At 40.4% G+C, this 72089-nt stretch overlaps 2 protein-coding genes across 3 annotated transcripts; both read right to left on the bottom strand.

Annotated features, from left to right (window-relative positions):
- Positions 1-1872: 1872 nt before the first annotated feature.
- On the bottom strand, positions 1873-14824 carry LOC108716430 (cytochrome c oxidase subunit 7A-related protein, mitochondrial). Its single transcript, XM_018262553.2, has 3 exons — positions 14670-14824; positions 5696-5824; positions 1873-2139 (listed from the first exon to the last, which is right to left on the bottom strand). Exons 1-3 carry the CDS (start codon positions 14739-14741, stop codon positions 1993-1995), a joined length of 348 nt encoding a protein of 115 aa, XP_018118042.1. The 5' UTR covers positions 14742-14824; the 3' UTR covers positions 1873-1992.
- A 37319-nt stretch (positions 14825-52143) lies between these two features.
- LOC108716429 (potassium voltage-gated channel subfamily G member 3) lies at positions 52144-69644 on the bottom strand. 2 transcript variants are annotated; one of them, XM_041562507.1, is made up of 2 exons: positions 68395-69644; positions 52144-57182 (listed from the first exon to the last, which is right to left on the bottom strand). In XM_041562507.1, the coding sequence occupies exons 1-2, from the start codon at positions 69039-69041 to the stop codon at positions 56537-56539; spliced, it is 1293 nt and encodes a 430-aa protein (XP_041418441.1). In that variant the 5' UTR covers positions 69042-69644; the 3' UTR covers positions 52144-56536. The 2 variants fall into 2 exon arrangements, with proteins under 2 accessions (XP_041418441.1, XP_018118040.1); XM_018262551.2 differs by lacking the exon at positions 68395-69644 and adding an exon at positions 65802-67148.
- Positions 69645-72089: the final 2445 nt, after the last annotated feature.

The raw sequence follows: 72089 nt of genomic DNA, 5'->3' as shown, positions 1-72089 counted from the left end.
CCTAGTCTATATTTCTTTCAACAACATGGGTATAACAGTAATTCCCTGCAGCAATCGCCCAGCCTATAGAAATGAGAACCAAACGCAAAGCTATAAACTTCACAGACCAACCTGTAAAGACTTGCAACCCCCTCTAAAAACATAACAATGATTTTGCGCATCCCAATCTAGAGCATCTGCCATGCAACTCCTGTTACTTGTGAGTGTTGCATGAATGGATGTGTGAAGTGTTCTGAATCCGCCGGGGTACAGATGTTAGAACAGAATTGTATGTAGCAGACAGGTGGTGTCGAAGGCCCCCGCCTCTGTTCTGGGATGGTCTCTCCACCTTGACATGAATCGCTTCTTTCACGCCTCGTTCAAACCAGCGTCTTTTTTATCCAAGATTTGGACCTTGCTATCTTCATAGGAGTGTCCCTTGTCTTTTAAGTGTAGAAAGACAGCTGAGTTTTGCCCTGTAGAGTTTGCCCTCCTATGCTGAGCCATTCGCTTGGAGAGCAGTTGTTTTGTCTCCCCAATGTATAGATCTGTGCACGGCTCGCTACACTGGACTCTGTATACCACATTGCTTTGTTTTTCTTTAGGGGTTGGATCCTTTGGATGTACCAGTTTTTGTCTTTGAAGAGTTACAATGGGCCATTGTGATTGGATTAGTGAAAGACTTAATATGCCGAGAACTTCCCACACCAGTCAGTTGAACTGAAGAAGCTGCTCGGATGAGTAGTGAAACGTCTTCATTGATTACTCAGCAAGTCCAGTTGTTTTAAATTTACGGTACCTATACTAGATTTAACAAAGAAGACGAATTTTAAGACCAGGGCTACCTTAAAGAACAAGGTAACTTGAAATCACTAGGGGGCACCAACACTATAATGCCTATACAACTCCTTATGTCTGCCCCTCATGAATACAGTGCTTCCAAACACAGTCTGTATTCATGGGGGCAATACAGGTCCTTGAGGGCTATTTTACTGGCAGGGAGCAAACTACAAAATCATGATGGCTTGTCCCTGTTTCTATGGACTTTGTACTCGTCCCCAGTGTCGGCAAATGAGCCCCAAAACGTAGCATTTCTAATTGAGTTCTTTACTAATCCGAGTCCTGTCTATTACTTGAAATGGGCACATTAAATTTTTTTTTCCCAATTGGGTTTATGGATTCTGTCATGATGATGTCGTTTTTCTCTCTAAATTACATTGTTTACACAGCAAAAAATTTAATAAAATTTCATTCCTGAATCAACAAGTGTATTTTTTTCTAGTTGTAATATTGGTTAGGCTGCTCGGGGGGGGGGGGAGGGAGGGAGGGTTATCACTCCAACTTACAGTAAAGAGTGAGTTTATCAGAGCACAAGTCACATGACTGGGGGTGGCTGGGAAACTGACAATATGTCACATTTCAAAATGAAATATAAAAAAATCTGTCTGCTCTTTTGAGAAACTGATTTCAGTGCGGAACTTGCTGGAGCAACACTATTAACTGAGTAATAGTTTTGAACATTTTTTCCCCCCCATGACAGTATCCCTTTAATGTTTACATAGACTGAAGATCCAAATTACAAAAAGATCCGTTTACTTGGAAAATCCCAGGTCTCGAGCATTCTGGATAACAGATCACACACCTGCAAAAGTGATGTTGCAGAATACTGTTGCCGAGAATGATACCCGAGGGGAGATTGTACCAGTTATTGGTAGAAATCCCACATTTATGGGAAAAGCAACCAATCACTGGAGCACGATACTCGGCGGAGGTTCATACTGTTTAAGTGCTTAGTCTGCGTTGATCAGAAACTTCAAGTAAAACAGTGTGTTCTCAGCATGGAGAGGACCTATGTGTTCTGCGGTGCCATGAAATGATCATGAAACACACGGAGCCAATTAGAAATCTTTTATCTAAAGAAAATAAAATGTATTACATGGAATTAAAAATAAATATAGAAGCTGCTGATGTTCAATGTGCAGGATTAAAGTCTTGCCGTGAGCCTCACTATGGTCATTGCTTCTTGTTTTTGGGAAGTGCGGCCATGTAGAGAGCAATAAGGCAGTAGATCGTCCCTCCCAGTGTCAGTGCCATTGTGGTCCGATACAGGAGCCGATCAGGAAGCCCTCGTTTCAAATGGACGGGCAGCCCATCGCTTTTCTTTAAAGGGGGAAAAACAAATGTAAATCATTTTATACCTACTGACTGAATCTGCTCCTGTCTGACTGTTGCACTTTCTATTTGTCTGAACAAGTTACTCCAGAAAGTAATAAAAGGGCAAACCAAAAACTGGGGGTACTCTGTGAGCCAGAAACCAAAGGGTCCAATAGTGAACAACCAACAACGGCCAATTGGAGTCAATTAAAGGACCATCTGAGGCATGGCCATATCATTTACAGACCCTCATCTGGATTACTCAACTAAAGACAAAGATACATGAGATTTGTAGGGGCACACCACAATTAAAGGGGTTAACTTTTAATATGTTATGGAATGAACAATTCTAAGCAAGTTTTTAATTGGTCTTAATTAGGGATGCAGCGAATCCAGGATTCGGTTCGGGATTCGGCCTTTTTCAGCAGGATTCGGCCGAATCCTTCTGCCCGGCCAAACCGAATCCGAATTTGCATATGCAAATTAGGGGCAGGGAGGGAAATTGCGTGACTTTTTGTCAGAATACAAGGAAGTAAAAAAGGTTTTCCCCCTTCCCACCCCTAATTTGCATATGCAAATTAGGGTTCAGATTCGGTTCGGTATTCGGCCGAATCCTTCGTGAAGGATTCAGGGGTTTGGCCGAATCCAAAAAAGTGGATTCAGTGCATCCCTAGTCTTAATTATTTTTTTTTATAGTTTTTGAATTATTTGCCTCCTTCTTCTGACTCTTTGCAGCTTTCAAATCTAAAAAACAAATGTAAAGCTGCACGTTTATGGTTATTACAGGTATGGGACCTGTTATCCAGAATGCTCGGGACCTGGGGTTTTCCGGATAACAGATCTTTCCGTAATTTGGGTCTTCATGCCTTAAGTCGATTAGAAATTAGTTTAAACATGAAATAAACCCAATAGGCTGCTTTTGCTTCAAATAAAGATTAATTATATCTTAGTTGGGATCAAGTGCAAGGTACTGTTTTATTATTACACAGAAAAAGGAAATAATTTTTAAAAATTTGGATTATTTGGATAAAATGGAGTCTATGGGAGACAGCCATTCTGTAATTCGGAGCTTTCTGGATATCGGGTTTCCGGATAAGGGATCCTACACCTGTACTACTTTTGATTACTCGTCTTTGTATTCAGGCCTCTCCTATTCATATTCCAGCCTCTTATTCAAATAAGTGCACGGTTGCTAGGGGAATTTGGACCCTAGCAACTAGATGGCTGAAACTGCAAACTAGAGAGCTGCTGAATAAAAAGCTAAATAACTCAAAAACCACAAATAATAATGAATGAATGAAAACCACTTGTAAATTGCCTCAGAATATCACGCTCTACATCATGGTAAAAGTTAACTCCAGGGATTCAGATTATAGCTTTTTGCAACATAGAGCTCGAGAAAATTTGAATTTTTAAAAAACAAAACAAAAAAAAAACGGAGAAATTTTAATTTTGCCTCAAAAAGCCCAATCAGATAAATTGGAATTTAGTAAATGATCCTCTTGATCAGCAGGGCAGTGGGGCACTTGAGAAAAGGTACATTGTGACTTGAAATATGATCAAGAAACCAGGTAGTGTCCCTATTTTTGACAATTCAGGTATAGGATCTATCATCCAGAAAGCTCAAAATTTTGGGAACATCATCTCCCATAGACTCCATTTTCATTAAATAACTACCATTTTCTGTGTAATAATAAAACAGTATAATACACAAAAGCCATGAATATCCTGTAAATTATATCCTTATAAACGGTGAGTTCTGATGTCATCAGTTATAAACGGTGAGTTCTGATGTCATTTCTGTCACATGACTCACTGAAACTTGTGCATTATAATAAATAAAGTACCCCCAGTTGTAAAATATGAGGATATTAGAAGTTACCTCGGAGTTCCATGACCTGTATAAAAACCACTCGGCCTTCGGCCTCGTACTTTTATATGGTCATGAAACTCCTCGGTAACTTATAATATCCTTATAATCTACAGTCTGGTCACTTCCCTATGGGACCAGACTGTAAATTATATCCCTATAAACGACGCGTTCTGACGTCGGAACGCGCTGTTTATTTGGGTCAGCACTTCCGCCAATGCTCAGCACTTCCGTCTCCCTGCAGTTATACTGTAACTCTGCTCTTGCCCCTTCCCTTCCGACTGCCAGAATTAAATTGTACTCACGCAGCAGGGAATGCTCCTCCTTTACCCAGAGCCAAAACTCTAAGCCCCTGGGAGCGGCGATGTCAGACGCTGAATGACGTCTAAGGAGGCGGGTTTTGACCTTATACGTCGCTAATTCTCTCTCCCTCTTGATAAGAGCAGCGTCGCTTGTTTAGTGACTGCTGCAGCCTGACACAGTGGTCGGGCTTCTAAAAAGCCTTGCTGCAGGATGGCTCTCTAAGAGCAGCAGCAGCAGAGAGTCTTGTTCTCTGTAAAAAATATCAGTGGGGGAACGATCAGCACCTCTCTCCCTCTTCTGCTCCCCCTCCAACTACTCCGTCTGCCCCTCCCACACCCTGTCACTCTTCGGTGGGTGGGTGAGACAGAGTGTGGACATTACAACAGCTATGCTGCACCGGCATGCCCCCCTTCCCTCGGCTTCGCTGGCTGGAGTCGGACTGTGTGACTTCCCTGTGTGGAGAGTGTGGGGGTCTTGGCTCACGAGACTGACAGAAAAATTGCCTGCTACAGTGTGCCTCCACCCACCAGCACGTGGTAAGCCTCAGTCAGTCTGTGCAGGAGTCTTCTCTCCCTCAGCACTCACACAGGCTCACCCCTCCACAACGTCTCTTCCCTCTCTGAAACTTTAGATTATAATGAATAATGTACCCCCTACTTAAAATTTATAAAGATATTAATAGTCACCTCGGAGTTATGTGACCTGTATAAAAGCACTCGGCCTGCGGCCTCGTGCTTTTATATGGTCACATAACTCCTCGGTAACATAATATCTTTATAAATTACAGTAGGGGGTACATTATCCACTATATAATACACAAAAGCCATGAATATCCTGTAAATTATATCCTTATAAACGGTGAGTAGTGATGTCATCAGTTATAAACGGTGAGTAGTGATGTAATTTCTGTCACATGACTCACTAAAATTTGTGTATTATAATTAATAAAGTACCCCCAGTTGTAAAATATGAGGATATTATAAGTTACCTCGGAGTTTCATGACCTGTATAAAAACACTCGGCCTTCGGCCTCGTACTTTTATATGGTCATGAAACTCCTCGGTAACTTATAATATCCTTATATTTTACAAGAGGGGGTACTTTATTCACTATATCTTGTACATGATCTAATTAATCCTTATTGGAAGCAAAACCAGCCCATTGGGTTTATTTAATGTTTATATGATTTTCTAGTAGACTTAAGGTATGAAGATCCAAATTACAGAAAGACCCCTTATCTGGAAAACTTCAGGTCCCAAGCATTCTGGATAACAGGTCTTGTACCTGTACACATAAAAGAGAGTTGAGGTGGAATGTGCATTGTGGGGGGATAGGGGGTTTGTATTATTCCAGTGCAATAAGTGGGCAGAAAGCAAAAACTGTGATTACCTGAAAGAGTTTCTGCAGATCTGGCACTCGGTTGTTCCCCATGTAAGTTGCTGCTGCGGAGTCGGTAGCCATCTTTGTTGGAGTAGCAAATATCGTTATTGGTGCTTCTGAGAATGTGGGCCTTAGTCCCTGCAAATAGTAGTTGGAATAAGTGCTCTCAGTATAACACAAACACACAGTCCCTTTATCTCCTGTCACAAGGGGAATAAGAACACGTTATAATACACAATGAATATCCTGTAAATTATATCCTTATAAACGGTGCTTAGTGATGTCATCAGTTATAATCTGAGCTTAGTGATGTCATTTCTATCACATGACTCACTGAAACGTGTGTGTATAATAATAAATAAAGTACCCCACGTTGTCTAATTCTGGGCAGTGTCATTCTGTGGCTACTAAAGCAAATAAAGTTCTGTCTTGTATAAAAAAGGGCATTAACTCAAGGGATGAAAACATAATTATGCCTCTTTCTAGGTCCCTGGTGAGGCCTCATCTGGAGTATGGGGGCAGTTTTGGACTCCAGTCCTTAAGAGGGATATAAATGAGCTGGAGAGAGTGCAGAGACTAAGTGCAACTAAACTGGTTAGAGGGAGGGAAGAGTTAAATTATGAGGGGAGACTGTCAAGGTTGGGGTTGTTTTCTCTGGAAAAAAGGCGCTTGTGAGGGGACATGATTAGACTTTACAAGTACATTAGAGGACATTATAGACAAATAGCAGGGGACCTTTTTACCCATAAAGAGAATCACGTACCAGAGGCCTCCCCTTCAGACTAGAGGAAAAGAAGTTTCATTTAAAGGAACAGAGTAGGGGGTTCTTCACAGTCAGGACAGTGAGGTTGTGGAATGCACTGCCGGGTGATGTTGTGATGCTGATTCAGTTAATGACTATAAGAGGGACTTGGATGATTTCTTGGACAGACATAATATCAAAGGCTATTGTGATACTAAACTCTATAGTTAGTATAGATATGGGTATATAGAATTTATGTGAGAGTAGGGAGGGGTGTGTGTATGGGGCTGGGTTTTCATTTGGAGGGATTGGACTTGATGGACTTTGTCTTTATTCAACCCAATTTAACTATGTAACTTATAATATCCTTATATGATGTTTATTAACTATATCATTTCACCAATCATAGCTGGACAAAAATAATCACAATAAGGACAGGACACAGCAGATTGCTACTGCCAAAAAAATGCCCCCCCTGTGCCAACGGCACGAAACATAAATGAAGCAAGAGTAGTAGCCAGCAATATGGACACCAGATTGTCAGTAGGGATGCACCAAATCCACTATTTTGGATTCGGCTAAACCCCCTTCTTTTGTGACAAAAAGTCACGCGATTTCCCTCCCCGTCCCTAATTTGCATATGCAATTTAGGATTCGGTTCCACGGGGCAGACGGATTCGGCCGAATCTGAATCCTGCTGAAAATGGTTCAATCCTGGATTCGGTACATCCCTAATTGTCAGTGATGAAGTGTGGAAGGCTCATTGGCAGAGCTCTCCCACTAACATTCAAGTTGCAGCAGCACAGCAGACACTGTTTGTAGCCAACTGCTAACAGATGTGAGCCCTTCGGCTTTATTCCCCCCACCCTCACCCAGGGGTCCCAGACAACATCACGGCAAACAGGTCTGTTGCTTCCTGAGATTGTCAGCTCTGTCTTCATTTTTGGGGGTCGGTGGTTGTTTTTTCCCCCTACAAAAGGTTTTACTGCCCAGAATCAGCTATTTGTATTCCTTATTTTATTTTGGATTTCATTGCATGAATATCAATTGTAGTTCCACATCGCAGTTGATTGTGCCTTCAAACCTGCATAGTGGGGGGGACAGTGTCATACCCCATTTTACATACTGTAAGCCTGACTGAATAAGCTCAAGTCAGTAAGGGAGGTATATTATTATTTATTTTATTTATTTATTATGTTATTCACCTTTAAAGCAACTTCATTGTGATGTAGAGAGGGATATTCTGAGACAATTTGCAATTGGTTTTAATTTTTTATTATTTGAGGCTATTGAGTTTATTTAGCTTTTTATTCAGCAGCTCTCCAGTTTGTAATTTCAGCCATCAGGTTGTTAGGGTCCTAATTCCCCCAGCAACCATGCATTGATTTGAATAAGAGACCGGAATATGAATAGGAAAGGCCTGAATAGAAAGATGAGTAATAAAAAGCAGCAAACACAATCAATTTGTAGCCTTACAGAGCATTTGTTGTTTGGGTTTGGTCAATGTCCCCCATTTGAAAGCTCAGAAGAAGACGACAAATAATTCAAGAACTATAAAAAATAAATAATGAAGACCAATTGACAAGTTGCTTAGAATTAGCCATTCTATAATATTCTAAACCACTCCTTTAAGTATGAAACAACTGCCACATTTGAAAATCAGTGTTCACACTTGCATACCTTGAACAAACATTTTGAAATAATTTTGGAACACAGAAGAACAGGCTTATTTCCATGTAACGTCTGTGCCTGGATCGGTATCACTAAGGAAAACTTCCCAATGACACTAAACAAGTCACCAAAGTCAAGCTAACCTTTATACGAGTCACTGGACTGAAATAGAGAATGCCTCCCTTTCAACCATTAGCAGACACATCTAGTTAAAGGGATACACCTCCTGCACAAATTATCCTTTTATTTGTTTAATTTTTTATATTTATTTATTTTTTATACATTTTCATTAGTTCTTTCTGGTTCTAATTTCATATACAGGTATGGGATCGGTTATCCATAAAGCTCCAAATTATGGGAAGGCCATCTCCCATAGACTCCATTTTATCCAAATAATCCAAATTTTTTAAATATGATTTCATTTTTCTGTGTAATAATTATCTCTTTGATTTACTGCACTGCTCCTAAGGAGGCACTTGCCTAATTTAGCTGTGAGCGTGGGGATGACAGTTCTAGACAAGACTGATCAAACACACTGCTGAGGATTTAGGTTAAATAACTACAGGTATGGGACCGGTTATCCAGAATGCTCAAACCTGGGGTTTTCCGGATAACAGATTTATCCATAATAACTCTACTAGAAAATCATGTAAACATGAAATAAACCCAATAGTCTGGTTTTGCTTCCAATAAGGATTAAGTTATATCTTAGTTGGGATCAAGTACAAGTGACTGTTTTATTATTACACAGAAAAAGGAAATCATTTCTAAAAATGTGGATTATTTGATTATAATGGAGTCTATGGGAGACGGCCTTTCCATAATTTGGGTTTCCGGATAACAGATCCTATACTTGTATTATTATCTACATCACTTTTGTAGTACGTAGACTTTTCTGATGTACAATACAGCAGGCAAACAGTGAATATTGAAATTATACAGAGGACTGTGCCCAACCTCCACAACATACGCTACTGCTATTAATCCTGATGAAGAGCTACTGATGGGTCACTATTGTTTGAGCACCACTGGTATATACGGTGTATAGAGAATAACATGCTTCTCAATAAGGTTTTGTTGGGCCACAGCAGGTCCCCCCATTTGTATTCAGCTCAGTAAATGAAACCACAGGGAAGCGGACAAGACACAACAAATGGATCAAATATAAAGAAAATACACACAATTTCCCTACTCTTGGTTCTGTCCTTTTCCAAGAGAAGTCTTATCTCACACACAATACAGTACAATAAGTGTGTACCTGATGTACAGATGTACAACACTACAGGAGACATTATTACCTAGGGATGGAATAATTGACACTACGTATGGAGAATCTAGTAGACATTGATGTTATCATACAAAAGGCTCATAATCACAGCCCCATGCTAGCAGTTGTCTTTGTCATGTTATGTACACTACTGTGTCTTTGTCTGAACCACAAATCCCTTCTGAATAGGCCGTGTTCTTTCACATACCACTATTCTGCAATGATGTATCGCTCACAACCCAATGATTTTATGAATGAGCTGTTCTATTAAGATTGAGTACATTTCCGAAAATTATTCAGCTTAATATATTGGTATGAGGCAGCTCAGCCCAACATTTCCCAAAAACACGGGCGGAATACCCAGTGTGCTGAATACGGGGTGTGCCAACAGCTTTTGGGGCTGTCATATAAATGACCTGCAGGGCCCCCTAAAGCATGTGTCTCCAGTTACACAGCCTAGTATAGGGTGCATGTCTCTGTCTGTGTATCAGATACATAGTGGTTAAACTCACCCCAATTTGATGTCCTGTTAAGGTGGCCATAGATGTAACAATTACGATCTTTCTTGGAAAAAGATCTTTCCAAAAAAAGATTGTTAGTTTCAATACACACGTGTAGAGCTGAATGGTCAGATATACAATAGAAACAATAGAATTCTACCTGTATCTGATGATTCAGCACTAACAATGGCCGATGTTTGGGTCCCTTCAAAGGCGCCTAAGCAAAATTTTCTGTCCAGCCCGGACGAGCTGACGATATCCAAGTCTTCTGCTGATATCTGACGGCTCTTTTTCCACCATACAAAGACCGAATATCATATGAAAATGTGTTTCATACGATATTATGTGTGCAGCTATGGCCATCTTAAAATTAATAAAAGTTTATATTTAAAATCTTGCCTAGAAAATTCTAAAAACATCATTACACGGGGAGGTAGATTTATCAAGGTTCGAATTTCGAATTCACGTGAGGTTTTTTTTTCTTCGAAATTCGATTGGGGGGTTATTTATCAAAAAAAAAAAAATCGAATAACTAAAATACATACTAATTTTACTGACCTGAAAACTGAAATTGAATTCAGTTCAAATTCGATTCGAGTTTTTTTCTCAGAATAAAAACTTACAAACATCTCCAAATTGGTCACTGGACCTCTCCCATTGACTTGTACATTAATTTGGCAGGTTTTTGGTTGGCGAATAGTCGAATTCAAATTCTTAAAGGGCCAGAGTATGATAAATCTTGAAAATCGAATTTGAATCTTTTAAAAGACTTGAATAGAGTTTGGATAATTCCCTAGTACAATTTGACCATAACATTTTTTTTTCAATTCGACCCAGCTCCATCATGTCAAGGTGATAATATTTTAAAAAGTTTATGCCCAGTAAATGCCATTTCAAAGGGTGATATTTTATTTTAGACCCCTTTGCCTATGAACCATAGTTCCACTGTCATAATATATGCAGTTTTTATACCACAGTAATTAAATACAAAAAGCAACTAACACGGAGATTTGTAAACACAATTGCTATTGAAAGCAACATTTGTTTAAAGGGGTGGTTCACCTTTAAGATAACTTTTGATACGTTATAGAATTCTATGCAACTTTTCATTTTCATTATTTTTTTTTCTACAGTTTTTGCCTTTTTCTTCTTTCCAGCTTTCAAATGGGCGTCACTGACCCCATCTAAAAAAACAAATGCTCTATAAGGCTACAATGTATTGTTATCGCTTTTTATTACTGATAATTCTATTCAGGCCTCTCCTATTTATATTCCAGCCTCTTATTCAATTCAATGCATGGTTGCTAGGGTAGTTTGGACACTAACAACCAGATGGCTGAAATTGTAAAACTGGAGAGCTGCTGAATAAAAAGCAAAATAACTCAAAAACCACAAATAATAAAAAATGAAAACCAACTGCAAATTGTCTCAGACTATCCCTCTCTACACCAGGGATCCCCAACCTTGTGAACCTGTGAGCAACATTCAGAAGTAAAAGGAGTTGGGGAGCAACACTAGCACGAAAAATGTTCTGGGGGCACCAAATATGGGCTGTGATTGGTCATTTGGATTGTCAACCTACATTGAGACTCTGTTTGGCAGTACACCTGGTTTTTATACAACCAAAACTTGCCTTCAAGCCTGGAATTCAAAAATAAGCTCCTGTTTTTAGGCCACTGGTAGCAACATCCAAGGGGCTGGAGAGCAACATGTTACTCACAAGGTACTGGTTGGGGATCACTGATCTACATCATATTAAAAGTCAACTCAAAGGTGAACAACCCCTTTAATTCCTGGTTGTTACTTTTAAAACAAAGTTACAAAAGTTTTAGTTCCCCAGCAGCAAAGACAGGTCTGTAAATCAGCTGCATTGTTTTACATTGTATCAACAGTCTGAACCACCAGTGCAGAGAAAAGAAAGGGACAGACACTGCTTTCTATAGCAATACATATACAAATAACTTGACAAAGGGTTGTTATACCCGAAACATATTGTGTCAATAAATGCACATTACAGTTATTCTGCCTTTGGCCACATCCTTTCCTATTATACAATAATGAAGTTGCATATACAAATAACTTATATGTAATGAATGTATATTGCAAAGTTGAGTAAAATTAGGTTTTCTTTTATTCGGCAAAAAAGTATTTTTGGGTTGACATCCCCTTTAACAGCCTCTAATCATCTTCCATCCGAGACATGTGGGGTCTCCTACTAGACAGCCGAGTAAAAGAGATATATTTACGCAAGTGATGAGTTTGAAAGAGACTTTGTGCTTCTCCTCCATATCAAATCAGAACCCTGTACTTGTTCCATGTTTACCTATATAGGATGACGCAACAGTGTGAGCAAAAGACAACACACTTAAAATGCAGGATGATAGGTGTGTCATTTCCTCCTTGTGATATAGTCTAGCTATAGTATATGCCAGGAGAACAGCTAATTCTGCATAATTAGGAACCACCAATCAATAGGAACCTCAAAGAGAAGGAGGCAGCAAAATAACAAACAAATAGGCGAGAGGGATAGTAAGGGAGATGGGAGCCTCTAATTAAACTAATGACAGACCCAGACCATACAGCTTTATTTACACCTGCCACATACACAGCAGAGGAACCAGCTGTGCATCTCTAGCTCCTAACATTCTTCTTTGGTTTTGTGACTGTAATTACCTGTGTAAATCCCAGATCAAAGTCATTCCTTTCCCAGGACGGTATATAATACACAGAAGAAGAGTGTAGTACATATAACCGAGTGTTCCCTTGTTTGTTATAGTTTATACAGGAGCAGTGACCAGCTCCATGTTGTAGCTCCCACCCCTTCCCAGCTATAGTCAGGTGATCCCACTGGTGTCTAATAAAAGGGCAGCCAAGTTTGGGAGTTTTACTTTGAAAGCAGCGAGTAAGTTGCAGGTAAAACTTAGTCCCTTTGTAAAATGTATAATGAAGAAAGAGAATTCTTAATGAATCAGATGAAAATTGAGCGTAGGAGTTGTTGGTCATCTTAAATATATTGCAATATATGGACAAACAATCCCTGTGTTGTTTAAAGGGTAAGGCATTTTTTAGTAGCAGTAGCACAAAATGTCGCTGTCTTAAATATATTGATAATGGGTTGAGTGCAGAGGACTCTTGTATTTGTCTATATGTATTTTGTGGTCTCACCCTCATTGCACCCCCGCCTAATGGTTTTAAAAATTAGTGGTGGGCACAACTTTCCCTTGTCACTGAGGGGTTGTTCTGTGACCATATAAAGGCACAAGGCTGCAGGCTGAGTTATACAGGGAACTCTGAGTATCACTCATGTATTATAAGGGATAATGTACCCCCTACTGTAAATGATAAGGATATTAGAAGTCACTGAGGGGTTGTTCTGTGACCATATAAAGGCACAAGGCTGCAGGCTGAGTTATACAGGGAACTCTGAGTATCACTCATGTATTATAAGGGATAATGTACCCTCTACTGTAAATGATAAGGATATTAGAAGTCACTGAGGGGTTGTTCTGTGACCATATAAAGGCACAAGGCTGCAGGCTGAGTTATACAGGCAACTCTGAGTATCACTCATGTATTATAAGGGATAATGTACCCCCTACTGTAAATGATAAGGATATTAGAAGTCACTGAGGGGCTGTTCTGTGACCATATAAAGGCACAAGGCTGCAGGCTGAGTTATACAGGGAACTCTGAGTATCACTCATGTATTATAAGGGATAATGTACCCCCTACTGTAAATGATAAGGATATTAGAAGTCACTGAGGGGTTGTTCTGTGACCATATAAAGGCACAAGGCTGCAGGCTGAGTTATACAGGCAACTCTGAGTATCACTCATGTATTATAAGGGATGTACCCCCTACTGTAAATGATAAGGATATGAGAAGTCACTGAGGGGTTTTTCTGTGACCATATAAAGGCACAAGGCTGCAGGCTGAGTTATACAGGGAACTCTGAGTATCACTCATGTATTATAAGGGATAATGTACCCCCTACTGTAAATGATAAGGATATTAGAAGTCACTGAGGGATTGTTCTGTGACCATATAAAGGCACAAGGCTGCAGGCTGAGTTATACAGGGAACTCTGAGTATCACTCATGTATTATAAGGGATAATGTACCCCCTACTGTAAATGATAAGGATATTAGAAGTCACTGAGGGGTTGTTCTGTGACCATATAAAGACACAAGGCTGCAGGCTGAGTTATACAGGGAACTCTGAGTATCACTCATGTATTATAAGGGATAATGTACCCCCTACTGTAAATGATAAGGATATTAGAAGTCACTGAGGGGTTGTTCTGTGACCATATAAAGGCACAAGGCTGCAGGCTGAGTTATACAGGGAACTCATAAGAACGTTTTTTAGACATAATTACAATTGAAAGCATTTTGTTTATTCCATTCAGTTCTCTGGTTGTGACTGGTGAAACAAAGTATCAGTATTTAATGAGCTGCGTTTGTAACATAAATCCCTCACCAGGGCAGAGAACATAAACTGTTCCAATAGTAATTACACAGGCAATTAAAGTAAACGGTTTAGTGAATATACAGAGTAAAGCTGAACAGTGAATATAATGAACAGATACACGTGCGCAAAGACAAAAGCTTCGGGGAAGAAACAAACAGACACAGAGCGCGGCACTGACACATGAACTGCAACTCTCAGGCGGCTGAAGTCACTATGACAGCCCAGGAACAGTACTGAGCCCAGGGAGCAGTTTCTCCTGAAGGTCAGGCCGCCTCCTTCATACGATCAGCCACAATATCACAAAATGTCACCCAACACGAGCAGCCCGTTACCTGGGGATTATAGGCCTCCGTAGGGACCGCCCCGACCAGTTTCTGTGTGAGCCCGCTGAACTTATAGTACATGGTAGCGACCTCAAGCTGGCAGAGGGTACCGGCCTGTAAGGAAAGAGGCGTGGACGTCGGCTAGACGCAGTTTGATGACGTACAAAGGCGTCCGTAGAAATGCCTGCTGAAACAGCACAATGTGACGCCGATACAACTTGGTAAAAACGTACTCAGCCTCTCATGATAGATAGGAGACGGGCACATGTACGGGTACAGTCTTCGAAATCTATTTCCTGTGACAATTGAAGTGGCATTTAGAAGTTAGAGACTACAGGCGCTGTAAGGGGCAGCTAAATGTCACCTTGGTGAGGCCGCTGCGTGACAGGACCCCGTACGGAAGTGTGTATGTCTGTATTACTAGTGCTTCTAGGTCAGCTGTCGGGTTGCCAGGTTGGTGGGTTTCCAGACAAATTGAGCTGCTAATTTAAAGCCCAGGCGGGTTTTGAAAGTACAAACTAGGCAAGGCACGGATTTGGGCTACTTCTTGGGCCTTTGGCTGGTTTGTACTTTGGAAACCAGCCAAAGTTTTTTGCCTAGTTTTTTCCCTATTGTGCCAAGCCTGTGTCTCCTGATGCATTTTGGGTAATGTCGTTTTTACACACCTCCCAACATTTTGGAGACAGAAAGAGGGACATAAAGTTTTGCGTGCGTAGCCTGGTGAATTTGTGTGACCACGCCCAGTTTTGTTACCACGCCCCCTAATTACCATGTCCATTTTACAAAATTTGTCAGTTTATGAAAGTTTGAACACATTTCTGTGTTTTTTAATGTGTTATTACAGTTTTGCTAATGAAGGTGAATTACCCTTAAAGTTGTGTAAGTTCTTATCTTAAGTATGTTAAGTATGTATTCTGGGCTCTCTGCCAGGAGCCTATTAAGTTAGAAACTTTGTATCGTTTTCTGGCTGCTCCGTGCAGCAGATCAAAGAGAAACTCTGGACACATCAGTACATATCAGGGACTGCAGGTTGAGCTGTCAAAAGCGGGACTGTCCTGCTCAAAATGGGACAGTTGGGAGGTATGGCTTTTGCCAAATGCCAAGTTAAATGTAAGACTGCAATACCCAGCATGCAATGGGACTGACTTGTGTAGAAGTCTGGAGTTAAAAGATTTTGGGCTCTGTACCCCAGTCTCCTGCCCCTCTTAAGCATTCTCACATTTTCCGGTGACTTTACTCAATTTCAGATAATTTTGCTGCAAAATTCTGCTGGTGACCAAAATGTCTAGAGGTTGACGTGTTTTATCAATATTTATTGAAATTGTATTTGTATTAGGGCCTTATTGGGCCCCAATACCTCCTGGGCTTCCCTCTGTAACATAGTAAGTAAGGTTGAAAAAAGACACACGTCCATCAAGTTCAACCTTTTACATTTTTTTAACCTGCATAACTGCCAGTTGATCCAGACGAAGGCAAAAAACCTCATCTGAAGCCTCTACAATTTACAAAATAAATCCTCCCTGACTCCAAAATGGCAATGGGACCAGTCCCTGGATCAACTTGTACTATGAGCTATCTCCCATATCCCTGTATTCCCTCACTTGCTAAACACCATCCAACCCCTTCTTAAAGCTATCTAATGTATCAGCCTGTACCACTGATTCACTTCCCAGCTCTCCCTGTAACACCCCTTTCCCTCCTCTAATCTCATTGGCTCCCTCCTGTCTGCTGGGAGGAGCTACTGGTGAATAAAGCATCCGACCCTTCCTTGTACCTATCTAATGTATCAGCCTGTACCCCTGATTCACTTCCCAGCTCTCCCTGTAACACCCCTTTCCCTCCTCTAATCTCATTGGCTCCCTCCTGTCTGCTGGGAGGAGCTACTGGTGAATAAAGCATCCGACCCTTCCTTGTACCTATCTAATGTATCAGCCTGTACCACTGATTCAGGGAGACAATTCCACATCTTCACAGCTCTCACTGTAACAAACCCCTTCCCAATATTTAGCTGGAACCTCTTTTCTTCTAATCGGAATGGGTGACCTTGTGTCAGCTGGAAAGACCTACTGGTAAATAAAGCATTAGAGAGATTATTATATGATCCCCTTATATATTTATACAAAGTTACGCCCCTGGTGGAGGGAGAATGTGTCCCATTTTGCTTCATGGAAAAATGAGCAAATCAGTGAAAATTTGAAAAAAGGCTTATTTTCACATATATTCATTTATTGTTTTAGACTTTTTTTCCATTGCAAATGTGCTATTTTTGGGCTACTTTTGAAGTGCCTCTTGGCTGGTTTTGTAGCTGAGTTTGGCTGCAAATTAGACCCGGCAAATTTGTCCAGAATAGATTATTTTTCAGTAATTGTAAAGTTCTTTTTAAACGTGTTTGCCAGTGAGAGCTGCATGGTATTCGTTTATTCTTTATTGTAGGGATGCACCGAATTCAGGATTCGGCCAAGATTCTGCCTTTTTCAGAAGGATTCGGATTCAGCCGAATCCTTGTGCCTGGCCAAACCGAATCCTAATTTGCATATGTAAATAGTGGGGAGGACTGGATTTCACATGACTTTTTGTTACAAAACAAGGAAGTAAACCAATTTTTTTCCACTTTTTTCTTCCCGCCCCTAATTTGCATATGCAAATTAGGATTCGGTACGGGATTCTGCTTAATCTTCCAAGATGGATTCGGCCAGGCACAGTATGTCTAGCCCCATGTCAGATTTCAAAATTGAATCTAAAAAAAGCTGCACCCAAATCCCCTCCGCAAAGTGCTCTATAATTAACGCTAGGAATTTGCACTGCTTAGTGCTCTAGTCTTTGCTGTAGGGGATTTTGTACATGAACTCTCTTGCATTTATACACGACTCGGTGCTGCCCGAAATTTGACTTTGACCAATGACTTTTACTGTGTTACAAATGTGTGAGTTTGGAGGCAATGTCAGAACACAGATAGAAACCAAGTAGGGCTGCTGTCTGGCTGCTGTTTTGCTGGAAAAAATATGGTGTATCATTGCAGGGTGGTATATAAGAACCAAAGGCATGTCCTATATATTAACATGCAGCCCTGGACTAAAATCAGTTTGGCCAGAATTTTTCAAAATATTTAAAGGAGACATATAGGATAAATTAAAAAAAAACCCTAATTGTGTAGGCAATTATACTGTAAGTAATATATGGTGTTGCTTTTACATGGCGCTAAAAATTAATATTATCTTTAAAAATAGCCTTTATTAGAGCTCCCTATTGATGTTCTCTGTCCCTGTCTGTGTTTCAAATGAGGGGTGGGCGTGTCCTAATGGTCCCTGCCAGAAGCACAATCAGAGGGGGACAGCCAATCACAGCCCTGCAGTCACACAAGCACAGTTCCCTATCAGGTCCTGCTAGCTGCTGATTGGTTCCTGTCCTACAGTGCAGTGAGCTGAGTGCACAGTCTGGGAATTCAGGGAGCAGGAAGTGGAAGAGAAGGGAGGGATTATTAGGGTTTTTGCAGAAATATTCAATAAATCAGCCTGAAACACTACTTTTTTAAGCACAATTCTTCTATATCTAAATGAGTCTAATGCACTGGTACATTCTTATTTTTTTACACAAAATGTTTCCTGTGCCACACATCATGCAGCATATCACTCACAGCCCATAAGCCATGCTCAGAAGGGTTAATTCCTTAAAGGGATACTGTCATGGGAAAACATGTTTTTTCCCCAAAATGCATCAGTTAACATTGCTGGTCCAGCAGACTTCTGCACTGAAATGTGTTATTCAAAAGAGCACACTGTTTTTTTTTATATTTGAAATTTAATTTGTCATTCAACATGGGACTAGACTTAGTGTCACATACCTCCCAACTGTCCCTTTTTCGGAGGGACAGTCCCTCTTTTGACAGCTCAACCCGCAGTCCCTCATTTGTACTGTAAAGTCCCTCTTTTCTATGCACTGAACAGCCAGAAAAAGAAACAAAGTTTCTCACTTAATTGGCTTTTAGCAGAGAGCCCAGAACAGCTAACAGGTGCAAATAAGATACTTTGTAACAATTTTGAGACACAAAAACACAGTTTAGATAAGGAGAAATATTTTCAAACTTTCATAACCTGTAATTAGGGGGTGTGACCACAGAAAGGGGTGTGGTCAAAAAAAATGCTGCGCTACGTGTGGAAAAGTTTTTTTGTCCCTCTTTTTACTTCCAAAATGTTGGGAGGTATGGTGTCAGTTTCCCAGGAGCCCCCAGTCATGTGGCTTCAGTCACTCTTTCCTGCTGTACTGCAAGTTGGAGTGATATCACTACCTTTCACTCCAGCAGCCTAACAACAGAACAATGGGAAGGTAACCAGATAGCAGCTCCCTAACACAAGATAACAACTTCCAGGTAGATCTAAGAACTAAGAAGCATGGGATCCTCAAAGCAACTCTCAAAAGATCTGAAAACAAAGATTGTTCAGTATCATGGTTTAGTGGAAGGCTACAAAAAGTTATCTCAGAGGTTTAAACTGTCGGTTTCAACTGTAAGGAATTTAATCAGGAAATCGAAGGCCACAGTCGAATTTTTAAAGAGACAGTACATGATAAATTTCGATATTCAATTTTTTTTCAAATTCGAATAGAATTTGGACTATTCCCTAGTCGAAGTACACAAAAAATAGCTTGAAATTCATATTTTTTTCATTTGAAAATTCACCTCGACCTTTGATAAATCTGGCCCTTAAAGGAGAATTAAAGTTTCAATCCAAGGGGGCGCTAGATGTTAGGGCAACCCCCCCCCCCAAGGATTGTAGTGACTTACCTGATACCCCATGCCCAGGGGCACTTGCAAACAATGATCGGCATGGCAGAGTTAGAAGCTGAACTTTGACAAAAAATACGTCTTTTTGGCTCTTAATTTGCGTGCGTTGGCCGCTGGATTTGAAATAAAGTCAGTTTAGAGTTGGTTAATTTAGATTGTCAAGTATCCCTAATTTAAGTTATTAAATCCACTAACAAGTACTTCCACTTACTTATTGATCAACATAAAGGTATGGGATCCCTTTTCCAGAAACCCGTTATCCAGAAAGCTCTGAATTACGGAAGGGCCATCTCCCACAGACTCCATTTTATCCAACTAATCCAAATTTGTAAAACGGATTTCCTTTTTCTGTGTAATAATAAAACAGTCGCTTGTACTTGATCCCAACTAAGATATAATTAATCCTTATTGGAAGCAAAACCAGCCTATTGGGTTTATTTAATGTTTATATGATTTTCTAATAGACTTAAGGTATGAAGATCAAAACTACGGAAAGATCTATTATCCGGAAAACCCCAGGTCCCGAGTATTCTGGATAACAGGTCCCATGCATGTATAATGAATTCAGTTTCATAAATACTGTATGTATTATGATCTCTAAAAGGGAAAAAAAAGAGTTTTCTGTAATGGTGTCTGGCAAGTAGTCAAAAAGTAAAATGAGATTATCTGGACAGGGAGACGAGCAGTGCAGAGTAATGTTGTCCATACACAACTTTTTTTGTTTTATTTTCAGAGAGAAACCATCAATTAAATGCAGTGTGCCTCTGGCCTGCCTGGATGTGTCCTGTTTGTGCAACAACATGAAAAGTCTTCGCACTCCTTTGTTCCCTAAATATGGCATCAGATGAAAGACTCAGTATTCTGTTGCTATCGCTGACAAATTGACAAGTAGCATTTTCGGTAAAGGTTAACACTTGTACATCATTAAGTGGCTGTCAGAGCAAAGCCTTCAGCGGGTGCTTTCCATCCGGAGAGAGAGAGAAACTACATGTGTTGCCTTTTACTGGATTAAATCGACTCTTATAGTTTACTGATGAACTCCAGAAAATGGTATGCACAGGTTGGAGTGTGATGAAAAAGCAACACGATTTAATATTATATTATAATATTAATATTAGTATTTTGCAAAGACTTAAAGGGATACTGTCATGGGAAAAAAAAAATTCAAAATGAATCAGTTAATAGTGCTGCTCCAGCAGAATTCTGCACTGAAATCCATTTCTCAAAAGAGCAAACAGATTTTTTTATATTCAATTTTGAAATCTGACATGGGGCTAGACATATTGTCAGTTTCCCAGCTGCCCCAAGTCATGTGACTTGTGCTCTGATAAACTTCAGTCACTCTTTACTGCTGTACTGCAAGTTGGAGTGATATCACCCCCTCCCTCCCCCAGCAGCCAAACAAAAGAACAATGGGAAGGTAACCAGATAACAGCTCCCTAACACAAGATAACAGCTGCCTGGTAGATCTAAGAACAACACTCAATAGTAAAAACCCATGTCTCACTGAGACACATTCAGTTACATTGAGAAGGAAAAATAGCAGCCTGCCAGAAAGCATTTCTCTCCTAAAGTGCAGGCACAAATCACATGACCAGGGGCAGCTGGGAAATTAACAATATGTCTAGCCCCATGTCAGATTTCAAAATTGAATATAAAAAAATCTGTTTGCTCTTCTGAGAAATGGATTTCAGTGCAGAATTCTGCTGGAGTAGCACTATTAACTGACGTGTTTTTAAAAAAACATGTTTTCCGATGACAGGATCCCTTTAAGGGAAGTAGTAAAGGGATTGTTCGCCTTTAAATTAACTGTTAGTATGATGTAGAGAGTGATATTCTGAGACAATTTGCAATTATTATTGGTGATTTAGCTTTTTATTCAGCAGCTCTCCAGTTTGCAATTTCAGCCATCTGGTTGCTAGGGTCCAAATTCACCTAGCAACCATGCACTGATTTGAATAGGAGACTGGAATATGAACAGAATAGGCCTGAATAGAAAGATGAGTAATACAAAGTAGCAATAACAATACATTTGTAGCCTTACAGAGCATTTGTTTTTTAGATGGGTCGGTGAACCCCATTGGAAAGCTGGAAAGAGTCAGAAGAAGAAGAAGGCAAACAATTCAAAAAAAGAAAAAATGAAGGCCAATTGAAAAGTAGTCTATAATTAGCCATTCTATCATATACTATATAAGTTAGCTACTCCTTTGGAGGCCCATTTATTAAAGGTCAAATTTTGGATTCATATAAAGTAAAACCAGTAGCACACTGATAAAGGTGAAAAAATGATTCTGTGATTTATTTAGCCCATATGCATACAAATAAAGGGCAACGTTTCTAAAACTCAAATGAATATTACCACCCGAATCATCACACTAATCTGCTTATGAACTATAGTACATAAAAGTTACCAACTCACAGAGGATGGTCAAATTATGAAGACACCCAGTTTTGGACTGGCCCACAGGGATACCAGGAAAACTCCCGGTGGGCCCAGGTTTCAGGGGGCCCCCATGCTACTAAACGTTTGGCCTATTTCATGGGCATTCCCTATTTCTATGAGAACAAAGTGGCTATATAGATGGAATAATAGAGTATAGTATTATTTTAAGTAAAGAAAGAAGACTAGGACAATAGAGGTTGAGTGAGGAAAGGAAGAAAATAGTACTGAGGGTGGGCCCCTGGTGTCCCAGTCCGACACCTGACGCCTGTGCCAAAATTATATACTTAAAGGGCTGGTTCACCTTTAAGTTAACTTTTAGTATGTCATGGAAATGCTAATTCGAAGCAACTTTTCAATTGGTCTTCATTTTTTCTTTTTCATAGTTTTTGAACGATTTGCCTTTTTCTTGTGACTCTTTCCAGCTTTCAAATGGGGGTCACTGACCCCATGTAAAAACAGATGCTCTGTAAGGCTACAAATGTATTGTTATTGCTACTTTTTATTCTTCATCTTTCTATTCAGGCCTCTCCTATTCATATTCCAGTCTCTTATTCAAATCAATGCATGGTTGCTAGGGGAATTTGGACCCCAGCCACCAAAAACCACAAATAATAAAAAGTGAAAACCAGTTGAAATTTGTCTCAGAATATCACTATCTACATTACATTAAGAGGGTTATTTACTAAACCTTAAATTTATCTGGTCAGTATTTTTGTGGAATCTTTCATGGAAAAAAAAAAACTAATTTTTCAGGATTTATTATAACCCAATGCTGCAAAAAGCCAGAATCTGAAAATCCGCCATCTCAGACCTGTCAAGGTCCTCTATAAGTCAATGGGAGAGGCACCTATATCAATTTGTAGTTTTTTGTGGTCTGTGCTTGGTTTAGCCCGATAATCAAACTTTTTCAAGGTTTTCCGGCAAAAACTCTAAAAAATAGAGCAATTCGGGAGAAAAAACCCTAAAATTCAAGTGATTCAGGTTTTTGCTTGATTTTATCGAGTTTTTCCCTGATCCGATTAAATTTTTTTTTTTATTAATAAATAAGTTCATAAGTTCTATGCATAAAAACCAGAAGGAAAAGACTATTTAATAGCTTCTTTCCAAGAGCTGTCAGACTAACTGCAAATGAGTCCTACATATAAGAAAGAAGAAACATTCAGGTTTCAGGCACTTTTTACGTTTACTATTTATTAATTTGATACTCTGTATCCCATATATATTGTAAATATCAATATATTGTAAAAATCTATATGTGTCTCACTGCACTGTGCTGCAAAAGAAATTCCTATGTACTCCTGGTACAAAAGGCAATAACTAACTACTTGACTTGAAATCGGGCATGAGAGTTGTTTTTTTAATAAAATATGAGATGAATTCTGATTTTAGTAAATAACCACCTAAAAGTTGAGTGAAGGCGAACAGCCCCTTTATATGAACTTTCTAAAGTCTGTTGTGGTCAATGGTAGTGATGGGCGAATTTGCGCCGTTTCGCTTTGCCGAAAAATTTGCAAATTTTGCGCGAAATTCGCGAAATGGCGAAAAATTAGCGAAACGGCGCCGGCGAATTTTTGCCGCAGATTTTCTCGGGTGTTCGTGAATTTATTCACTGACGGCGAATTGCGCAAATTCGCGCCTGCCGAATAAATTCGCCCATCACTAGTCAATGGTAAAAAAGCTGTGCGTTTTTGTCATACGGGAATAATGTTGTAAAAATGTTAATATTTCCCTTATATCACCTTTATAGCTACTTCCCCTGATTCATGTCCGAAGCTTTCACCTTGAAAATAATTGAATGTGACGGATAGTTAGAGTTATGAATACCAGTAGCCTACGGGACCATACCATGCTGACCTTTCTTACTTACATTTCAGAATTAAGACAATTTGATATTTGGTCGTAAACCTTTGTTTTGAGCCATTCAGGTCATGGCCTCTGCTGAAATGATAATAATCGTATTTCTCATCCTATTACATAACAAAATGCTGGGTCAGTAACCTGCAGCAGTCTGACATCATCACATGCCCAATGTTGGCTTACCTTTGTGACTAGTAGATCATAAAATCAACTAAAACCTTTAGCTTGGAGAAAAAGGAACAGTTACCGGGTAGGGAAAACGTGGCCAACATGAAAATCCATGAGATGAGTAGTTAAAGGGGAACTATCATGAAAATGTAATATAAGCTTCATCATACAGAAATTAGAAACTGTCTAAATAGAATCAATTAAATATTCTGCATTGTTTCTGAAATAATCAAGTTTTATCTTCACTATCCCTCTCTCATCATCTTTGTCTCTTCATTCTGTCTTTATGCAGCAGTTGGGTGTCAGATGAATGATCCAATATATCTTATAGGGGGGCTTCCTTTCCTAGCAGATGAATTAGAGCTCACTCAGATAACTGATTCCAGTACAAACAAAATGTAACAAAATAACTGCCTTTTGCACAAATCCTGCATGTAGAGAGACATGATGTCTGGTGAGTTTAATAGAGTGAGCACTAATACATCTTCTAGGCAAAAGGAGCCCCCTATAAGATATATTGGATCTAACTGTCAATGAATATCTGACACCCAACTGCTGCATGAAGAGAGAATGAAGAGAAACAGATGCTGAGAGAGGAATAGTGAATATAAACGGTACAGAATTTGTAATTGATTGTATTTAGAAAGTTTCTAATTTCAGTCTGCTGAAGCTTATGTTAAATTTTCATTTTTGCAATAGTTTCCCTTTAATTCTACAGGCGTATTGTTTTACAGTTTAATCTCTCTCCGTGGAATGCATCTGGCACTGCAACTTGTATTATGCGTTTCATTTTATCTCAGATGTATCTGCACCACGTATTAATCTTATACCGGACAGCACCTGCTCACATCATTGTTGTCTCTCTCCGACACTTATCATGGGCAGCGGCTTATTCCTTCAGCTCTCTGTTATCCTTTCATTTCTAAAAGCACTTCATTTATTTTATCCTGCTATGGTCAGTGATTCCATTCACCTTACACCTTCACTTCTGCACGCTCCACCACATTCCCACAAATTGGTCCATTTTATGAGATCAGTTACCCCTGTTACATTGCCATACAGAAGTCTCAGCCACTCAAATCTCACTTCCATCTCCTTCCACTTCTCCTTCCTCTGGCAGCAGGAGATATTTCTCTAAATCCAAGTCTAAAGCTGGCCACAGACGCAAAGATCCGATCGTACGAATCAATGAACGATCGGATCTCCCATCTCCTGACCTGCCACTAACCATTCAGATCAAAGTCTTACCATTCCAACCAAATAAAGAAGTTAAAGAACAGATCAGCCGATGTTCCGCCCCTGACAGCAATCGTACGATAGACAAAGCTAGTAACAGTCTCCCACTGAAAATCGAACGATCGGCAATATACGAGATATTACCCGCAGCCGACAGAAATTTTCTAACCTGTCCGATCGACCAAACTACCAATATCTGCCGGACGTAAAATGTCGGGACTCTCCACACACGTTCTGAAAAATCGTGAATCCTCGATTCGTACGATGAGATCTTTGCGTCTATGGTGAGCTTTACTTTTCCCCAGGTTGTGTTATGTGGATTATAGTTCATCTGTTGCCACCCCCACCACCCACACACTATACCGACACACAATCCTGGAACACAAAAATATAAACAAAAATCTGTATTAGCTTTCTAAGATTTTTAGCATAAATAAATGACACCTCCATAATCAGACATTCTGAAGAGATTCCATAAAAGGGACACTTTATACAAGTTTGCACCAATGGCATGTACTAATAGAAATATTAAAGGGGACCTGTCACCCCAAAAAAAATTCAAAATCCTATTTTATCACATTAGTCAAGCAGAATGAACTTTAATTACACTATATCAATTATTTGAATCTTGTTTCCTTCAGTCTGGGAATTCATAATTATAACAAGCAGGCAGGAGCCATTTTGTGGACACTGTTATTAAGACAAGTCTTGTATCATCTCAGAATTTTGTTTGAGGACCTGATGTCCTTCCCCATGCCTTGGTTACACAATTTAACGGTGAAGAGAACGGGGGAATGTGGGGAGAGCAGTGACATGTAGGAAGTGCTGAATGGAAAGTGAATGTAATTGCCTAAGGCATAGAGGAGGGGCAGACACTATTTGATTGACAGCTGAGATTTTTAAATGAGCTTACAACAGCCATGAATGCTTTAATAAAAAATAGAAATTGGATTTCATGTTTAATTTGAAAAGGACTTTTACTATACAACGTTTTGTGTCTGGGTGACAGGTCCACTTTAAGGGAGTTATTTACGAAAACTCGAGTTTATCTCAGTTTTTCATTAAAACAAAGTCAGCCAAACTTCCAATCATGAAATGAACTCATTTATCAATAATTCTTCTTGAAAACTTTGTAGCGAAAAATCATTGCGACAAAATCGAGCGTCAATTAGAATCGTATGATTGACAATCTGAAAACTCGACTTTATTGGATTGTCGCTGTGAAAACTCAACTTTATTGGATTGTCGCTGTGAATACTTGACTTTATTGGATTGTCGCTGTGAAAACTCTGCTTTATTGGATTGTCGCTGTGAAAACCCGACTTTATTGGATTGTCGCTGTGAAATAATTAGTTCAGTGAGAAAAAAGGTTTATCACGTGAAAAGTTATGGACGAGATTCAAATCAGTTCAGAAAAACATCTCACGGTTTATCACATGAAAACTCTATTAAAGTCTACGAGAAAAAAGTGTAACTGAATTTGGAGAAAAGTTTTCTCTCCTCGAATTGAATCTCATTCATGACTTTTCACATGATAAACCATGAGATGTGACTTTTCACATGACAAACCATTTTTCTCACTGAATTGAATCTGGCCCTTTATCAGATTATCTGATCACGATGTCAAGAAACAACTTCAAGTACATCTGCCATTGACTTCTACATGACCTCGACAGGTTTGAGATGGAGTATATTAGGATTTGGATTTTTAGCAGCTTTGGGGTATAATAAATCTCTAAAAATTCAAGGATTCCTCTTTAAAAACTCGGCCAGATAAACTTGAGATTTAATAAATGGACCCCTAAGACATACCCAACTAGAACCTACAATCCCAAACTAAGGAGCTAATTTGCCTACATTCGGATTTCCATTTTTTTTCATGAATCGTATTTTGTCAATATGCAGTAAGCCTGACAGTTGAGCTTACAGGCCTACCCTCCTGCTGCTCTGATGCGTTGGCAGTTTCCAGGTCTTTGTCTTTCAGTAACTTGATTGGCCAAATAATTAAATATTAAGTAACTTGGACAATAAAACTTCAATAGCAGGGGCCAGGCTGTTCTAGAGTCCCAATGGGGTCACAACCCTACATAGCAGCAAAAATGTTTTTTCCGTTGTGGTGGGGATGAGTGTAACTCAGGAACAGACAAGCACTGGTGGGTCTTATAGCATCAATACGTTCCTATGAAACAACCTGGTCCTTAACTACTCACATTGATGTATCCTCAAAAATAAAGCTCTTGGGGCAAGTTTGATGTGCCCAGGTTATCAGGGTCTGGAGATGGCACTGCTGCACTGTTTAAAAGCTGGTGTCAATCATTCTTTAGGGGCAGCAGGAAGACCCATACGTGATGTAAGTGCAACTTATTCTGCCCATTTTAGTAGTAGGTACTAGCAAAAGCTTTGCAAGAGTCTGTTGGATTGTTTACTGAACCCCCAGGGCCACATGATTTATCTCAATAAGCATGAGATTTCTCTGGCACCTTCTTTCTATTATAGTAATTCCCACAGGCTGGACTTTACCCAGTGCCATGCTTATTGGAATACAAACACAAGCTAGCAGGAGCAGCAGCGACACACTGAATTGGAAGAACCATTTACAGCTCCTGGCCCATCCATAAAGTGAGCCTGCTCAGCATTTGTTTTTTATTTATACAGCAGAGCAGACAGCACTGAAACAATAGAAATCTACCCAGTTGCCACTACAAGTGCCCTCAATGAGTCACCTAATCTTTCCTCCAAATAATTTGCTTTTTTCCTTTTTTAGAAGATTGAACAGGGATTTCACAGCAGTTGGCAAAATGTGGATTAATGTGGATTAATGCACTTTTCCCCTATTCCTCGCTAATGGACACATTAAATAGCATTGTTCCAGCACAGATGTGCGTAGCCAGGCTTTAGAAATGCTTTAATGCAGGTTCTTGGGTGATGGAAAACAAGCGAGGGGGCGGGCGGAAACATGAAATGGCACCAAGCTTTGTTTTGTTTGTGGAGAGATAGTTTCCAAAATGGTTTTAATTTCACGTTTGCCCTTTAGTAAAATGAAACCTGAGGGAAGACGCAATAAAAAAAGCTGATTAAATTGGCTTCAATGCTGATAAAAGTAAATGATTGGTGAGGCAGAATATGGCCAATGAGTTTCCAAGCTCTTTCAGATCATGGGAAGATTAATTCCTGTGCTCCCCTTTTATATGCCGGGGTTATAGAAGGTTTATGTTTGTTTATGCAGCAATTATATGTGACAGTTTTGTCCTTGAAGCTCCTGGACACTGGCATGCATTTAGGGTCACTATATCTTTTTTGTCAGTGTATATTTTGTAATTGACTCATAAATATTTAAGGTTGGATGTAGCATTATTTTCCCTTTTCTCTGCTTTCCTCCGGCTTCTGTGAAATTGATTCTGTAGTAGGTTTCAGACTTATCTAAGGCACCATTGTTTGCGGTGTCTTTACCAAAAACATACTTTATCACATCTATTACAAGTAGCCATTGGGGTGGTAGGGGGTGGGTAATGTATTGGAATTACAGACCCATCAATCATTTCAAGTAGGGATGCACCAGATCCACTTTTTTTGATCCAGCCAAACCCCTGAATCCTTCGCGAAAGATTTGGCCAAATACTGAACCAAATCCGAATCCCAATTTGCATATGCAAATTAGGGGTGGAAAGGGGAAAACATTTTTTACTTCCTTGTTTTGGGACAAAAAGTCACACAATTTCCTTTCACGCCCATAATTTGCACATGCAAATTAGGATTCGGATTCGGTTCAGCCGGGTAGAAGGATTCAGGCAAATATGAATCCTGCTGAAAAAGGCGGAATACTGTCCAAATCCTGGATTCGGTGCATCCCTAATGTCAAGTGTATGCAGTAAGCCTGACAGTTGAGCTTACAGGCCTACCCTCCTGCTGCTCTGATGCGTTGGCAGCTTCCAGGTCTTTGTCTGTCAGTAACTTGATTGGCCAAATAATTAAATATTAAGTAACTTGGACAATTAAACTTCAATAGCAGGGGCCAGGCTGTTCTAGAGTCCCAATGGGGTCACAACCCAACATTGCAGCAAAAATGGTGTTTCCGTTATGGTGGGGATGAGTGTAACTCAGGAACCGTCAAACACTGGTGGGTCTTATAGCATCAATACGTTCCTATGAAACAACCCGAGCGTCTAAAAAGGTCCTTAACTACTCACACTGATGTATCCTCAAAAATACAGCTCTTGGGGCAAGTTTGATGTGCCCAGGTTATCGGCGTCTGGAGATGGCACTGCTGCACTGTTTAAAAGCTGGTGTCATTCTTTAGGGGCAGCAGGAAGACCCATATGTGATGTAAGTGCAACTTATTCTGCCCATTTCAGTAGTAGGTACTAGCAAAAGCTTTGCAAGAGTCTGTTGGATTGTTTACTGAACCCCCAGGGCCACCTGATTTATCTCAATAAGCATGAGATTTCTCTGGCACCTTCTTTCTATTATAGTAATTCCCACAGGCTGGACTTTACCCAGTGCCATGCTTATTGGAATACAAACACAAGCTAGCAGCAGCGGCAGCGACACACTAAATCGGAAGAACCATTTACATAATTGAATGGCTTCCCCCCCAAAAAGAAATTGTAGGTTGGCCAGCTAAACATGATGTTCCTCTGGCATAACAATGGCACACTCTCCATCTCATCTTGGCTGAGCTGGCATTTCACTACAAACTCATTATTCACACAGCTTTTTGAAGGATTTCTAAATAAACCCATATGTTTCTTTTCCATTCTAATCCAAAATGTACTGCTGTCTGTCTTGGCAATGCTAAATGGAGATTTAAGTGCTTGAGCGAGTGCAAACCTTATTGTAACATGTTGAGCAGATGAGAAGCATGTTCATTGGTCAGGTTTTCTTTTACATGTTTGCTATTTCATCAGCCACATATTTCTATTTAGCTAGGTGGCACTCAGTGTATAATTAAACCTTGGGTGTTTTTTTTTTGGTCGAGTTTTTAAAGGGGAAAACTTGAATTTTTAGGGGAATTTATTATACCGCAAAGCTGCTAAAAATCCAGAAATACTCCAGCTAAAACCTGTTGATGTAATGTAGAGGTACTTGGTTAATGACCTTTACATTTTGAAGATGTCGTGATCTGCTCTGGGTTCGCCCTTCAGTGAATTTGCCCTATGAGTTTCATTTATAATTGTCCCTAAATGATCTCCTTCTTCCACTGCCCCTCAGAGCTCCTCCTCTTCTGATATCCCTTAGCCTTAAACCCACACGTGACCACCCCCTCAGAGATTGTAGACTTTAAGGGGTTGGAACAGGGGCAATCCTTACCCCTAACTCCATCTTACCTTATTATATGTATGCAAGGCCCCACATCTACAAGATTTCATCATGTCTTACTATATACACTATCCCACAGTTACAGCCCCTTTCCCTGATCTTTATATGCTATACAAGCTATTCCACAGGTAACCATTTCCCAAGAAAGAGGGAGGGGGGCTGAGTACAAGATTGATGTCTACAGTGTTGTACTTCATCATACAGGGCCCCACAACAACATTGTTTTTGGCTCCTCAAACCTTGATCTGTCCTGAACAGATACATTGGAATTGTGCATCAGCCTGGATCACCATTGTGCCCTCTATACATGACCCGACCCTTCAGCCGGCTGCAGTTATAGCTTTGCTAAATTCTCTATTAGCCTTATACAAAAATCATCCTCAGGATCTGGTTGTGCGCCTTCAGTGTGAGACACAGTGTTTGTAATATGGTATTGGTAAAGGAGATACTACAAAGCGTTAGACTAATATAACGATAATCTCATCTTGAGCCCCAAGTGTCAAGTGCATGCATTATTTATCAAACCAAAATTGTACTTTATTAAATATGTCTTACTACGTATAAATATTTGATGTAAAAGAGATGATCCAATCTTTCCAAGCTTCTGCATATCATTCATGTCAAGTCATTTATAAAACAGCAGCACTGCAGACTTTCCCCAGGAGTCATTATATTATATTCAGTTATAGGGCCGGCTCCCATCATGCCCAGGCACAAGAAAGCTTCAGGAACATTCTAAAGGCTAAATTTAGAAGTTGAGGTGCATAAAAGGTGTTGCTCGAACTCTCAATCAATTACCCATTGATCTGAACTTAAAAAAAATAGTGCTCCTGTAGAAATGCTGTTCTGTCTGGATTAATTAAAAGGGATTCATCAATGCGTGTTGTTAAAGCAATGTGAGTGAAGAATGCCTTCATATTATTCTCATGTCCACCTTCTGAATTCTTTTCATTTCCAAGACACTGGGACAGGCTACTTTCATGTATTTTATCTCACTCTCTAATTAATGTCCCTCCATACTGTATATAAGCGAGCAAGAGGGGCTCTTTCCTCTCTTTGTGTGATAGAAAACACATTGTAAATGTCTCAAAAAAGTACAGATTTGGGAATAATGGGATGAGTATGTTGTGTATTTTTAAACAAGATCTCTGTTTTATAGGTTTATGTTGAATGCAAGTTTATCTTCCTTTTATAAGCTGCTTGTGGGGATTGAGGAGATGCTAGTGCTATACACATTGCATAATCAGAACAGATCTTGGAGTTGGGCCAATAAGCTTTGGCATCCAAGGGTGCAATCTGCACCTAAATGATCCCCATTGCATGGTCCCACCACACTAGAAGCCAACAGGAAGGCTGAGGAGATGCAAGAAGGAGGTCTAAGAGTGAGCTGTTCTGTTCCTATTTGGCATCACTTCATCTCTCACTTCTTCACAAGCACCTCTGCTCGCAAAGAACATAATTTCCCAAATTCTCCCAAAATCCTTGCACCTAAGGCAGGGCTTTCTGTTGCTTGCCCCTATCTCCGATCCTGAGTTTTATACTTCAATTCCAATTACCGTGGTTTGGAGACATTTGTCTAACTTGTTTCCTAGGGATGCTATTTGTTCTTCCTTGATCTTCTAGAACAGGGGTCCCCAACTTTTTATGAGTCATATTCAAATGTATAAAGAGTTGGGGAGCAACACAAACACGAAAACAGTTCCTAGTGGTGCCAAATAAGAGCTGTGATTGGCTATTTGGTAGCCCCTATGTGGTCTGGCAGCCTACAGGAGGGTCTTTATGGCAGTACAGCTGGTTTTTATGCAACCAAAACTTGCCTCCAAGTCTGGAATTCAAAAAAAAGCACCTACTTTGTGCCATTGGGAGGAACATCCAAGGGGTTGGTGAGCAACATGTTGCTGGTGAGCTACTGGTTGGGGATCACTGACCTAGAACCACCCAGTTATGCTCAGTGTCTCAGGAGACCTCCAATGTCCAGGGATGATCTAATTTGAGTCAAATATTATTTTTTTAACATTACACAGTTGTCATTGCTGTGGAACCAAGAACCTGCAAATCATAGATATTAAGGGGCACATTTACTAAGCTTGAGTGAAGGATTCGAAGTAAAAAAACTTCGAATTTCTAAGTATTTTTTTGGGTACTTCGACCATTGAATAGGCTACTACAACCTTCGACTACGACTTCGATTCGAATGATTCAAAGTCAAAATCGTTCGACCATTCGATAGTCGAAGTACTGTCTCTTTAAAAAAAACGTTGACTTCATACTTCGGCAGTTTAAACCTACTGAGGTACAATGTTAGCCTATGGGGACCTTCCCCATCAGTTTTCTAAGGTTTTTTTGATCGAAAAATCGTTTGATCGATCGATTAAAATCCTTTGAATCAAAGGATTTCATCGTATGAGCTAACGATTTTTCCTTTGATCATAGGATTTGCGGTAAATCCTTCGAATTAGATATTCGAATTCATAGGATTTTACTTTGAGGGTCGAATTCGAACCCTCGATATTCGACCCTTAGTAAATGTGCCCCTAAATTACCTGATTTATTTTTACTTTTCCCTTGAATTTGTCTAATGGAAACAAGCAATGCATAATTGTTTTCCTTTTGCTCCCAAGCCTTGCCATAGGTTATATGAAAGCATTAATGGCTTTACTTGCATTTTTAGCTTTAATAAGCCACTTTTGTCTTTCAAGTTGGCAACCACTTTCTTTCTCATCTTACAGTCCTTGCTAACTCAGGCCCATCCCCCCGTCGGAAACTGTGGGTACTGGTGCTCCCCCAGACATGAAGACACTTATTTACTAACAGTTGGAAAATCTGTCCCTGGGCAGTAAACCATTGCAAACCAATCAGTGAATAGCTTTCTTCAGACAGCAGGAAGACCAAATAAAGCAAAAATGTTAATGGTTAAATTATTTGATGAGTTGGTCTAAGAGCTGGTAAAGCAATTCTTGAACCAGTATCTTGGTGGAACAATTTCCATTTCTTTAATTGATAGTAATAATAAACCACCTTGGCTATAATCTCAACTACTTCCCATGGTTATAATGAGTACCTTTTATAATCAGTTTAATATAAGCTTTCTTCCAGTACAGTATTGGGAAGAATGAATCACAAAATGTTCTCAGAAGTTTCTGGGTTGGAAAGGAGAGCACATTAAAATACATATTAAAATTTCACGAAGGCAGCGCTGAATTGACAGAGCAGGAATCGATTGCCTGTGATAAATTCTATTTAAAGCATAAAGAAACAGGTGGTACTTGCATCTATTAATTGAGTTTTCATTAAATTATTCACCCTAATACATTCTGCAGTCTTGTTGCTTGTGTCTGAGTAATATAACCAGACTGCTGCCCATTGAAAAATTAATTGGCATGGTAAATTATGCTCATGCTAACAATGATTGTTTGATTAGGAGCCATGGACTGAAAGGAAATCTGCCAGGTTATAGAGAGGAGGAACTGACAGATTGCACTTACCACCAAAAATCCAGATGGCATGATCATAGCTTGTCTGTTTATAACGATAACGTACTTTATCATGGGCTAAAATAAAACCTTAACTGTGAATGGCAGCCCCAAGTTCAACATCCATCGTGGTAATTACCAGCCTTGACCTTCTGCATGCTATAAAAAAACACTAGTGGTGAAAGGAGAGGAAAACATATTGTCTTAGAATCCAGAAACATATCAAACACATCATGACCACATGACTAAAACTGGCTGCCAACTCAAGTCCTAAAAGGTCCTGATTCTCAACTCTAATCCCCATGAGGGGAATGTAGTAGAAGAAGTGATATCTAGGGGCCCATTTATTTAGCTCGATTGAAGGAATAGAATAAAAAAAACTTCGAATTCGAATGTTTTTTTTGGCTACTTCGACCATCGACTACGACTTAGAATCGAACGTTTCGAACTAAAAATCGGTCGAATATTCGACCATTCGATAATCAAAGTACTGTCTCTTTAAAAAAAACTTTGACCCCCTACTTCACCACCTAAAACCTACCGAGGTGCAATGTTAGCCTATGGGGAAGGTCCCTATAGGCTTCCTGGCAATTTTTTGGTTGAAGAAAAATCGTTCGATCGATGATTAAAATCCTTCAAATCGAACGATTCGAAGGATTTAATCGTTCGATTGAACGATTTTTCGTTCGATCGTTCAATCAAACTATTTGCGGTAAATCCTTTGACTTCGATATTCGAAGTCGAAGGATTTACATTCGGCAGTCGAATATCGAGGCTTAATTAACCTTCGATATTCGACCATATGTAAATCTTTCCCCTAGTGTGCTACATAAATAAGAAACAATACTCAAAGGGCAACCTTGGGATTTGTCCAGCAGCTTACGAGCCCCCCCCTCCCACCACCCACCATGCTCTAAATGTCCTTCAGATGTGCAGGTTATGGAGTGTAGGTGCCACAAAACCCTGTCCTGTTAAATAGAGAATGTAGAGACTTTGAGAATGATAACCTAGGGGTGCAATTTTGCCCCTCTTAGTGCTCCCACACTTGTGGCAGGGGATTACGTATATTAAGTAAGTAATAGGGATGCACGGAATCCACTATTCTGGTGTTCGGCCGAACCCCGGAATCATTCATGAAAGATTCTGCCAAACAGAATATGTATCTTAATTTGCATATCCAAATTAAGGACGGGAAGGGTGAAAAAAACCCTTGTTTTGTGATGAAAAATCACATGATTTTAATGATTCAGTTTTTTCCTGGATTCGGTGCATCCCTAGAAAGTAAATGATGTATCTTCAAACATGCTGACCTCCAACCTATTGCCCTGATATCTTGAAATCTGGCTATCTCCTTCAGGGTGCCAAATAACATTGAAAGTGACTGCTTTACAAAACTTTACACATTCTCTTCAGGTACAGGTATGGGACCTGTTATCCTGAATGCTCAGGACCTGAGTTTTTCCGTAATTTGGGTCTTCTACTAGAAAATCATGTAAACATTAAACCCAATAGGCTGGTTTTGCTTCCAATAAGGATTAATTATATCTTAGTTGGGATCAAGTACGAGCGACTGTTTTATTAGTGCATTAAAAAAAATCATTAAAAAATTTGTAATTTAGGTATGGAACCTGTTATCCAGCTCTGGACCGGGGGTTTTCCGGTTAACAGATCTTTCCATAATTTGGATCTTCATACCTTAAGTCTACTAGAAAATCATATACAGTAAATATTAAATAAACCCAATAGGCTGGTTTTGCCTCCAATAAGGATTAATGATATCTTAGTTGGGATCAAGTACAAAAATTGTAATATTTGGATAAAATGTAGTCTATGGGAGAGGGCCTTTCCATAATTCAAACCTTTCTGGACAACGGGTTTCAAGATAACAGATCCCATACCTGTACATAGTGTCCCTTTTGCCTCTGACAACAAAGAAACAGAATGCTTGATGATAAAAAGCGGTGCTATTTCTGGCTCATGTAAAAGTTTTATCTTTCCATGGGTAGCAAAGTGGCACTGCCAGCCACAGGCGCTGCAGCATATAAACTTTTATAGCAAGCGATCATTTAAACGTAGCCTAAAAAGAGCCATGAATTTGTTTATTGCGACCTCCTTTTGACATCAAACTGGAGACTTGCTTCAGGGTTTAAGAGTTCCAAACCCACGATGGTGTTATGATCTCCGCTGGTGTTACGAGCAGCAAAGTAACCTAGACTTGTCAGTCTCTTTATGTTCAGTAGTTGAAATCCGTCTAATTGGCACATTCACCGGCATGCAGTGAAATATAAGTTCCGCATTGACCTGATTTATTGCATACGATTACAACCCGTTTAAATCACTGAAATGTTTCCATATTTATATTTCTTAAAAAATCTTAAATTATCCATCCATTTTTAGAGATTATGCTGATACTCCATTAACTGAGCTCAGTGAGCAGCAATTAATGATCAGGCAAGGGTATTTAATAAATTGGAATTTTTACTTTTTTGCCTCTGAGTCGGAACAATAATAATCAACCACCAAAAAACTGAGCTCAGTGAGCAGCAATTTATGATCAGGCAAGGGGATTTAATATAGTGGAATTTTTACTTTTTTGCCTCTGAGTCGAACAATAATTATCGACCACCAAAAAACTTCTGGCTCTGGAAGTTCAAGGAGATGAATATTAATGGCAACGTACCAGATGAAAATTCATGGAAGTTTTAATGGTCAAATGATTCAACGCGATGGTTCCAAGTACAGCACATCTTTCACCATAAAGTTATTAATCGATCCTTGTAGAATGTTAACTTTTGTGCTAAATGAAAATACTTTAGCACAAAAGTTAACGTTCTAAAAGGATTTGGTGTCCATTACGTTTTATTAATGAAGTTGTGTTTTGTTAGTTATTTTTGTTCCTTGGAAGGAAGCTTTCTTATAGTTAGGTCTGAAGCCTTCATCGCCCCTTGGAAAAAGTTTGATAAGTCAAATAATTCTTTGACTAACACCTTTTAGAACAGGGGTCCCCAATGTTTTTTACCCTCGAGCCACGTTCAGATGTAAAAAGAGTTGAGGAGCGACACAAATATGAAAAAAGTTCCTGTGCGTGCCAAATAACGGTTGTGATTGTGTATTTGGTAGCCCCTATGTTGACTGGCAGCCTACAGGAGACTCTGTACCAGTACAACTGGTTTTTATACAACCAAAACTTGCCTCCAAGCCTGGAATTCAAAAATAAGCTTCTATGAGGCCACTGGGAGCAACATCCAAGGGGTTAGTGAGCAAATTGTTGCTCACGATCCACTAGTTGGAGATCAATGCCTTAGAGAGAAATGTTTCTTAAAATGTGCGGCCAGCCTGCCTTATAAACCTTCAATGGAAATCCGGTGAGTCTTCATCTGAATTCTTCCTTTCCGCCACTGATATTGTCACGGCCGGCACCCAATACCAGAACAAATGCCAAGTACCCTGGTCTCGGCTCGGCTTCACCAGTAGTGTGACCACCTTTGGGCTTTGGGAGGAGCCCTCAGCTTACTTGGGTGCCACCTGGACTTAACGAGGGGTCCAAGGCGAGATGTTCTGTCTGGCAAAGGGGCACGGCTGTTAGCAGAGTCGTTTGGGCCGAAGGTTATGGTACTAAAGGATTAGATAAAAATTAAGAGGGTATTTGCCGCACCTTCTAACCTAATGTCTATACCTCGGGAGGTCCTTGGACCGAGGGTCTGGACACCTCGGTGTAGATGTGCTGACTACTCCTATGTAAATAGAAAGCTGATTCAATGCTCAAGAGAGAGACAATAATCGGAGTATATGGCGTCGCACAATCTAATAGTAACCTTGTGTTGGTATTGTGTCATTCAAAATTAAAGTGATCAACTGTGAGTGTACAAATTAAACATTGTGATTTTGTGAACGTGTCCTTGGTGTTTATTGAGTAGAAATTAATTAAGATAAACTCTTATAAATGATTAAAGTGCTTAGTGCTTGATGTGAGCAAGGTGGCGTATTAGAACCCACGACTCGGAGGTCAATATGAGAACCAGATAAAAAATAACTTTTATTTACTCCTTTTAAAATTCATGAACTGTGAAAGGGAATTAATTGATGAAACCATTAAAAACAATTAAAAGAAAGGGTGGAAATTCGATCCAATATGTGGGTGAAATGGGAGTAACAATATAAAGGATTGGATTGTTCCCATGTGGATCTTACATCACCCGTATCCCTATAATAGCTGGACAGTAATTGGGGGTACTCTGAGGACTGAATTGGCGATGGTCAGTGGTATTCAGAGAGGGTGGGTGCGAAAACTCGCTCTGAAAAGAGGGTTATGATGGTGGAACGGTTCAGTATGATACCCTCAAGCGCAGCAGAGGCCAATAGTGTTGCAGATGAATTGTGACTGCAGGCCCCTCGGTTAGAAGGATGAGCAGGTCAGCCACTGTACAGTATGGTGTGCACGTCGTTTTTAACTAACACTGTGTCCTCTCAGAGGCACCTATGTTGTATGGCCTATTCCCTAGATACTAAAAAAGCAACACCTACTGACAAGTCGGCTAGACAATGCGCATACGGATTCTGAACCACCACAGGATAGTCGTACCCTCCGTTTTCCCCCTGTAAATTCTCTGCCCCACTGCAAACTGCCTTAGGATTCCTCTTTTACCCCTATCTTGGACCGCTAAAAAGCGGCGGAGCTATAGTGCCTGACGCACGTTTCGCCGATTATAGGCTTTTTCAAAGGCCTTTTGAAAAAGCCTATAATCGGCGAAACGTGCGTCAGGCACTATAGCTCCGCCGCTTTTTAGCGGTCCAAGATAGGGGTAAAAGAGGAATCCTAAGGCAGTTTGCAGTGGGGCAGAGAATTTACAGGGGGAAAACGGAGGGTACGACTATCCTGTGGTGGTTCAGAATCCGTATGCGCATTGTCTAGCCGACTTGTCAGTAGGTGTTGCTTTTTTAGTATCTAGGGAATAGGCCATACAACATAGGTGCCTCTGAGAGGACACAGTGTTAGTTAAAAACGACGTGCACACCATACTGTACAGTGGCTGACCTGCTCATCCTTCTAACCGAGGGGCCTGCAGTCACAATTCATCTGCAACACTATTGGCCTCTGCTGCGCTTGAGGGTATCATACTGAACCGTTCCACCATCATAACCCTCTTTTCAGAGCGAGTTTTCGCACCCACCCTCTCTGAATACCACTGACCATCGCCAATTCAGTCCTCAGAGTACCCCCAATTACTGTCCAGCTATTATAGGGATACGGGTGATGTAAGATCCACATGGGAACAATCCAATCCTTTATATTGTTACTCCCATTTCACCCACATATTGGATCGAATTTCCACCCTTTCTTTTAATTGTTTTTAATGGTTTCATCAATTAATTCCCTTTCACAGTTCATGAATTTTAAAAGGAGTAAATAAAAGTTATTTTTTATCTGGTTCTCATATTGACCTCCGAGTCGTGGGTTCTAATACGCCACCTTGCTCACATCAAGCACTAAGCACTTTAATCATTTATAAGAGTTTATCTTAATTAATTTCTACTCAATAAACACCAAGGACACGTTCACAAAATCACAATGTTTAATTTGTACACTCACAGTTGATCACTTTAATTTTGAATGACACAATACCAACACAAGGTTACTATTAGATTGTGCGACGCCATATACTCCGATTATTGTCTCTCTCTTGAGCATTGAATCAGCTTTCTACTAAAGGATTAGGCAGAAGGATGGTCAAACAGGCTGGGTCGAGGCAGGTGGATATCAGAATCGTCAGGCAGGCAAGGGTCAAAACTGGGTTGTCAATCAAAGGGGTTAAGCTGGAAGAGTTGTCGTAGGCAGGCAAGGGTCAGGATACAGAATGCAGAATAGTCAGGAAACAGGCAGGAGTCAAAACCGGATAATCAGGACAAACATTCAGGATCAGATGCACAAGGCTCAGGAAGCCACTAGAAACCAAGTTCTATCACGGGCATCTGTCTGCAGTCATAGTGGGCCTTTAATAGGGGAAAGAATTCGCGTCAAAAAACTTGCATATTCGCGCCAAAGCACCCTGGCGCAAACGCGCCAGCGTGCCTGCGCCTATAAACAACACGCAGGCGCTCCGCGCGTGCCCTAAGGAAGGCAAGATGGAGCAGGAAGAGGACCACGCGACGGGCGTCCCCGCCGCCCCACTAGACCACCAGGGCATGTAGGTTTTGTTACAGATTTATACCGAGAGTCTATAATAGGTGTCTATCTTTGGTATTGGATTCCCGTTATTCAAGGGATCATTTTTATGACGGCAGCAGGGTGCAATAAGTTGGATTTTGCCCTGCTGTGAGCAACCCGTAGGACATGTGTTCCCCCCGTGAGTGCAGCACTTCCTGTGGATGGGGGAGTCATGTGGTGCCCCACTCCCGCTGAGGCTGCAAAGGGGCCATGCATTTACCAACTGCGCTATTGCACAAGAGCAGAGACACACAAGTGCTAATTGACACATTAATAAGGGATGTACTTTTTCACCCTTACTGCTCCAGCCCCTGTCATTTTAATTGTCATTTGAATACCTATGTTTCCAATGAGTCGAATTCCGGTCTTGCCTATGGAAAGCAAGTGAAGCTGTCAAAAATAATAGTTTGAGAAGCCTTGGCGCACTGACAGATAAATGACTGAGCTTGCATTCCTACGGGGGCTTAAAATAGTGGACAGAGGACAAAGTATGAGGTCCATTTGGCCTGAGTTTTAGGGTCGGTGCTTGTTTCACTATTCTAGATTCTCTTCAAGCTAAAGCATTGTGGTCATTTTGTTCTGTAAAGTGAGTATTAAACCAAAGAAGAGATTTAGACATGGAATAGTTCCCCCCAAACTTTCCCTTAGTTTGCCCTCCAGCCTTGCTCAATGAAGTGCAACTGCTGTTCAAATTTAAAGTAAATAATTGGTATGGTAAGTAGGACAAGCAACTCGATCTTTCCCTGATAACCTAAGATTTTAATACAATCAGCACCTGCCCCTTTCAATGCACCTTAGAATTGATACCCTGACGACTTTATACAGTCATCACCACCTTAGGGCTCCAAGGTCACAGAGTCCTTGGTTTTTGAGAAAAACAAACAACTATAGAAACAGGTTGTTAGAGAGAGATCAGGGAAACGTCCTACATTCCCTCCTTCTTTTCCTGCTATGATATTACCTTTATTTTACTCCGATCGCTTTCTATCCACTGTGTGCATGGCAACTGTCTGACACTCTTTTGATTCCCGGCAACTCTGAACTCTCTCCAACACCTTTTAGTCATTTGTCATGACCTTTTTTCTGTCATGAAACGAACGTGTTACGATCAACATTGTCTGACAACCATGATATAAATTGGTTTGTTGTGTATCTACTGTGCCGAGAAAGTGATGCTATAATTTTTCAATTCAAAAAGTCTCTGCCATGAGTTTCTAATATTCAGGAGTACATGCCTGAGTGATATATGCAAATCCTAAACATTTACTTCATTTACTTGGGGGTTAACTTACATTCTACTTTGTAAAAAATTAATTTGCTAAACACTCGTGACCTCTACATGTTAAGACTGATGTCCTCGGATGTCAATCCCAACACTTGCTGCCATGGAATTAATGATGCACCGAATCCACTATTTTAGGATTCAGCCGAATCCTGATCCTTTTGTGAAAAATTTGGCCAAATACCGAACCGAATGCGAATTTGCATATGTAAACTGGAGATTAGAGAACTGAACACACACAGTTTAACAGTCTCTACTAGAAAATCATATAAACATTAAATAAACCCAATAGGCTGGTTTTGCTTCCAATAAGGATTAATTATATATTAGTTGGGATCAAGTACAAGCGACTGTTTTATTATTACACAGAAAAAGGAAATCATTTTTAAAAACTAGAATTACTTGGACAAAATGGAGTCTATGGGAGATGGCCTTTTTTTGTAATTCTGAGCTTTCTGTATAACGAGTTTCTGGATAAGGGATCCCATACCTGTTCTATAGATAAAGAGACTTGCTTGTATGTTCTAATGCTGTTCCACCAGTTTGTTTAAAAGATTCCAATTATTGCCTCCGTCACAAAACAACAACAAAATCTGCAGTACAAGCCATAAAATGTAATTAGTGGTTTTTAAGTTGTCTTTCAAACTGTTTTAGCTGGTGACACAGGCGCATGTCAATGGATGAAGCTAACGAACTGGTGTAGCGGGTAGAGTCCTGCAGCGGGTCAGGTACCCGCGGGTTACCCGTAAAACTAAAAAAGTAAGCACCTTACAGAATGAGTGGAGGATATTCAGGCAGGGTCGGGGTGGCCCGGCGGGAAACCGGGCCAGACCAATCGTGGTATTTTAAAAAAAAAACGGAGCGCAGCGCCGTCTGCGCATGTGCGCAAGCATCGCGCCGTCTGCGCATGCGCGCCGGCATGGAACAGAAGGAAGGCAGCGCACGGCACAGTGCGGAGCAGCAAAGGTGCCGGGGGGCCCTGGACAGCAGTCCTGGTGGGCCCCGGGCCCCCCAGTCCGACACTGTATTCAGGTGTGGGTATAGATGCAGGTCGGGTTGCGGGTCTCATCTAAATTTCTTATGTTATGTAATATTGTCTATATTTTACTCCTTTTAAAGCTTTACGAAACATGTTTCTGTCCCGCTCACTTTTGATGATGTCACTTCCGGTTTGCAGCAACATCACTTCCTGTTTGATGGTGGTCAGCGTTTTGGGTTGCGGATAAGAGATACCACATTGGTTAGTAATTTAATATGTATATATTCTTTATTTAATCTATAGATCTGGCACCTGATAAATTGTAGCTGAGAAGTGGAAATGTCTGGGCTACAGCAGAAATGCCACAGTGTTTATTGTTTTCAGTAAAGATATTATTTCGACCTTGACATTTAGCACAAATCCATTAATGATTGAATGAATCGTTAGCTCGTAGCGAGGAGTAGCTGGATACCATCTCTATATTAACAGATAACAGGCCATGGAATTCTGCAGAGCTTCACTGCCATCATTCTTTCTTTAATCTGAAAATTCTTCACTTATCTACTGTTTGCTTATAAACTGTCATTTTCACAGATCTATATTCTTGGCCAAATTAATCCATTCTTATATTTTTCTTATGTTTAGGGTCAACAGTGTTTTTTTATGTATCAGTGGGAGGAGGAGTGGAGGAAGGAATGATAGGGGGGAAATAAAGCAAAAACAGATAATAAATAAAATGGGGAGCAAATATAGAGGACTGAATAAATGGGCTGAGAATATAAAAATTTATAAAAACCAGGAAGGGAAAGGAAGAGAAAGGGAAGACAAGTATGATTATATTTCATATAGTGAATAAACATTTACAGAGACCCCAACACAGGCTCTAAAATCATTTGAGATCCCCCGGGGGTATGAAACCACCCCATGGAGCTCCATGTGAAATGCCTGCAAGTGTTTCTGCCAGCACTGAGCTAATCTAGTTTTCCATTTTCATGGTGCCTATGATACTTATTCCTTTATAATACACAAGCAAAATGGATAGCCTGCAAAACATATTAATATAAACTGATATTAGAGAGGTCACTAGTTCACATGACTCGTTTAAAGGTTTGCAAAAATAATGGCGTCTCTAATGTAGTATATGAGTGTCAAAACCACCCAGCCTGTGGCCTTATGCCTTATACCGACATTTTTAAACGGGGTTTTCACCTTTAAATGAACTGTCAGTATGATGTAGAGATTGATATTCTGAAACAATTTGCAATTGGTTTTCATTTTTTATTGTTTGTGATTTTCGAGTTTCGTTTTGAGCTTTTCATGCAGCAGCTCTCCAGTTTATAATTTCAGCCATCTGATTGCTAGACTCCAAAATCCCCTAGCAACCATGTATTGCATTGAATAAGAAACTGGAATAGAAATAGGAGAGGCCTGAATAGAAAGACAAGTAATAAAAGTAGCAATAACAATATGTTTGTAGCCATACAGAGCATTTGTTTTGAGATGGGGTCAGTGACCCCCATTTGAAAACTGAAAAGAGTCAGAAGAAGAAGCCAAATCATTGAAACACCATAAAAAATAAATAATAAAGACCAACTGAATAGATGCTTATAATTGGGCATTCTACAACACACTAAAAGTTAAATGAAAGGTAAACTTCCCCTTTAATCGCTTCTAATATCCTAATAGCCTTATATAACTGTAGAATAACCGTAGAACCTCTTCAAAATATTAGTTTTCTTCACAGTGATGATTGTTTTGTGGAAACTCAGTCTTCCAGTGGTATCAAACTCGAAAGCTTCTCTCCGTACATTGTCTGTGATTGGCTATTTGGTAGCCCCTATGAGGACTGACAGCCTACAGGAGACTCTGTTTGGCAGTACAGCTGGTTTTTATACAACCAAAACTTGCCTCCAAGCCTGGAATTCAAAAATAAGCACCTGCTTTGAGGCCACTGGGAGCAACATCCAAGGGGTTGGAGAGTAACATGTTGTTCATGAGCCACTGGTTGGGGATCACTGATACAGAGTGAGATCAGGAGCATAAGTTAATGCTGTATTTATGTGGGGTGGGACAGGGGTGGCACATAGGCTTCCCTCCACTCACCCACTAAAGTGTCCATAATTCAGGTGTGCAAGTTAGGAAATGGGAAGAGGCACAGCCCGCAATGGGGTCCGGTCCTTACCAAATGCCCTAAGCAGGCCTGGACTGGGAGTCAAAATAGGCCCTGCCATTCCAAGTACCTTACTTCTGTTCCACGCCCAAACAGCCCCCTACCAGCCCAAACAGCCCCCTACCAGCCCAAACAGTCCCCAACCAGCCCACTCTATGGTAACTTTCTATGGAATCATACAGCAGCCCTAAGGGACGCGCTCATGTGAATCTTGCATCCCGGGGTAACACAAATCAAATTACCCCTGCTGCTTAAAAGGTCCTACAAACAATTAAATATTTGAACCATCCCTTCAGTCTAATGTGGTGCTTAGTAGTATAGGAATACCTGCATGGTATGGTATGATATAGCCTTATAGAAAACTGTACCTGGTTCAGCCAAAAAGCCCTTCACATGCAATTACATGCAAAGTGCAGCCTTCTGAAATCACAAGGTATTTACTTGTCTCATGCCATAAACACAGCATTGCCTAGATACCAAAAATTTGAGTTTTAATTCTCCCATAAGGCATCATGGGTGGAGACATGCAAATCACTCCTTTATGTTCCTTTGGCCAACTATGCAGAACCGCTGGTTTATAGCACAGATACAGCCTAATGGTACAGAGCCTTATATCCAAACTTGCAGACAGCCTGTTTCCATCTTGTTAGATCTCATCAGTGCAACATGTTGTCTTCTGAGGGGTAGGACTTGGAGAGTAGTGAAATAGAAAACCAAACCTGGTTAAGGTGAGATGGGCTAAAAGGAGCCAAAAAACTGTATCTGTGCTATAAATCCAGTGGTTCTGGATGCAGAGTTGGCAAAAGGTTCATAAAGGAGTGATTTGCATGTCTCCGCCCATGATGCCTTATGGGAGAATTAAAACTTTAATTTTTGGTATCTAGGCAATACTGTGTGTATGACATGAGACAAGTAAATACCTTTTGATTTCAGAAGGCTGCACTTTGTATATCTACAGTATATAGAGCAGAGTGCTTGGCAATGAGTAAGGGATTTTACTATAAGGATTGCTCCTGCATCCTTACTATTAAAATCATCCAGACATGTTCCTGTATGCAACATATACAATATATATATATATACATATATAGAATTACTATTAAAATCATCCAGACGTGTTCTTCTATGCAACATATACAATATATATACATAAATAGAATATATAGGGGCCAATTCACTAACTTCGAGTGAAGGATTCGAAGTTAAAAAACTTCGAATTTCGAAGTTTTTTTTGGGCTACTTTGACCATCGAATGGGCTACTTCGACCTTCGACTACGACTATCGAAGGATTCGAACTAAAAATCGTTCGACTATTCGACCATTCGATAGTCGAAGTACTGTCTCTTTAAAAAAAACTTCGACCCCTTAGTTCGCCATCTAAAAGCTACCAAAGTCAATGTTAGCCTATGGGGAAGGTCCCCATAGGCTTGCCTAACTTTTTTTGATCAAAGGATATTCCTTCGATCGTTGGATTAAAATCCTTTGAATCGTTCGATTCGAAGGATTTAATCGTTCGATCGAAGGAATTATCCTTCGACGGTTCGATCGAACTATCTGCGCCAAATCCTTCGACTTCGATATTCGAAGTCGAAGGATTTTAGTTCCTAGTTGAATATCGAGGGTTAATTAACCCTCGATATTCGGCACTTAGTGAATCGGCCCCATAGTGTTGTCCTCCAACTACATAAAAAACAGACGTGCAGAAAAAACCCTTGTTTGCACGTTTTTGAAATAGGATATTATTCATAAAAAATGTTGCATAACTTAAGCATGTTTTATTAATACTAATAATAATAATAATACAGTAAAATATTTGCTTCAGACACTTGCAAAACAAATGAATGCAAGTTTTAACCGGATTTCGATTTAATACGGCATTGAAATAAGCAAAATAACAAGTCAAACTTTCTGCACTGAATTTCTTTCGCCATGGAGAGATTCTAATGAGCATTTTGTCTGGAGGTAGAAGGGCAATATATAATAATGAACAGGCCAAAGTTCTTCATTATAGCTGGGCTTTCTGCTTTGAAGGTTAGGAAATGTTACTGGGAATGAGAGTTGCTGGTTGATGCAGTGAGCATTTATTAGCTGCCAAATACGTCTGCAAAAAAGATATTTTTTTAAATAAAAAAATAAAAAAATAGCTGCTATCTGATCCCTGTTTGTACTGACTGATTAGTTGTTTTGCCACAAAAGTATTATTTTTTGAGAATTACAGTGTTTCTTTCCATAAACATTTAAAGTGGCTTTGACATTTTAATATCAAGGTGGTGGTTTTCCAAGCATTGTTATAGTGAGCATAAAACCTGTGAACTGAGCAGCTGACGTTGAAATTAACAGCACAACAAAATGTTTTCTTTACCCATTTAGAGAACGGCGATAGCTGCCATGAGTCTTGTTTACTACTTCCTAATGAATGCAAGGCATTCTGGGACTAATAATTCAGCGGCAGCTGTGTTTTCAGCTTGTATAACTAACATGATGGGGAGGAGGGAAATCCCTATCAATATATGGTGCATAAAACACAGCTATTTCGTGGCAGGGAAAATCAGCCGGCATTAACTACAATCATGTTTCAACATCACGTTTCCTTCCATATTTGTTTATTGATGAAATAAAGCCAAGCAATGTGTTTGTGGCAGTCCGTGCAGCTTTGGACATGTTGGGTTTGTGTAAATATTTCATCCTGCTCACCAAATTCATATTCCATCCATGCACTCAAGCTTGATCTGTTAGACCAACAAGGTGTATATGTGATGCCCATGATAAATATAGTGCATACACTCTATCTATCTATCTATCTATCTATCTATCTATCTATCTATCTATCTATCTATCTATCTATCTATCTATATATATATACACACACACAAACATACAGACCTATCTATACAATATAAACTGTATATGCCTATACTAAATGACTCTTTGATTATCTTCAGACTTGGATATTATGTCTGTTCAAGAAATCATCCACCTCATTCTTAAAGGAGAGCTAAACCCACCCGAGATATAACAGCCCCCTCAACTGCCCTTGATCTGCTCCCTTTAACCCACCCTCCCCGCACAGTGTATTACCAATATTAGTGCTCCTACTGGGAATCCTGAGCATAAGAAGCATATTGGGGTCCCTCGGCACTATCTTCTGTCCATTGGTATCTTCTTCGGGTCTGTTTGCCATCACGGAGCCTGCAGTTGAAGTGGATTCCTGACTAGCCCCTACTGTGCATGTGTCTGCAGGCTCCATGATGGAGAACAGACCTGAAGAGGATACCAATGGACAGACCTGAAGAGGATACCAATGGACAGAAGATGGCACCGAGGGACCCCGATATGCTTCTTTGCTTCTTATGCTCAGGATTCCCAATTGGATCACTAATATAAGTAATACACTTTGCAGGGAGGAAGAGGTAAAGGGGGCAGATCAAGGACAGTTGAGTGAGTTATATCTCAGGGAGGTTTAGTTCTCCTTTAAAGGCATTAATAGAGATAACCATCACAACATCAGCAGGCAGGGCATTCCCCAACCTCACTGTGAAGAACCACCTACTCTGCTTTAAATGAAAATTCAATTCCTTAAGTGTAAAGCAGTGGCCTCTGGTCCATTGAACTTTTCTATATGAAAAAATACCCCCCCCCCCGCCCTATGTGTTCATAATGCCCTCCAATGTACTTGTACAGAGTAATCTTGTCCCCAGAGAAAACATTTACAAGCCTGTTTACAAATCTGACTTTGCCACCCAATAACACCAGTCAATGTCTGGATAATTGAATTCACCCATAATAACAACTTGACCTCCTTGTGAAGCCTCTTCCATTTGTAACAGTAGCTGGGCTTCTTTCTCTTGACTTATACTGGGCAGTTTGTAGCATAGACCAATGATGATTTTCTTAATAACCTTAAGTCCAGCTGAAATCTCTACCTAACTTATTGGTACCTCCAGTGCATCAGGGTTTTGTTGTCCTTTATGTTAAATAATAATAATAATATGTTAAAATACATTTCATTTGGAAGAAACCTAAATGGTAAAATTTGCATATTGCATTCAGTGCACTGTAGGTACTGGGTGAGCCCCAAAAAATTATTTGTCATAGAGAATATAAATCAATTCTAGAAACATAATGACAGACATTGCAATGTTATTAAAACATAAAATAATGAACTGAATGCTACTGAATTCTAGCAAGTGTCATTAGTAAAACTCCCTTCCACTCCAGGCGAAGTAACAAAGAATTCATCAATGCTAACGACGTGCTATAAATAATCCTGTATGGCGTGTGTTTAATTCATTTGGCGCTCGGCCACTGGATTCTTAACAAATGCCCCAGTCATTGGGAAATAATAACCCCAGACGTGCATGCCATGCGGCAGATTCAGCATAATGTTCTACTTAACATCTCTACATATCGTTTCACTTTATGTGCTTGTTGATTCAAGTGACAGTAACATGATACAAGATACACGTGTCAGGAAATCAAATGTGCTGATATTATCTACTTATAAACACCCCCATGTCTCCCTCTGTGTCTATGACATAATATAATCCCTATTTACCTACTACAGTGCTCTCTTTCTCTCTCAGAAAAATAGATGCACTCACCCTAATCAAGGACTTTCTGCAAAAGCTTCAAAAATAATGACCTCCCCTCCCCACAGGGATCGTACCTATGTAACCATACCATGTGAAGGTAAACCCCATATAGTCATATTTTTCATGGACCAGCATTATCTTCGGGAAGTGTCTCTTGATCGAAGACAAATACTCTTCCTATTGATTAATAGTTGATTTTTGTGTTGGAATCAATTTTGGCACTTCCATTATACCTTACTCGTACTTTAATTAGCCTTGGAGTGCTCTCTCAGCCCACTTTAAATTTTTGTATCTCAAGAAACATTATGGTGGTAAAGTGCTCTAAGCTGGTGGAGGAAATCTACACCACTTGACTGCCTAGTGCTCATCATGAAGCTTCTACACACCAACCATCTATATCAGTGATCCCCAACCAGCGTCTCATGAGCAACATGTTTCTCACCAAAACCCTTGGATGTTGCTGCCAGTGGCCTCAAAGCAGGTGCTTATTTTTGAATTCCAGGCTTGGAGGCAAGTTTTAGTTGCATGAAAACCAAGGGGCACATTTACTTAGGGTCGAATATCGAGGGTTAATTAACCTTCGATATTCGACTGTCGAAGTTAAATCCTTCGAATATTGAAGTCGAAGGATTTAGCACTATTCGTTCGATCGATTTTAATCCATCGATCTAACGATTTTCCTTCAATCCCAAATTGGCTAGAAAGCCCATGGGGACCTTCCCCATAGGCTAACATTGATGCTCGGTAGGTTTTAGGAGGCGAAGTAGGTGGTCGAAGTTTTTTTTAAAGAGACAGTACTTCGACTATCGAATGGTCGAATAGTCAAACGATTTTTAGTTCGATTCAAAGTCGAAGTCGTAGTCAAAGGTCGAAGTACCCAATTTTAAAGGTTGAAGTAGCCAAAAAAACATTCGAAATTCGAAGTATTTTTTATTCTATTCATTCACTCAAGCTAAGTAAATGTGCCCCCTAGTGTACTGCCAAACAGAACCTCTTATAGGCTGCCAGTCAACACAGAATCTACCAAATAGCCAATCATAGCACCAAACTCTTTTTTACATTTTAATGTAGCTCACAGGTAAAAAGGATTGTGGACTCATGGTCCTTATTATACCCACTAATTTTGTTATGGTTTAGAAATATTTGGGTATGTAAATCCCTCTGTGTTGCTTCAATTAAAGCTAAATGTTCTTAATTGTGCTAATTAAGCAGTGATGGAGACATTCGTTGTGTCGGAATTAAGATACTGTTAATAATACACAAGATGTATATGAGAAAATAATGAATACGGACAAATAATGAAATGGCTAAAAAGGTACAAAAGCAGCAAATGGAATATTGTTATTCCTCAAGTTTGATGAATAACTGAGTATAAACAGGCCCAAGGTGATTAGTTTCAATAAATGCACATAATTATTGTAGTCTGAAACTCATTAACCGCTGAGTACTAGTTGAATAAATAAACGAGGAAGATTTCTAAACAATGTATCTGTGCTCTGGGCTAAAGATCTAATTACATGGAAATGAGTGCACATGCCATCTATTAATTCTAAGAGTGCTGAATGAATCTGAACCTGTAACATAGACAAAGTATTCTGATTGGCTGTTGAACTCAGTCCACAATCTCTATTTTTTGGGACAACTTGTTGAGACAATCCTCCTGCCCTTTAATTATCTCTAAGTACATGGCTGCTGCGATAGCTTTCAGTCTTGGGCAAAAACGAATTAATGATTGGCTTCTATAAAATAAGTAAATTTATTTATACCTTTAATCATCAAGGAGAAGGAAAGTGAAAATCATTGGAGGGTGCCAAATTTTAGGCACCTAATCATTTACATGGTACCCCAGGTTCCGTGTTAGCAGAAAATTGCACCAATCTTCACCCCCATCTTCTTTCTCAATGCCCGAGGCCAGTAAAGTGAAAAATAATTTTTTTGTTTGTTGAAGTTTGGCAAGAGGATCAATTCATGGTGATCACTGAGAAGAACCCCGGCAGGTGCAGTTTTCTGTACAGGCACACCAGCCAAGGTATTCAGTTAAGTGATTACCTGATGCCTAAATTTTGGTACCCATAGTGCTTTACACTTTTCTTCTCCTTTAAAGTAGTCCCCTTTTGTATTATTCCATTTTATTCTCCAACATGGATACATATGAAATAGTTTGGAGCACAGTTTGCAACCTGGACAGTGATATTATTTCTTCATGTCACAGTTGTATGTGCCCATTTTGGACATGTTCCAGAGAAGTCTTCTTTTATGCCTTGGTCAGTTAAGGTTTAAAGGGGTTAGAAATCACTAAGATAAAGAGTTCTTTTTCTCCATCTGTTCTCACTTATTCTGTAGATACCAACTGTCTTGGCCAATGTACATTCGTGGCTATTTTGTGTACACCAATCATCCCTCCTTCTATTAGAGTACATTTGAACTTAAGCTTTGTGACCTTGCCCTCTGACAAAATTGCCTCCATAAGCATTTGTGGGATTCTCATCTTGAGGATATTCCCTCATGTGTAAGTAGCATTTGAAGTCCCATTGAAAACATCTCATTGAAAACATCTCAACCCATCCCTCAGTTTGCTTTTGCTTTCACCATCTAACTAATGCTCACCTAACTGTACAGTCCTATTAAAGTTAGTGAACAAGAGGTGCCATAACCTTCATCCTGACAGTTCACATTCAGTCCTCTTGGCATTACCCAAATCCTAACAGATGAACAACATGGTTACCCTTACATTCTTTATTTCCCCTTCTTATATTATCCTGCCAGAGCTACTGACTCATTGCTCCAATAGCCCTTGGTTAAGAAAAAGATTTATTCCTGTGGCTCAACCCTGCAGTGACTCCTCCGAAAATGGAGGCTCACCTTCTCCTACTGGTTATGAGTGCACTGCTACCTGATTTTTTTTCTTTTTAAATGGCCTCCACATACTAATGTGTAACTCTCGGAACGTATAAAGAATAACCACACTCAGAACATCAATAAAGAGGACAAATATAAAGATATTTATTTTTTCTTTAACAAAAGTGTTCATCATCTACAGTTTTAAACTATAAACATCAATACCTACCTATACTGGTAAGTACTAAATTATTTCAAATCTACATAGTAAAACATCCATCTTGGTACATAACATGTGCTTTTGTGGTCAGTCAATTGGGATGTGCCTTCCAGCACCCAGCAATAGTACCACATGGCTTAAGACTGCTTGGCAAATACCAAACAATATTATATACAGGGTAAGGCAATTATTAACCTGTTGCATGTAATACAATGATAAGTCCAAACGGTATTAAATAGTATTGTAGAGATACATATTAAACAAAGCTAATTACACAAGCAGCAGGTACTTAAATCATATAATAAAAACTATAATTCGTTCAGTTGAGATGGACACCAAAAAAAACATTAAACATGAACAAAAAAAAAGTGCCTTGGCTTTATTAACTGTGCTCCTCAGCTGGTGGGGTATGTGTCCTTAGAAGTTGTGTTACTGTAGGCTTCTAATATCAGATACAGTGATGCCAAAAAGGTGTTAATATATGTAAATACTGACATAGGTAGACTTTATATCTGGTCAGTAGGGTAGGACAGAATGTTGGAGTTGTCACCCGTAGGCTTTTTTATATTGTTTCCTCCCACCACCTCTGAATCATCTACAATATGTCTTCTCACACTCTTATGTTCTCTTCTTCAATGTCATTTTCTTCATTATTTTGGTCATCCACTGTGCTTAGTTACATCAATTACCCTAACATACACTCAATCACTTGATGTGCCTGTATTATGACTCTATTATCTATTATGCTCACTTCCTTTTGTGCAAATAACTCTACTTGGATCAACCAATTATCAGGAAGCTTTTTCATCATCAGAACAGGAAGTTATAATCAAAGCAAATATTAGGATACTGCATAACCTCTATATATCTACCGATGGGTTATGGTCCATTGGAATATAATCAGCCATTCGAGAACAATGTTTCAGTACAAAACATATGAAATGTAGATATCTGAGCAAAGAGCACAGATTGGATTCACCGTACTGACAATGTTCCCCCATCTATTCATTGGGTGAGCAGACAATGACACATTACAATGAGTACCTCTTGCAAGAGTCGCACAACTATTTCTAATAATGCATTTCACACCCAAAGAACTGCTGGAAAACTGTAAATTACTTTTTTTGTGAATGTACAATCCATCTCTTGGGCAAAAGTATTCAGCAGGGCTGCTACTTTATTTAACTGTAATATATATGTCAGCTGAAGAAATGCTAGTTTGTCCCATTATATGTGCATGAATAGCTGTTCTGTTTTCATTGCTGTTCCCATGTGACTTTGTATAATTCATTAGCAAAGCCATTTGTGATCGGTTGGTACTTTAGCCTACATCTTCTGCTCAGTTGTCTTTTTCTGATTGTTTAGCAAAAGCAAATTGTGATACTTTCCTGTACTGGTTATCACTCCAACCGGATGCCATTGAAAAATCTTTGGATTCCCTTACATTGTAACAAAGCAGTTGCCTAACTTTTGTTACAAGTTAGCCGAGCCTCATCTCACTCTTATGTTCTACCACATTGCTAGTCTCCTGGGCTGTCCAGCATGGAAGGGAACCTTCTCAATGTCATTGCTGAAGTCAAATGGTCACAGCATTGTATTGTAGTGAATGATGCCTATGGAAGACACTGTACATGAAGCCAGTGTTGCTCATGAAACTTTTCCCCAGGTGATTGTGTCTGGTGATGCCATAGAAACCAAAGCAGGGCACATTGAGAGGCTATTGTCTGTCCCTGGACTAAGAATAAAAGGAATGATACATTCCTTCTCTCTTAATTAGCCTTTTTGTGTATGACACCAAATATGTGGCGCTTACATGCCAAATATGGCAAAATATATGAGGTTGGGGACCTGTATGCCAGGTGCCACTTCTAAACTGGGAAAAAAAAACTGGCAAAACACCTGTAAAACTCTATGACATAAACTGATGGGACTGGCCCCAAAGTTGGAGCCCAAATTAATGGATATGGTCTTCCAACTGAAATTCTAATTTAGGGAGCTTTGTTGTCCTAGATACTCTTTCCATATTACTTTGACTCAATTGTGCTATCAGGGGCTCCCTGGCCAAAAAAGGACACGTCCTCCCAAAAGGTCTCAAAACCACTGCTTTATGGTAACAGAATGAATAATGATATGTAGGAAAATACTAAGCATTATATTTCTTATAAATCAACCTGCACCCTATTATGTACATTTCCAGGATCCTTCTGGGGTTTCTGACTTACTACTATAGAACACCCTATTGCTGTTCTAGAATCATTTAGAATCTAGAAATATTTTTTCATTGCAGAAATATGTTTGGGACAGGACTTTTGGCTCTGACGAAGGAACCCTAACAAAAGCCTACAAAAGCAAGTTCTGTGCTGTGCCAAACTTTTTTTCATATGTGACTCTTTTGTGCACCAATAGAGTCTGAAAGGCAGCACACTCAACCCAAAAAAATAGTCAGAAAAGGACAGGTGCTAGCACAAAAAGTACTATGAGCATGTAGGACACAGAGCATTCATGGAGCTTAATTTATGTGCAAAAATTTTTGCACATATTGTTTAAGCCGACATTTTGGTCCTACACAGAGGACCTTTCTCAAGACATCACAAACAGTTCCCCAAACTAATCCCCAATCAGTTTGTTTGGTTTGGAGTACTGTTTGTGATGTCTTGAGTATTCTCTGTGTAGGACCAAATCTTTGTCTTACACCATTAAAATCCTTTTTTTAACATAAATTAAGCCCCATGAGTGCTCCGAGGCCTTCATGCTGATAACAAAACATGTTGGTGATATAAAACTAGCCCCTTGCCAAAACAATGAGAGATCTTCAGTCTGTAAGGACCATGGGTTGGACATCACTAGAGTTGCCACCTTTTCTGGAAAAAAATACTGGCCTTCCTATAGATTTATCTTTTTTTCCCTATTAATAACATTGGGATCAACCATAATTTTTACTGGTCAGGCCGGTAAAATACCGGCCAGGTGGCAAACCTAGACATCACTGATAAGAATCCTGAGAATATGAAACACAACATTTATTAGCAAAAGGGCCTCTCTATCTCACAATAAAACAATAGTTCCCAAGACTGATCCCCCAGGGAGGTCCAAAGAAGTAGAGGGGTATTTGCTGATTAGGGTGAAAATCAAGGATAATGCTTATTTTTCAAGATTCAGATTGCTCTGGCACATGGCACTGTATTAGAAACTGGTTCATATATTAGTGAGAAATGGCCAAAACTGCCCATGCTGCCTCCCTTTCAATTTAAAGCTAGTGGAAGGCATTTTCTCCCATGGCAAGTACAGACTATACTGCTCTACAAGCAGACACATACAGCAGTGCTGTAGCTACTCATAACCTCGTTTTACTCTAGAATTTGTTTGCCCTTTAATGGTAGGCGGCAAAGATCCCCAGTGAAACTCTGTGTCAAAATCTCTGGTGGCATTAAAACCTTATCCACAATGTTTTCTGTGCTCAGGAATTATATTCCATATCAAGAAGCCTAAAGCTTCTCCAAGCGACAAAAGAATCCAAATTCTCTCTTTTTCTTAAAAAAGGCAAATCATATTTAATATTTAATTTGCTATCTTTTTTTAATTGTTATTTTAATGAGAAAATACATATTACATAAAGGTAAAGTCTAAGGAAAATATATTTTGTACTTACAAAGGCCCATATGTATATATACAGTATATAAGATAACAAACTGTTATTTTATACCACAGTTTGACTTTAAAATATGAATTTTTAGTTTGTCATCTATAAACGCACACGACGATCGCGAAGGACTGGAAGGTGCCACCTGCTGGGGAACTTCTGTAACTATAAAAACATAAATTTTGCTTCGTTTTCTATAAAATATGTAGCAATTCCTTGCATTTTATTGTAATGATATAGTAATTACTTATAACAGAGATAATACAGCATCAATGTCTCAGTGTGTATATAGGTATTCCAACAGATCCTTGGCATTGTCACCAAAAATACATGGAAAATGGTCTGTTGTGTTTAAATATTGCACTTTGCCCCCTGCAATTGGAATGCTACATATTAATACTCCCCCGTTCAGTTAATACCCCCATAAAGTGATACAGTATGGAATAACTGCCAGGTTACAGGAATGTTGGCTACATCCAGTTGTACCATGTTCAGTCCCATGTCCCCCACAGTTTAATCACCCCAAAGGCCAGATTTTCTATTAGCAGTAGTACTTGGCTATGCTCTCCAATGAAATGAGAGACTTCTAATCCTTAAGAGGTTCCTGCGAAGGTGCAGGGAGATGGCAGTTGAGTAAAAACAATGGACTTTGCAGTTGATGGGGATGATGGCAAAATCAGTTTAGGAATTCATTTGATAAGCTCCTTCCATACCTAGCGGACTTAAACTTCAGCTCATGATAACATTGCACAAAGCTGTGATAGATAAACGTTATAGGCAACGCAAGTAAAACGATACCACTGACTACACACACTCCGCCCAGTATTCTTCCAGGAACAGAGATAGGGTACATGTCACCGTAGCCAACCGTGGTCATGGAAATGATCACCCACCAGCAGGCTGCAGGAATACTGGAATAATCCTCATTCCTGGCCTCAAGGTCCAAGCCATGTTCAAGGAGCTGGGAGAGGGCACCAAAGATGGCCATAGCAACACAAATAAAGACCAGCAGCATGACCATCTCCTTGTAGCAACGTTTCAAGGTCAAGCCAAGGGTCTGAAGGCCAATAAAGTGCCTGGCGAGCTTAATTACCCAGAATATTCTCATCATTCTCAGAACTCTCAACGTGACTCCGGCTCTCTGCAGCTGTGGATTCTCCCCTGTAAAGACAGTCATGAACACGGAGACATAATAAGGCGTTATGGCCAACAAGTCGATGATGTTCAAAGGTCTCTTCACAAATACACACTTGTCCTTGGAGACAATGAACCGCACTATGCATTCGGCAGTGAACCACCCGATGCAGATTGCTTCAATTATCCTGTTGAAAGAAAATATAATGTTATTTCATGGGAACATTAATGATGAAGGTCTTAATAACAGTTTCTGTCCACGAGTCGCTGTGTCATAACATCAGTATGTGTTCCTGTACATGAATATGGAAGTCTTTGGGAAATCCAGTTACCGGAGATCACTTGAGGTGAAAGAGCAATTCTGTTTTACACAAGCTCCGTGGATTCTGAACTCACTTAGGGGCCGATTCACTAACTTCGAGTGAAGGATTAGAAGTTAAAAAACTTTGAATTTCGAAGTTTTTTTTGGGCTACTTCGACCATCGAATGGGCTACTTCGACCTTCGACTACGACTACGAATCGAAGAATTCGAACTAAAAATCGTTCGACTATTCGACCATTCGACCATTCGATAGTCGAAGTACTGTCTCTTTAAAAAAAAACTTCGACCCCCTAGTTTGCCATCTAAAAGCTACCGAAGTCAATGTTAGCCTATGAGGAAGGTCCCCACAGGCTTGGCTAACTTTTTTTGATCGAAGGATATTCCTTCGATCGTTGGATTAAAATCCTTCGAATCGTTCGATTCGAAGGATTTTATTGTTCGATTCGAAGGATTCTATCGTTCGATCGAAGGAATTATCCTTCGATCGTTTGATCGAAGGAATTATCCTTCGATCGTTCGATCGTACTATCTGCCCTAAATCCTTCGACTTCGATATTCGAAGTCGAAGGATTTTAGTTCCTAGTCAAATATCGAGGGTTAATTAACCCTCGATATTCGACCCTTAGTGAATCAGCCCCTTAGAGTCAGAACCCTGAATATAGAAATCACAGGGTTTTTATAGACTTGAGAATGTGCGACATGAGAAGATACAAGAATGGGAGTGAAAGGGAGTCACCGGTGGGAAAGGACAGAGATATCTATTCATAGCACAGAAAAACAAAGAACTGCTCTTACAGCCAAACAGGTTGCTCTGCCCTCAAGGCCAGGGTACTAGTGACCAAGGCTAGCTTGAGAACTGAATCCATCCAAGTGAGGGGGTCTCTTGGGGGAATCTACATACACAGAATGTTACTCTCTTTCAGAAGCGACACAGTTTTTAATGAGCTCAGCCGAATTGTTATTCTCTGTTACTGCTTTATTTTGAGTCATTATGAAAACATGATTAAGATCAGCAATGTGGTTGGAGAAAAGTGTAGGGCTCTGTATTAAACCAATGCAAAATGCAAACAAATCATCACAATTCTTCTTGTTTGGACCATAATAATGCAACACTCCTTCCCAGAATTCCCGCATATTTGTGCCTGCTGCAATCAGGAGCACGAAATGGTGATATAGAAAAGGGGCGTCATACACCCGAGGTGCAATAGGTGCAATAGGTGCAATAGGTGCTTGTTAGGAAACGGGCTGAATACAAGCCCTGTGATAGTAAATGAGCTTTCTTGTGTGTGTCTCTGTTTGCACATCCTGCTTAAAATATAGTGACGTCACAATTGTAGAGATAGGTACTGTAGATAGACTTTACAGCAGTGATATGACTAAGGATTGCCTTTGAAGTACAGGCATGGGATCTGTTATCCAGAAAGCTCTGAATAACAGGAAGGCCGTCTCCCATAGACTCCATTTTATCCATATAATCAAGTCTCCTTTTTCTGTGTAATAATAAAACAGTCGCTTGTACTTGATCCCAACTAAGATATAATTAATCCTTATTGGAGGCAACACCAGCCTATTGGGTTTATTTAATCTTTATATGATTTTCTAGTAGACTTAGGGGCAGATTTATCCAGGGTCGAATTTCGAAGTAAAAAAAAATTCGAAATTCGACCATACGATTAAATCGTTTAAATCAAACGATTCGAACGATTTTAGCAATCGATCAAAGGATTTTCCTTCGACCTCAAAAGACTTAGAAAAGTGCTCTAGAAGGTCCCTATAGGCTAACATAGCACTTCGGCAGGTTTAATTTGGCGAAGTATTGAAGTCGACAGTACTTAGATTATCGAATGGTCGAATATTGGAACGATTTTTACTTCGAATCGAAGTCAAAGTAAATTCGAAGTCGTACTATCCTATTCGATGGTCGAAGTATCCAAAAAATCACGTTGAATTTCTAATTTTTTTACTTTGAAAATTCCCTCGAATTCACTTTGACCCTTGATAAATCTGCCCCTCAAGGTATGAAGATCCAAATTACGGAAAGATCCATTATCCCGAAAACCCCAGGTCCTGAGCATTCTGGATAACAGGTCCCATACATGTACTGGTACTTACTGGGGGTTGGGGTGCATTTTTAGAGCCTTGCTCTGACCTTCTCTAAACTTTTCCTATTCTTTTCCATGTTGTTAAATTCAGGTTGGTCACTGTACATATACATAAGCTCTTACTAGGTTTATAATATGCAGTGGAGTCACGTGCAAGTCATATTTTTCATCATGTTATATAATATCTGTGTTACTGACACACTTTTGGGGGAATGCAATAAAAAGTGCAACATTTTCCCAGGTGTAATCGGCCATAGAAACCAATTTGATGTTGACTTTAAAACAAGTGTTTAAAGTACAAACCATGCGCCCATTCTTCATTCTTTGATTAAAGCCTTTGGGTGGTGGTAGAAGTTGCACTTGATCACAAAGCGACTGTGTGTGTAGAAGGCAAAGCAATTGTCGTATATACTATATCATTGGGACACCCTGGTTTACTGTATATGCAGTTTATCTACTAATAGGAATTTTTAAGGTGAATGGGATTGACACGATTGTTACAGGCATATAAGAATATTTTGGGGTAAATGTAGTAAGCGACGGAAATTCGGCAGCGGCGGCTTCGCAGCCACCGCGACACTTCGCCAGGCTAAAATTCACTCAGACAATGCTAATTTACTAAAATGCAAATCCTGGGCACTGAACGCAGGCGAAATTTCGCTAGTGTTACTTCGGCAATGCGAGCAAATCAAAGCAAAGATGCGCTAGAGTTCAACTTTGCCTAGCGCAACTTCGTTAGAGGTCTTCGCTCAGGCTAATTTGCATACGGCGGGAAATTTAAAGTTGAATGGACGTCTTTATGTTACATGTTGCAGCAAATACATTACGTTTCCACTGATATCCACACATGTCCAGGGAACCTTAATAAAGACAATAGCGTAGTTTTAATGCCCTACACATGAGCCCACTGTATAATGAATGTTCTGTATTTTAGAAAAATGTCTGGGGGAAACCGGGTACCGAAAAAAAATGTTATTCCTTTTGCAGCCTATCACCCTGAAAAAAGGAAAAGACGCCAGCGTTTTTTGGATTTTCATCACATCAAAAATGATGATATAAGTAACAGAAGATTGAGAAAGTTCTATACACTCCAATTCACTTCTCCTGGTCTGAGCTGGCGAAGACAAGTCTGGCGAAAGAGGTAACGTTCAGTAAAATCCACATCTTAGTGAATTTGCCGAGTAACGTCCGTTTGCCAAAGCGAAAATTCGCCTGGCGTTAGAGTGTGAATCACCGCTAGCGTCTGTCTCTTTCGCTACTGAAGTGACGCTTGCGCCCGTTAGTAAATCGGCAAAGTCCCTGAAAGCGGTAACACTGTTGAATCGTCGCCAGCGTTTGTCACTTCGCCCTTTATTAAATCTGCCCCAAAGATGGAAGGGTTAATATAGACTGTTGGAAGGGTTAAAGAAGAAGGAAACCTAGTCAGCGCAAAAACCCTCCCCCGCTCCCATGTATTGCCCCCCCTCCCTCCTCCCCCCTGGCCTACCCGTCCCGCTGGGCAAATGCCCCTAACTTGTTACTTACCCTTCTGCGCAGGTCCAGTCCAGGGAGTTCACCGACGACATCTTCTTCCAAGCGGTCTTCTTCCTGCTTTGACCAGCGAATGCGCAGTAGGAGCATTTTGCCGGTACGATCTACTGCGCATGCGCCAAAAGTCACAAAGTGAAATCGGAAAACTGCGTGACTTTTGGCGCATGCGCAGTAGATGCGTACCGGCGAAATGCTCCTACTGCGCATGCGCCAAAACGCCGTTCAAAGCAGGAAGAAGATCGCGTGGAAGAAGATGTCGTCTGTGAACTCCATGGACTGGACCTGCGCAGAAGGGTAAGTAACAAGTTAGGGGCATTTGCCCAGCGGGACGGGTAGGCCAGGGGGGAGGAGGGAGGGGAAGCAACACACGGGAGGGGGAGAGGGTTTTTGCGCCGACTAGGTTTCCTTCTCCTTTAAAGTAACTAGGTTTTGCAAAGGAGCAATGAGCTGGAAGGGATGTGGCTATGCAGGAGTTAAAGGGACTCATAGAACCAAGGTAACTGGGAGAATAAAATCCCCGTGCAGCAAAACCCTTACTGAAAATGCTGAATCAGCAAAGGATTCAGGGACTAGGGAGAGGAAGGGGTTAAAATAATCCTGACACTTACCGGGACCCCCAACCCTTACACACACACACACGTGATATATCATCTCCCTGAGGACAATCAGTTGTGACAAGACCAGAATAAGGAAAAGTGGGCACCTGTCGGGGGTATTTTGCCTCCCCTCCCTTCCTAAATAAATCAAAGATCTTAAAATACATGAAAGGGTTGAGAAAAAGGGATAATCTGTTAGGAGCAACAGTTCAGCTGAAGGAGAGATATTTATGTATAGTCAAGGGCACAACTATAGAAGAGGCAGAGCCTGTCACTGGGGGGTACAAGACTCTTAGGGTAGGACTCCACAAGCAATTTTGTCGCGATCCGATGCATGCTTCTGCATCCGACAGTCGTGTCGCATCGGATCAACGCTGCGACACCAATTCTATCTCTTACCTTATTTTTGTCGTATGCGACAATTCGCATGCGTTTTGTCGCAGCGTGTCGGATCGCGACAAAATCGCTAGTGGAGTTCTACCCTTATTCCCAAAGTTAAATGACGTTGCAGGGGGCACAGTGACTTCTATTTTTGCTTCCATCTACAGTAAAGTATGAGCGATTGATAGATGAGAGAAATGGCACAATGGGGTGTTTTGGCTGCTTTAAAGGGCATGTAAAGGCATAAAAATAAAATCCCATTTTTACTTTTTTTAATGAAAAATAAATCTATCTCCAATATACTTTAATTAAAAAATGTGTACCGTTTTATAAGAAACCTGACTGTATGCAGTGAAATTCCCCCTGTGTTTTACTTGCTCTGACAGCTACAGATAGGAAACTTCAGACGGTCCCTAACTGCTCTGCAGGGAAACGATCATACTTTGAAACAGCAGGGGGAGCCCTCCCACCTTACTTCCCTGACCTCGAGCAGCTTTGTTTGTTTCCCTATAAAGCAGCTGGCGAATGTGTCGAGATTTGTATCCGAAGACCCAGTGCATTTTTATTAATCAGCCTTGCTGTATCGGCTTCTATGGCAGATATTATTTGACTTGTGCTGTTTTGATCATTTATGACGATCATTAAGCAGACCACACTGAGCATGTGTGTAGTCTTGGTCTTGCAAAGATGTTTAAGTTACAAGATGGTGAACCCCTTTGGCCAACTTTGAAATCATTTGTTTAATTAGGCTTGTGGTGCAGTAATGTTTAGTATACAAAATACAGCATTCCTAGCCTTATTCTATTTTAGACCTTAGTGCCCCTTTAAACACCAAAACCGCCTTTGTTTGAACACTTGTCTTCTGCTACATTGTTTCAATAGTCATAACCAGCAGTACAGAGAATAGTGAGGGGCTGACTAGAAATTGCTTAGATTTACATTGTGTCTCATTAGGCAAAAGCGGATTTTTCAGTTTACATCCACGGCAGCTCCGTGATTCCTGACCAGCGGATACCCAGGGAGACAAATACTTAGCGGTGAAGCATGGAGAACAGAAAGAGGTTGATTGATACTGCTGTGTGTCTATAGAGGGACATTATTATGGCTACAGGCAGCTGTCCTACTGTACCATATATATGACTGAAAGACAAAAAGATATTGGGGCTTTGAGGATATATATATATATATATATATATATATATATACAGTATATATCCCACTGGTCTCTGCCCCTCTGCTTCCCAAGCAGTGCAGCTCCCATGAATAAATAAACACTGGGTTATAAATCTGAGACTTCTTACTGAAATCATTTAGGGCTTTATATCAGTGCCTTCCAGACAAGGGTTCCATGAATATTTATATATTCTTATTTTTATACATACACACCTAGAGCATACAGGTATACATACATTCATACATGCATATGTGTACAGAAATAATACAGGTATGTGATCCGTTATCCGGAAACCCGTTATCCAGAAAGATCCAGATTAAAGAAAGGCCATCTCGCATAGACTGCATTATAATCAAATAATCCAAATTTATAAAATGATTTCCCTTTTCTGTGTAATAATAAAACAGTCGCTTGTACTTGATCCCACCTAAGATATAATTAATCCTTATTGGAGGCAAAACCAGCCTATTGGGTTTATTTAACGTATAAAGTAGACTTCAGGTATGAAGATCCAAATTATGGAAAGATCCCTTATCCAGTATACAGCAGGACCTGAACATTCTGGATAACAGGTCCCATACCTGTATACTAAGACTGGAAGCTGCACAGGGCAGGGTCATCCTTTCCTTGTCTCTTAAAGGAGAACTAAACCCTAAAAATGTATTTGGCTAAAAATGGCATATTTTATATAGTGAACTTATTGCACGAGGCTAAAGTTTGAGCTTGTCAATAGCAGCAATGATCCAGGACTTCAAACTTGTCACAGGGGGTCACCATCTTGGGCTCAGTGGGCTCTGATTGGCTGTTGAGAAGCTAAGCTTAGGGCTCGTCACTAATTATCCAGCAGAAAATGAGCTTCCCTGGCTGTAATATAAGCTGATGCTGCAGGTTTGCTGATTATTAAATTCTGATGCTAATTGCACTGGTTTCTGTGCTGCCATGTAGTAATTATGTGTATTAATTACTAATCAGCCTTATATTGTGACATTTCTATTCTATGTGTACTGTATATTGTGAGTGGCTCCCTAAGCTCAGTAAGTGACAGCAGCACAGAGCATGTGCAGTGAATCAGCAGAAAAGAAGATGGGGAGCTACTGGGGCATCTTTGGAGACACAGATCTTTACTGCTAAAGGGCTGTGGTTGCCTTGGGCTGGTACAGAAGCACAAAACATCATGTACAACATTTCTACCTACTTCTTTAGTTAGGCTTTAGTTCTTATCCTTGAATTGTATTGTGTATTTGTACTTTTGCATTGGATTATATCCTATTATTGCATTGATCTCCCTCTGATCTCATACCTCCCAACATTTTGGAAGTAAAAAGAGGGACAAAAAAATTTTTCCCGCACGTAGCGCAGCAATTTTTTTGACCACACCCCTTTCTTTGGCCACACCCCCTAATTACCATGTTTGTTTTACAAAATTTGGCAGGTTATGAAAGTTTGAAAATATTTCTCCTTATCTAAACTGTGTTTTTGTGCCTCAAAATTGTTACAAAGTATCTTATTTGCACCTGTTAGCTGTTCTGGGCTCTCTGCTAAAAGCCAATTACGTGAGAAACTTTGTTTCTTTTTCTGGCTGTTCAGTGCATAGAAAAGAGGGACTTTCCAGTACAAATGAGGGACTGCGGGTTGAGCTGTCAAAAGAGGGACTGTCCCTCCGAAAAAGGGACAGTTGGGAGGTATGTGATCTGTGTACAGTGCTGTGTATACAAACGCTGCTGTATAAAGTAGATATACCCATCCATTCTTATACTGCAAAGAAACACACATACATTTCTTACAAACAAGATATATTCTTATAGCATAAACATACATTCATACACTGCACACGTACTCTTATTATATATGCATGTAAATATGTATATATTCTGATATACCTTGTACTGCGTGCTTACATTCATATCCTGGTGCATATATTCCCATACTGTGCACATGCATTGTTATCTTGATATATATATACACTATACTGCATAAATACATTCACGTACCGATACAATATCCTGGATTCATACATTCATATATTGTAAGAATATATTCTGAATCTGGACAGACACACACAATACTAAATGCCCCCACAAACTTACACACAGGCCTCAGACAATCTGAATATCTGCACTGGGTTGAATATTTGGGAGTATTTATTGCAGAATCCTAATCCTACAAGAACCCCTAGAATGTCTCAGATACTCTACAGATATCTACTCATTGCTCGACCTCAGTGATCCCCAACCAGAGTCTCTTAGTCAGGGCAAAGTCAATAATTAAATGGCAGGGCAAGGCTTGACCCCTATAATGATATTCTAAGCCCACAGTCCCTACACTCATATTGTCAGTACTTATTGCTAGACGTTGGCAGAACCGTTTACAAGCCCTAATTGGAGCTTGTGTGTAGAGCAGGATTGAAGTGTGGCTGCACATTTATAAGAGAGGTGGGTGTGCAAGTACAGTAACTGGAAGTGACGTCACAATGTACCTCACCAGCAGGATACTGCTATACCCAAATAAGTCTATATGGAAGAGGTCATTATAGGAAAGAAATTCAGGAAAGAGTCCTACACAGGTCAAGTTTTTCAAACTCTTAGTTTCCAACACTTTAACTGCACAAAATAACAGCCCCCCCCACTAACAGCCAGAGGACAGTAGATCTGAGAGAGACTAAGACAGACGGACAGATAGAAGTTAGAATGACAGCTCATACCCTGAAGGTTCCCACAGACTGGCTGTATACCTGTACTCCTCCACGCTCTGATTCTCTGCGGTCTTCCAGTCGGGCAGGGTGCTGGCACATAGGACCACCATGGACACGATTACCAAGATGATGGAAATCACAGCCAGTATCTGAGCTGCCAGGGAGGAGGTGGGCTCCTCAAAAGTTATCCTCATGCGCTCCAGCCACTTCTTATCCTCGGGTCCCTGTTGCTGCTGCTGCTGCTCATCCTTCATGTTGCAACTCTCATCTGGCTTACTCTCGTCCGACATGTAGGTGTAGGTGTCCGACATGCGGTCGTCCAAGCGCCGCTGGCAGCAGTACTCCAGCTGAGAACGTTCTAACCCCCAGTAAATCATCTCGTTGTAGAAGGAGAGTTCACACATCTGCGGCACAAATCGCAGCTTCCCATACTTGACGTACATCATAATGAAGCCAAACGCCTCTGAGTGTCTATCAAAGAAATACTCGTTCCTCTCCTGGTCGTAGTCATCGCAAACCTCCAGCACGTCCTGCTCCGAGGAACATCCATGCAGCCTGCTCACCCTGCGGAGGGGGAAATCCTTAATCACCTCTTGCGAGAAAGAATACCTGGTGCCCCCGACGTTCAGTGTGAAGGAATCCCTGGAGAAGTTCATAGCTGGGTCCGGCTGTGGTCGCTGTCCTTCAGCACCACCGGGGCTCCCCCAGATATAACGCCCCAGGAGAGGATTCAATTTAAAGTTTGATTACCTCCCATAGCTTAACTAAAGCAGAAAAAAAAATTTGGGAGCTAAAATTTAACATTCCTTCCATTATCTGTCTTTCCATCCTAAATCCAACTGTAAGTTTTATACCCTTCCCATTACCCAATCTTCAGTTACACCCCTTCTTTTGATGTAGACTAAGCAGCTAGAGAGGCTTCCACTTTAAATTTCAAACAATTTCTTCCACCCCCAAGTTCCAGCAGTTCCCCTACCTAAAATGAAAAGGAAGCTTAACATTTAAGACCTTCTTCCATACCTCTTCTCCACCCCTATTACCACTACCCTAAAAAAAGTTTCCCTTTAAAGTGTTAGCACCTTCCATCTCCAAACTTCATCAAAATCCCATCTCCAGATAGATCCACAGAAAGGCACTCCAGGCAAAAGTCCATGTCCTGTAAAGTAATGTAGGGTTCTCCTTAATCTCTTCCTCCAGCCAACTTCTTCTTTACAGTATTTCAGCCCAGAAGCTCAAATGTCCCAAGTCTGCAGCCAATCAGATGCATGAATCCAGCAATCCAAGGGGAACTCGTATGATAATCAGATAGAGATACATGGGGAGATCTCTCCTCCGCTCATTGTGGTGTCTGCTAAAATTTACTCCACCAGAGGAACAGTGGGGTGGGAGGGGAGGTAGAGGCAGAGGAGGGAGGGGAGTAGAGAATTGAGGTGGGGAGGGAGTCTGGTAGCTGAGAAACCTCAGCGGTGCCTTCCTAGGGAGCAGTTATTGTTGTTTCTTGCTCCTGATTGATACACAGAGCCAACTGCACAGTATTCAGTAGTCACACATGGCAAGTAACCAGGGAACAGTGTGCAGCTTTTCCCGGCTCAGTGACGGAGACAGAACAGAGGGAAATCAGTGCTTTGGGTAGAGTTGTAGTACAACAACAGCTGAAGAAGTATAGGTCAGAGTCTGACTTGCCCCAAGCTCTAACACCAATAAATGCAAACCCCCCACACCCCAGTTCCTAGCCTGTTGTGATTAGGTCTCCTCGTCTTTGTGGTTCTGAGAGTGTCGAGAGAGACGCACTTTTAATCTGCCGCTGTCTAAATGTGCAGCTTGCAACGTTCTACCCATTAAAGGAACAGTGTCACAAATACGTATCATTTCTATGCTGTACATGTAAAATGTTTTCTTTAAAGCAGAAGTCCTGTTTTTTTTTTTATTGGCACGTGTTTTCTTTCTGTGTTTCCCCTGCCTTCTCTATTGCTTTCTATTGAGGTCTCCATGATAAATATGCATGACTTTGGGCTCTGCGAAACGAGAGTGTCTTATTAAATAGAAATATCTCTCTCTCTTACAATGATGCTGAATGTTTGCAAGTGCTCAGGCAAATGCACCATGGGCCATTTTCATTTAAACAGTCCCCCTCCCCCCACTTATACTTATACATTTTAATTTTTTTTGAAAAGAGGATTTCAGTATCTCTTTACAGTTTAAATCCAAGTGAAATCCCTTCAGTCTCATGACAGTTGCACTGAAGCTTGTTCAACTGTCAGAAGATCAATCAGTATGGCAACCTAGGAACTATGCCGATAAACAAAACTCCCTGTTTGTAACTACCTATGTCAATATGTTTTTTACTGAAACCCAGCAGGAAAAGAAAGGAAATATAATATTAATACAATTGTTTTCTACGTGGCTGTGCAAAGTGAGCCTTAATGGAGACACACACCCTCTTTTCATAACTCCTCATAGCTCCTTTTATGAGCACTTTCACAAATACATGTATTATTTTTAATAAACAAGAGCACAGCACCCTCTACCCCACTTGCAGCCAGAGGACTGTCAGTAAACAAGACAGACGGACACAGATAGAAGTTAGAATGACAGCTCGTACCCCGAAGGTTCCCACAGACTGGCTGTATACCTGTACTCCTCCACGCTGCGATTCTCTGCGGTCTTCCAGTCGGGCAGGGTGCTGGCACATAGGACCACCATGGACACGATTACAAAGATGATGGAAATCACAGCCAGTATCTGAGCTGCCAGGGAGGAGGTGGGCTCCTCAAAAGTCATTCTCATGCGCTCCAGCCACTTCTTATCCTCGGGTCCCTGTTGCTGCTGCTGCTGCTCATCCTTCAGGTTGCAACTCTCGTCTGGCTTACTCTCGTCCGACATGTAGGTGTAGGTGTCCGACATGCGGTCGTCCAAGCGCCGCTGGCAGCAGTACTCCAGCTGAGAACGTTCTAACCCCCAGTAAATCATCTCGTTGTAGAAGGAGAGTTCACACATCTGGGGCACAAATCGCAGCTTCCCATACTTGACGTACATCATGATGAAGCCAAACGCCTCTGAGTGCCTGTCAAAGAAATACTCGTTCCTCTCCTGGTCGAAGTCATCGCAAACCTCCAGCACGTCCTGCTCCGAGGAACATCCATGCAGCCTGCTCACCCTGCGGAGGGGGAAATCCTTAATCACCTCTTGCGAGAAAGAATACCTGGTTCCCCCGACGTTCAGTGTGAAGGAATCCCTGGAGAAGTTCATAGCTGGGTCCGGCTGTGGTCGCTGTCCTTCAGCACCACCGGGGCACCCCCAGATATAACGCCCAGGAGAGGTTTCACTTTAAAGTTTGATTACTTTCCATAGCAGAGAGGAGTCCACCTTAAATGTCAAACACCCTTTTCCACCCTCCAAGTTCCAGCAGTCCCCCTACCAATGATGAAAAGAAAGCTTAACGTTTAAGACTTTCCTCCATCCCTCGTCTTCAGTGACACCCCTACACAAATGTTAAAAATTACGGTTTCCCTTTAAAGTGTTAACCCCTTCCATCTCCAAACTCCAGCAAAATCCCAAATCCTGATAGATCCACAGAAAGGCACTCTGAGCAGAGCATGGTTGGTGTATAAAAGGAAACAGTAATAAATAGAGTCCAGGCAAAAGTCCAGGTCCTGCCAGGTTGAGTAGGGTCCTCCTAAATCTCTGCCTCCAGCCACCTTCTTCTTTATTTCAGCCCACAAGCTCAAATGTCCCAAGTCTGCAGCCAATCAGATGCATGTATCCAGCACCTAAAACTCTTGCTACTTCCAAGGGGAACTCCTATCATAATCAGATAGAGATATGTGGGGAGATCTCTCCTGTCTTTCAACTCCACCGCCCATTCTGGTGTCTGCTGAACTTTACTCCACCGGAGAAACTGTCAGGGAGGAGGAGGTAGAGGCAGGGGAGAGAGGGGAGTAGAGAATTGAGGTGGGGGGGGGAGTCTGGTAGCCGAGAAACCTCAGAGGTGTCTTCCTAGGGAGCAGTTAGTGTTGTTTTTGCTTCTAATTGATACACGGAGTCAGTAGTCACACATGGCAAGTAACCAGGGAACAGTGTGCAGCCTTTCCCGGCTCAGTGACGGAGACAGAACAGAGGGAAATCAGTGCTTTGGGTAGAGTTGTAGTACAACAACAGCTGAAGAACTATAGGTCAGAGTCTGACTTGCCCCAAGCTCTAACACCAATAAATGCAAACCCCCCACACCCCAGTTCCTAGCCTGTTATGATTAGGTCTCCTCGTCTTGGTGGTTCTGAGAGTGTCGAGAGAGATGCACTTTTAATCTGCCGCTGTCTAAATGTGCAGCTTGCAACGTTCTACCCATTAAAGGAACAGTGTCACAAATACGTATCATTTCTATGCTGTACATGTAAAATGTTTTCTTTAAAGCAGAAGTCCTGTTTTTTTTTTTATTGGCACGTGTTTTCTTTCTGTGTTCCCCCTGGTCAGAGTCTGACTTGTCCCAAGCTCTAACACCCATAAATACAGACCTACCCCCCCCCCATTTCTAGCCTGTTGTGATTAGGTCTCAATGTTTTGATTGGTCTGAGAGTGTCCAGAGAGACACACGGTTAATCTGCCTCTGTCTAAATGTGCAGCTTGCAACGTTCTACTCATTAAAGGAACAGTGTCACAAATAAGCGTCACTTCTCTTCTGTACATGGAAAATGACTTGATTGAAACAGAAGTCGTTTTTCTTTATTGTCACATGTCTCCTCTTTCTTTACCTGCATCCTAAACGCCACCTCTGCCTTCTCTATTGCCTTCAATTGTGATGTCTGTCATAAATATTCATGACTTTGCTGAGCTTAAATGGTTCTCAGGTAAATGTACGATGGGTGTTTTCATTTTTAAAAAAAGCTCCCCCCCCGTTGCAATTATATCATATAGAATTTTAAAAAAAGTGCTGCCGGTATTCCTTTGAATCCAAGTAAAATTTTTGGTTTCCTGACAGTTTGTCCACTAGAGGGCGGCACTGAAGTTTGAAGCTAAACTGTCAGATTGATCGGTATGGCAGGTGCTGCACATGTTTATATATCTATACAAATAAATGTGGGTCCCTGTTTGCAATAATCTATGTCTGATAATATAATGAAAACTAGAAGTAAACATCATGTGATTTGTGAAAAAAGCAATTTGTTTTAAGGCTTTATATTTCCTTTTATCTCAAATAGTCCTATTCAGATATTAGTATTATTATTTTCTTTCTAGTGGATTAACAGTCAAAGACGGCTAATATCATGAATATCTAAGACCGGTGCCCATTGCCAGTCTGTCTGGGCTCAGGCAGGACAGAACTGCAGAAGCTTTAGTAACTGACGCAGGAAGAACTGAGCAGAGAAGCATCCTGAGACACTTGCTCCATCAGTAACTTAAGCTTCTGGGTTGGAACCTGTTATCCAGAATGCTCGGGACCTGGGGTTTTCCAGATAACTGATCTGTCTGTAATTTGAATCTATATACCTTAAGTCTACTAGAAAATCATATAAACATGAAATAAACCCAATAGGCTGGTTTTGCCTCCAATAAAGATTTATTATATCTTAGTTGGCAGAAGTGTAGACTCAGCAGAGTGCAGGCCATAGGGGTCAATAAATGACAAATTGTTTTCGATTTCTTACAGGCGACTTTCTGCGTGACACTCATTCAGAATTATTATCTTTATAGCCCCAGCCTAACAAACATAGGTTATTCCGATATTTATGTTCTTCTTAAAGTTATTATTTCAGAGCTCTGAAGGACAAATATTGATTAAAGTGTGAAAGACAATATTCTTTTATACAGGCCAGGAGACTCCAAGGTGACATAGTATATTTTCATTTTTAAGTAGGGGGCATGTTATTTGGTAGAATACACAAGTTTCAGCGTTTGACATGTGACATCACTAAGTAATGACATCATTAAACATTGATTATAAGTAATGACATCACTAACACTGACTATGAGTAAGTACTGATTAAAAAGCGATAACTCCACTTGGCACTAATAAATATAGTAAGAATGTCACATCAATAAGCACTGATTATAAATAATGACATCGCTAAGCACTGACTATAAGTAATGACATCATTAATCACTGACTATAAGTAATGACATCATTAAGCACTAATCATAAGTAATGACATCACTAAGACTATGAGTAAGTACTGATTATAAGCAATAACTCCACTTGGCACTACTTAAGTAATGATGTCACATCACTAAGCACTGATTGAAGTCATGACATCACTAAGTGCCTTTTATAGGAGTATAGTTTGTGAAAGACAATATACTTTT

Source organism: Xenopus laevis, chromosome 5L (assembly GCF_017654675.1).
Source record: "Xenopus laevis strain J_2021 chromosome 5L, Xenopus_laevis_v10.1, whole genome shotgun sequence".
NCBI classification, from domain to species: Eukaryota; Metazoa; Chordata; class Amphibia; order Anura; family Pipidae; genus Xenopus; species Xenopus laevis.
Note: the sequence above shows the minus strand (reverse complement) of the source record. Positions and strands in the feature narration are given on the sequence as shown.

Bases quoted from the DNA above. Each gene is read 5' to 3' on its own strand.
- LOC108716430 (XM_018262553.2), bottom strand. From the start codon at position 14,741: ATGTACTATAAGTTCAGCGGGCTCACACAGAAACTGGTCGGGGCGGTC. The intron at 5,825-14,669 runs GTAACGGGCTGC...TACTATTTGCAG, and splicing joins CGGAGGCCTATAATCCCCAG to GGACTAAGGCCCACATTCTC. The intron at 2,140-5,695 runs GTAATCACAGTT...CCCCCTTTAAAG, and splicing joins ATCTGCAGAAACTCTTTCAG to AAAAGCGATGGGCTGCCCGT.
- LOC108716429 (XM_041562507.1), bottom strand. From the start codon at position 69,041: ATGAACTTCTCCAGGGATTCCTTCACACTGAACGTCGGGGGAACCAGG. The intron at 57,183-68,394 runs GTACGAGCTGTC...TTCTTTCAACAG, and splicing joins AGTCTGTGGGAACCTTCGGG to GATAATTGAAGCAATCTGCA.